Source organism: Strix aluco, chromosome 14 (assembly GCF_031877795.1).
Source record: "Strix aluco isolate bStrAlu1 chromosome 14, bStrAlu1.hap1, whole genome shotgun sequence".
NCBI classification, from domain to species: domain Eukaryota; kingdom Metazoa; phylum Chordata; class Aves; order Strigiformes; family Strigidae; genus Strix; species Strix aluco.
The window spans coordinates 9178203-9250291 of record NC_133944.1 but is presented as its reverse complement, the minus strand read 5'-3'; positions in this window follow the sequence as shown (position 1 = coordinate 9250291).

The following is a 72089-nucleotide window of genomic DNA, read 5'->3' as shown; positions in this document are numbered from 1 at the left end:
GAATTGAACTCCCACATCATGAGGCACAGGGAATATTTATTTATGTAGAATTGCTTAACCATAGTTGAAGATGGTAAGGTATAAGTACCTGTGGCTCACTGAACATTCCTGTCATATTACAGTGCTCTGATACAAACATTATCTCCTCATGAAATTTAATCATATAATTGTGCTCTATAACTGAATATATATAATCAGTCCCACATTATTCATAGGACTAAGTCTGGTAGCTGCCAAATGCCCAACTGTCAGCTATTAATATGCAATATGTTCTGTAGTTAGAAATATATGGCTCCATAGCCACTAAAACAAGTGCAAATTCAACTGGTTTTGTTATGTGGAATCACAGAGTCCTGTGAACATTAGTGCAAATGCCTGTTTTCTCAGGATGTCAAAGGGAGGAAAAGAAAACCACCTATCTTATTATTTTGTATTTCATCTTCTTCTAAGCCATCCAGGCACTATCAAGCAATTTTTTCTACTAGTGAATTGTCTGATCCTTACCTTCTGGCAAGTAATAGGTGGGATGGGCTAAGAGTTTAATTTTAAAGGGATAACATAACTGGATTTAAAACAATCACGTTTTCATAATTATTAAAGCTCAACATTAAACAGTATATAATTACTTTTTATCAGAAAGTAATAATTTAGAAAAAACATAAAGAATTTCAGTTCTGAGCATTTACATTAGATTGCTAATAAATTTTCAAAACCAAAAATAAGCCTTCAGTACTTTTCATACTGTAAAAAGCATGTTTTTGTCCATTTTGAGACAGAGCAAGAGTTTTGAAAGGAATTTTTTTCTTATTGTTTATCAGTGTGAAACTACAGTTACCAAATTTGTTTATAATCAGATCTTATTTGGTGCTTTTATCCCAATAATTTTTAACAAGACAACATCTGTAGTTTGCTGTATTTCTCCTGTAAGTTGTCCATCACACCAGCACATTTTCATTCAGTGAAGAGCCCTTTAATATTTTACTGTAATACATAAATGTTAGTTTTTCTATAAAGGAGGACCTTTCAAGAAGACTTAGAAAAATACTCAGCACTTCCAACAACTCTGAAAACACGAGTCAAACCATAGCACTGATTTAAGCACACTCAGGACATGGGGGAGAAGCTTGGAAAGCTGGAGGCCTATGCTCATGCAGAGTGAGTGCTGGGACCTGAGGCGGGTCCCAGATCCTCCACCACACTGAGGAAAAGCCATCCACAGCTCCTCCCACTGTGACCCCACCGCCCAAGACACTTTCCATCCCTGGAAAGACCTCCTGACCAGCAGCATAAAATAAAATATTTTTTAAAAAGCCTCAAGGCAACCAGGGAAGCCCAGCTACAAGGGGGTTTATAAATAACTCCACTCAGCGTGCCCCTGGAGCTTGATCCCCAGGTCTGGGGCTCCTCACTGGCAATTTAGTAATTTCCCCAATTAGCAGAAAATATTTTCAGGCACCAGGAAGCTCTTTTTACACACTCACATGCAAACCCCCTCCACACTTTGCGCCTGCCCCTCACCTGGCTGCGTGCAGGCCCCTGGCCTGCTCTGCTGCTCACAGGTGCTCGGTAGTTCCCTCAGGAAAGAGTCACCTTCCTCCTTGACAGCTAAGGGAGCATAACACAGAGCCACACGAACATGACAGTCGTCATCTTCACCTTCTTTCCACTTGTCTGCTTGGCTTATGTGGCCGTTTAGTCAGGGGCCATGCCTCAGGCATGTTTATGTAACTGCCTGACCTACCTCGAGATTATCAATCTGGGAAAAGGGATGTGCAGAAAGGCAAGGCACAGAAGCGTGACAGGGCTCACAGGTTTCAGGGCCGGGTAGCAGTCTGGTACTGTCCTTGTTTATATCAAATATCAGAGAAGTAAACTTCTGTCAGTCATTATGTATACACATAATTTTAGGTACTGAGTAATCTTGTGGATTTTGAAGAGGGTAGATTCAGTATACAACTCTGGGAGGAACACCCACTGCAGGAGGGGTTTAGCTGGTTCCCATCAGGTGGCATTTGTACTCCTTGCCTCGGGAAAGGAAATGTTTTAGTGTAGTTGAGTTACTGGAATTAAGAAGAGGTTAAAGAAAGCTCAGACCTCACAGTCATCTTTTTGCCATGCCCTGCTATAGCAGCATTTCCATACAGCAGTTTCACTCAGATTACGCAGCACCCCACAATGCTGGTCTGCAGCTGCCCATGGTGGCGAGTTGACTGCATGGATGTTGAACTATTTCATGCCTTGCTGTCTAGCAAGAGAACTCCCTTACTTTCTGCCTCTATTCATCTTTCCTCCCTGTCAGCACAGCTATTCACCTTTCTTGCACCTCAACAGCAACTCCCTTTGCACTGTTTTCCAAGTTACAACTCTTTCTAAAAACCTGAACTATGTTACACATTTTAATCCAAAACCAATTATCACACCAACAAAATATCTTCAGCACAATACATTTCAGTACTGTGACTTCAGTAGAACTGAAAATTTATTTCAATGTCAAGAGAACACATACAATCTGCCTATGGTTTATCCTCAGGTTACTAAGGATAGCATGAAATATTCTCAGGCATGACCATGCAAACTGTCTTTTAAAAACCTCTTATTTTAACAAAAAGTAAGGAAATAACTCTGCATAGGCATCTAGAAGTCCCTGACTGCCCTCTACAATTTACTGCAGTCAACAAAAGATAAGCAGATGACTATAAAGCTGTCTTGGTGGCAATACACCTACAATTCTCTTGATCAATATTTGCCCTGTAGTCTGGACAGACTCTAAAAATCCAACAACTTGATGGACCTTACGGTGATGCATAACCATTTGCAAGAAAACAAGCAGTCAATATTAAAATTTCATTTCAAAAGACTGTGCCCTAACCATTTTAGAAGGGAGCCAGCAGAGCATACAATTTCTTCACTAATCTAAAAAACTTTTAATGACATCAGTGGATACTCAGTCTCACTGACAGGACAGTTAGGCCAGCAATGATTCATTAAGTTCTCAGGGCACTTCTGAGATAAAGCAGTCTCTCTCACCCAGCTTGGCTTCATTTGTAACCTCAGATGGTGAGCCTGTGGTAATACATAGCTTTCAATGTGTTGCTCCTTTGCTCCAACCACCGTCACCTAAGGGTACGGATCGATCCCATTCAGCATGGCAACCATTTCCTCTTTTGGATGTGTTGTTACAGCAGCAGAGGATAGAAGTAATGGAAAACTACAGAAGATACCATGCATAATGGAATAATGCTGAATGAAGCAAAGAAAACTCCAACTGCAGATTCTCCTTATGTAGATTCTGGTTCTCCTGATAACATTTGCTGTGCATTCTATTGTTTCCCCTTTTCTCCTCTAGATGAAAGCTAACTATAACTCTTATTTGCAATGCCTGCAGTGAGTTGGGCTCTTTCTAATTATTTGCTGTTACATGATACGGTCTATTCACCACAAGCAACGTGCATACTAAGATGAATATAAATAGCATTCTTAAAATTCTCTAGCACTACCTTCTTCCTCCTCCTATTCCATTTCTCAGAAGGTGGGGTAGTTTCTAAATGTACTTGGGAAAACACATAACCAATTGATTTTTATATGGAACAAAGCAGGATTAAATGATTTGCTGCAATCCACATTTGTTTGCCAAATCTGTCAAGGTTGTTTTCCTTTATTAAATGTATTATATTTTTTATTTTTGACAGAACAGAAAAATTGTAAAATAACAGCTGGGTGGACAGGAAAACAAATACTTTGTTAAAGGAAGACAGAGTATTATAGACAGAACAGTTCAACTTAAAACTACATTCTTTGGGGTTTTTTTGCAAGGTCTCTTCAGGTCAAAAGAATAAACTCATATATTTATGTTGACCTTCCTGAGATCACATATATATATACTTGTAAGGTATATTTCAATCAATTTTCTATACAATCAAGAGATTTTATCTTCTATACTATGCAGCTTTATTACCAAAATTGCATGTTCCTATTTGGCTGTTTTAACTGAAGAACTGTTTTAATTTTCATAAATTGGATGTAGTAGTATGCTTAACACAACAATATGTGACAATGTAGAAATGAAAACTATCATTATAATAAATCAGGATACAACACAAGAGTTTATAATCCATTCCTTCTTTATAGCCTTCTTCTGTCCTGGCACAAACTCAATTTTCAAAAACACATTCCAAAATCCTGGAACATGAGCAAGTATTTAGGAGACTGGTAGCCCTGGTGAAAAATTATTTCTTTACTTGATTTAAAAAAAATTATAAAGATTTGCATCCTGTTTGAGCCCCTGGAGCTATAGCTTGGGTTTAATTGCCTAATTTGATAGGATTTAGGGGTTTTAAAAGTCAGATTCTGAACTCAGCTTGGAATCAGGAGTTGGCTCTAATGGATATTACTTTTCTCATTGTATGTTAAACTGCTCACCACTTCATGGTTTCATTCTTCCCATCCTCTCCCCTTTCCGTGCACCCAAGCTCCCCCACCCCTGAGGAAAAAGTACTGCTTTCATTTGAAAAACCTGAGGGCTGACCATTTTTGCCCAGGTTGAGTGGGCCCTCAGGCAGCTGGCAGCCCCAAGCCACTTTGTAATTACTGGGTCAGGCTGACCTGAACCTGCAGTTCCCTGCAGCTGGGACACTTGCTGCATACACAGAACTGACTCAGTCACAGATGTCAAGTGGGCTTCAGCTACAGAAAGAGTGAAGAATTACAGCTGGAAGTGGAAAAGCATGAGAGGTAAGATTTTTTTTTTTCCCTGTGATAGATTTAAAGTGTCTGTCCATTTCCAAATCTGGTTACCTTTGGAAAGATTTTTGTCAAGAGACTCTGCTTTTGGGCATAACTACCACCAGCAATCACTGCACAGACAGCACAACAAAGCTACCATGACATAAAACTTCCCCGTGAATTACTACCTAGGTAATCATGGCACTGTAAAAGATCAGAAGTGTAAGGCTGAATGGGGCATTTCAGAAACATTTGGTATATGAGTGGGATTTCTGCCAATCCAACACAACCTTTCAAGCTTATTCAATAACAAGGACAACTCTTCTCAACTGCCTAAGTTGTCTGCCATTCAACATAAAATTGTGTATTAGAAGTCTTTTGATTACTATCATTGACTTAGAGAGTTTTAACTCATTATGAATCAGTGAGAATGCAAGATGATTATCAGTTGTCTGTATCCTCCAGTGCCAAGTAGTTTTGGACTGAACACCACTGAGCTGTCATAATGGGATTTGTATTTGCAATGGTGGTTGCATTTATCTCTTCAAATAAATGAAGCCTCGACAGAAGATTATGGGAATGCAGAAAAAAATAATTGAAACAAGGCCTCAGGGAACTTTAAACAGCAAGAGATTATTATCAAACATTTTTAAAGAAAGTAATGAAAGCTTGGAAACAGTGATTTCCTTCTTATGCCCTTTTATACATGGAAAAGATATACTCTATTTCTTTAGTCCTGTCTAACCACTGTTTTTAGGTCCATGGACTATGCTTACATAATGCATTATTATACAAACACACCTCAGTAGCTTAAAAGATGGGAAATGTATTTCCATGTAGATTCCTGAAAGTAAAGCACAGTAGCTATTTTCTACATAGTACTCATTTCTACCAAGCTGTCAGCTATTCCACTATGTATCTCCTAACTATGAATCTTTCCTATAAATACAAAGAGCTAGTCATCTGCAAAATTGGTATCCTTGTTCATGCTGCATTCTGCATTAAAATGGCATGACCTGCAGATATCATTCAACTAAGAAAGTAATTCTCCAGCTTTCTCTAGCACAATTATGTCCATGCCTCTCAAATCAACTATCATGTTGGCCAATCCTTAATTGCTCTAAAGATAAACCGTTGAGAATGTAACATTAGAAAATTAGTAAGAATTAAGAAACACACAAATAAAAGTCAGTGTATCAATCCATCCATCAGTAAATATCCATTGGCCTGTCGTATATATTACGATGTAGACCTAAAGATAAAATTTGCAAAGTTAATGTTTTATAAAATTATAAAAATACTGAAATTCACAGTTAAAGATACTATAATCTGCTCCATACACATTACTTCTATTCTTAAAATATATTTATGTGCATTTTAGAAGAGATGGTTAGATTTTAAAACAAAGAAGTGTCCTCATTTTCACTGCAAATCAAGTATTTCTGTTGATGGCTATGACGCTTGGCTGCTTTTTAAGTATCACTTTTTTGTAGTAAAAAAGGAGGTTATGTACACCCATCTCCCTTTTCGGTGAAATGCTGTTTAGGATTGTCTCAATACTGTGTCCTAGATCTTTGAAAACACAGCTGTAAAAGCAATATTTTTTAATGATTTGTTGACATGATATGAAAATGTTCAGCTTTCTAATTAGAGGTTGTCTAATTCCAACGTTGACGCAACTACATGCTCAAGCCAGGACAGCTGAATATGATAGTTAGCCATGTAGAGTGTATATTCAATGAGGAAAACTAGTGAAAGTTAAAAAAGTTTGAAGCAGTGGGGAAAGAATTGTTAGGAGGATTCTTACAGAAATTCATAGCTGTATTTACACGTGCAGGAACACATTCCAGTTTGTCATAACTAAACCATCAGCTTAGGTTTGGGGGGGGGTTATGGAGAATATATAATAGCACTGGAACATTTCCCAGAAAGTTTTTAGGACCTGACACTAGGAACATTAAAAAAGAATCTAAGGATTTTGTTGATTAATCATAAAATACTTTGCGAATTATGTTTCTGCAAGATGATAAACCAGTGGTATATTTAAGGTCTTACTGAAGCCCAAAAAACTGTGTTCAGGCTGAAAAAGAAATGTCGAAAACTTTTGAGTACTTTCATGAATACAGAAAAGCCAAAATTGGTCAGTAAAGAAACTGACTACAAATCATTGGAAGCTACATTATAGAATCCACTGTGAAAAACACCACCTACGCATCAACAGAGGACTGCAAAATTGCAGAAGCATTTGTCAAATATGAAATACTTCCCCAGTGAGCAACTTCATGTAGTGGACACATTTTAGAGAGCACCTATAAACACTGGAATGAAGGATATGTAGAGTGTTTGAAGGAAGTATAAAAAAATAATACACTACTTACTCCTAAAAATGATAAGATGATACAGGATCACAAACATTTCAGAGGGCAATATGATCTTGATAAATTGAAGAAACAGACATAAACCAATAAGGTACAATATCCTTCTAGTACTTAAAGGGGGCCTGCAGGAAAGGTGGGGAGGGACTCTTTATCAGGGAGTGTAGGGATAGGATGAGGGGTTATGGTTTTAAACTGAAAGAGGGTAGATTTAGATTAGATGTAAGGAAGAAATCCTTTACTGTGAGGGTGGTGAGACACTGGCACAGGTTGCCCAGAGAAGCTGTGGCTGCCCCCTCCCTGGCAGTGTTCAAGGCCAGGTTGGACGGGGCTTTGAGCAACCTGGTCTAGTGGAAGGTGTCCCTGCCCATGGCAGGGGGGTTGGAACTGGATGATCTTTAAGGTCCCTCCCAACTCAAACCATTCTACAATTATATGGAAACGAAAGAAGTATTGATTTTTGGTAGAAATAATTTGCCACATAAAGCACCAGGAACAACTGGTTAAGCAGCACTGAATAAAATCTGGGTTTACAGCAATCCACAAACTAAGAATGAGCATTATCCCCCCTCCCTTACTTTTTGTGTTTCAATGGGGTAATATCTTACTAGATCAGTAAGATTTTATGCAAGTCACTTGAAGCAATCCTTTTATTTTATTCAGTACTCTTAACATCCTGTGAAAAGACAAGTTAATCAACTGGAAAGAATCTAGAGGAGATAATAAAAATGATTGGAGGTCTAGAAAATAATGATTTGTTGATCTTAGGGAAGTCCTGAAATAGTAGCTCTGTTAATGCAGAAAAGCAAATACTGAAAATCAGATATTAAGAAAATCTTTACATATGTAGAAGGCAGCTGCCAAAAACAAAGATAGAAACCTGATTTTTTTAGTCCACGCAGGTTTCAGAGAAGTAGCAATGTTCACAAATTTCAATAAAGAAGAATAAGAGTGTACATTAAGGGAAAAATATCATAGTGTTGCTCATACATGAAGGTGTGGAATCCTCACCATTGGTGTTTTTTAAAAAAACATGGAATTTGCTGAAAAAAAAAAATGCAATTCTGTGAAACAAACATCTGCCAGAGTTATAAGCCTTGAGCAAAGAAATGGACCTAATCACTTTTCTGTGTATTGCCAATATTTTTTTCAAAAAAACCCTATTCTGTGGTTCTAAAAGAGAAAAAAAACCCTAAACAGTTGAAATTGTTTGGATGACAGTGAAGCGACCAATAGAGATGCCTTGGTGTACTAAGAAAACCCTCAAACTTAGGAGGATGACAGAGAGGCTGAAACATAACAAGTTTTATGATAATTTCACTTTGTCTAGTGCATTTAATTTAAAGGGTGTACAACCTTTCTAAATGAGGGAAAAATCAGACTTACCTTCTTCATGTTTATGAGGAAGCTTTTTAAGCTTATGTCCGCTAAAAGTTTCGTTATATAATAAATCTAACATACAATCACTTCTGTAACACTGACACAGGAGGATTACATGGGCATTTTGTGATTTATGATCATGACATCTAAATATGGTGCAGTGGAGGATTTTTATCTCAAAATCTTAAAAATTGGCTGAAATCCTAGATCACAGAAAAAGAAGGGATTAACTGTGCAGAGATTGACATGAAAAACATCAGTATCATCTAGGTACTTTGTAACAACACAAAGATGCAATAGTCACTCAACAGTAACAGTTTGAAATATCTATTTTTTTAAATAAAGAAAATGGGTAAATGCTTCCTTGGTAAATGTATAGAGAATAAAAATGTATAAAAAAGTAGAAATACATTTTTTTTTAATGTCTCAAACATATGAAGGTTATAATGTCTTAAACTCTTCATACAAAATGCAGTTCATTTTGTAAATGTGCCTTCCAATATAACATTTTCAGAACTAAAAAGAAGGTGTGTTATACTTTTGGCCCTAATTTCACCTCAAGAAAGACTAAGTAAAAATTAAAACATGTAATTTAAGGTTGGCTGATGTCAGTAGAGTCTTATAAGGGTATGTCCTATGTAATCTCTTTCAGTTCAGGAAACTGCAAACAATTTTTTCAGATTCAAGATTTGAAATTGCATTCTCTATGATGCTATGCATTCCATTTAAAAAATATGCAGCATACTTTATTTCTGCTTATAAATCGTGACGTAGCTACATGTTCCAGACAAACTGTGGCAATTTACAAATAACTAATACAACCAGACATGCATGCCTAAATAAGCAGAAGTGTGGGGAACTCAAATTAGGTAAATAAATACTATCTAGAATTGTACTGCTTTATCATGCTGTTTGTAGTGTCCTCTTCAAAGTAAAGCAAATTAAATAAATCTTATTTTTTGGCAAACCAAACCTGTGAGCTGTAAGATACAGGTAAGTTGCACAGTAACTTGTTTGCATCTAAAGTCAAGTATGCTCTCTTCAGTAATGTTAGAGTTTTCTTCAAAATCATTTCAGCACTTTTCTTCTACCTGAAGGAGATGACAGTCACAAAATTTGCTATTTTATTCCACTCTGATTTTATTTAGTTTCAACACACATTGTCTCAAGATTTGAAATCATAATCTTGATATTCATTTCACTTAACATCTTTAAGCCCTCCTTTCTGGCTCAGAAACCTGGCTTTCAGGGCTATAAAGAGTAACTGGATGTTTGCCAGGGAATGAAAAAAGGGGTATCTGTGCTGCTAGTGCTGTCCTAGAACGTACTGTTTCACTGCTGTCTGATTTCTAATCTCTGACATAGTGCATGTACTGCCTAATTCAAAACAAAGCTTAAGGACACAAAAAGACAGTAGCTGAATTTGATGTTTTTAGCTGTCATCTCAAGTTGGTACACTCAGCCTTTTCCCCTTGATAATTGCAGACAGAGATTAAAATACAAAGTAAAAATAGGCTTGCCAATGTCAATGTCCCTGAAGCCAGATATAAGCAGGTGATCTTGCACAAGTCATCTGGCTTCTGTGCTTTCTCACTTGTAAGGTGACCAAAGATATTAACCTTCAGAATTCTGTTGGAGCTTTGCAGCAAAAGTTTGGAAAGCTAAACTATACTCTATGAGGCTGCTGAACACCATTAATGTTTTAATAGTTAATAAATCTGGTTATTTTTCTCTGTTGGATTTAAAAAGACTTGAAAGTGAAACAGAATATATTAATCAAGTCAACAAAATATACGCATCCTCTTTGTGCTTTATAGATTTCCACCTCTCTGTAGCAAGTCAAATTCATGATTAAATACAGATTTTAAACTCTTTACATTTCACTGTAAATGAGATTTGAACTGCAGATTCTTGTTGGGATGATGAAGTCAGCATAAATAGTCCATCTTGCCATAATGTGTTTGGGTTTGTTTATTTTTTTTTACTCTATTACACTATATTAGCATAAGGCTGAAAAATTGTACCTGCAAAATTATTTCTTTATAAAAATGCTGCAATGGAAACAGAATATTCTATTCCTTTTGCACATACACCTGTTGGAAACTTTATTTAAGTTGGAAACTTTTAAAAACTAATTTCTCTTCCTCTTATATAATAAAAGAGGTACAAAAATAATGACATTTTTAACCATCTGAGCATTTCCATTCCAACACATTTATTTGGGGGTAAGTTTACACCAATCTATTTCACTTTGATCTGACAAGAAAAGGGAACATGTAAATGATGTGAAGGTGGAAACAAAGAGTTGTTGTAATTTGATTTCTTAAACTACTCCAGATAGATCACCAAGGGCACAGCTGTCTAAACTCAGTATTTTAATCTCATACACAAAAGGGAACAAATTATAGTTCCATAGGTGTTTGATTTGGTGTCTCTATGCTTTTCCTACAAATTCATCAAATTCTTCTTCTAAATCAAAAGGAACTTTTCATGTTGCTGAAAATATGTAATTAAAAAAATAGATGATCTGGGAAAAAGATATTTGGATTGTGAATGTGACAAGCTTTACAGGCTAAATATAAAAATCTCACAAACAACTATTTGTACAAATCATTTTCAATAATCCAAACAGAGTTTTAAGACTACACTATTTTGCATAAGTTATTCAAATTTCAGATGTGCTCAGTGAGAACAAACAGAAAAGTTCCAGTCTTAAGTGAATGAACAATTAGTTTTGTGACAGGTATTGCATTTGATAACCACTGGGTTAAATCTCTGGAGTTAGACTCTGAACAGAATACGAACTATATGTTGAAGTAACATCAACTCAATTTATTAATTTTTCTTTGCCTTTTGTTTTTGTGCATGTTAAGCGCTACTTTGTTTAGCACAGGTGGGAAAACTTGAAAAAAAGGCAGGAAACATCTGTGTTAAAGATATTTGAGGTTGGAATTCAGAACTCAGGGTCATGTTTTGGGTTATTAGCCTTCATATAAAATCTGACATAGAAATAGAGAAGGGAGAGAGAGAAAGAGACTTACAAATATATACTGTTCTCAGAGCAATGTAGTGTTACAGGAGATTTAAAAGAACCTAGGCAGATGCTTAGCTATATCATAAATAATCATACTGCTCTGTCAAGGAGAATGACAAGGTAACCTAAGGTGTCTTTTCCATTGCTGTTTCCCATTTCTGTGCCTGAGCTAGAGTAAGCTCCCCTCCTTGCCCCAGTTATATGGACCAATTTCTAAGAAAACTGAATTTTCTGTAAAATGTTGAAAGTGTCAGTATTGCACTTGAGGACAATGACATTGTAGTCCTGATAACTGGAGTTCATGGGGACTTACATTTCATGATATCTTTCTCCATCCATGTCTGTTCCCTTTGGCACCTAAGGCTTCTGAACGTACTTTCAGCTGTATTGTGAGTTTGATAACCAACAATTGCCAACTTCACGTTGTCAACTGCTTTCCACAAGTTGGTTCATGCCATTAGCTAAATCTTTTTTTTTTTTTCCCTGTTTAATTTTAAGAAAAAGGTGCCCAAGGATGACAACTTGCTGATACAGTTGAAGTTCTTCACCTCCCTGCTAGACAAATTTTAGTTCCTGCACCATTTAAATCTACAGTCAGCAACATATGACAGTAACCTGTCCTATCCAAAACAGCAGCACAAAATATGCTACAAAATGTCAGTGTTTTCTGTGTCAATGTCTTCCATGCAGTACAAGTCTGCAATAATGAATTGTCCTCCCTAAAAGGCATATATGGTAGAGCAGTGCTGTCAAAATCTTAATGGCTAGGTCTTTATGTCCTGCTAGTTAGATCCACAGTTAGATCCATTTCATTTGGAATACCTTTTTTATGAGATACGTCTTAACAGAGATCAACAGCAATTGCTAGTTAAGTGACTATCTCAGGTGACTGAAGACAGAAGGCAAAACAAACTGTCAGAGTACAGGAGCTGTAAGTGAGCAGAAAAAATATCCAGCTTTTCTGCTTCATTTTATTTTGGTTTTTTTTTTTTTTTTTTCCCCCCTTTATGTTCTTGTTTGGAACTCTTTTTTTTTCCCCTTTAGGTTCTTGTTTGGAACTCTTTTTGGCCTTAAAGTTTAAAAAATACACAGGTAAACAAAATAGTGAGAATCGGAGCTTCATCTGCTGTCCTTGTTACTGAGGTTTATATACTATAATCTCGTTGATACAAATCCACACTTTCTGGTGTTCCATCAATTATGCATAGGAATTTCTCCACTGAGGCTTTACCAGAGTGCAGCAAACCATTACAGGGGGCAGCAAAAGACTGAAGGCAGAGAAAATGTTAGGTAAAGTTAGAGAAATAAAGTGATTCTACCTTAAACTGAAACTCATGGTGACATTCTGTTCCTGTTACAGTTTTGTGAATATCACTGTGAAAGAGGTTATTAGAAACTGCCAGGAACCTACCTGCAGAGATCATGGACCTTCCCATGGTTGATAGGTCTGCTGTCTGTTCCTCACCATGACTCACTGGCTAATTCTCCTTCTGCAGGGAGCAGAAAAGGTGAAACAATAGTCCCAATCCACTGACTGCTCATAATTTGAGGAAGAACCATCTCAAGATGAACAAGACTGTTTTCCCTGGGTACATGATCAATGGAGGGCCTGAAGCACTGACTAGAATATAGTTTTATGGCTTTGTCAGAACGAAAAAAAGAATACAGCTACCTACCCAAAACCACAAAAGATAAATACAGCTAGCCCTGTTAGCCACTGCCAAGTGAGGTCAGTGTTTTGGTTACATGGAATCATGCATTTCCAATTTATGCTGACATATACAAGCATATGCTATTTTGGTATGTAGTCGTTGATTACACTGTGTTGTGGATATCAACATCACAGGATATTGTTTGCTGTTGCAGAGGTAATTCTTATTATGTCCTAGTCTTCCCTTACTGTGTTCATATCACCGCTGCTAGGGATTTGTAGGATCACTTGTGTTCCTAAAACTTATTTATTAATAGAAATCACCAATATATAGTTTGTTGATATTTTTAATGGATGTTTTGACTCCAAATTAATATACTGCAGGGTTTCAATTTTAAAAAAAAGTATTAAGAAATTGCATTGTGGAAACATCAACAGTAGTAACCTGATCTGCAAGGAGAAATTATGCTATAAAAGTATCGATTAAAAGGTGACAGACATCTGCAAAGAAGATATGTTTCAAGGGAAACGTCAACTGACATAGATTTGTAATAATATTACTGAATGGAAGCACACATTTTAAGTAACAGCACCACCTTTTTTTTTTTTTTGCCATTTTTGTTGATATTACTAGTGGATGTATCAGAAAATTAAATAATCATAAAATACCAGGTTAGAAGAGGACCTCAAGGATCGTCTGGTCTAACCTCTCTTGGCAAAAGCATGGTCTAGACAAGCTGGCCCAGCACCCTGTCCAGCTGAATCTTAAAAGTGTCCAATGTTGGGGAATCCACCATTTCCCTGGGGAGATTATTCCAGTGGCTGATTGTTCTCGTTGTGAAAAATTTTCCTCTTGTGTCCAGTTGGAATCTCCCCAGGAGTAGCTTGTAGCCATTACCCCTTGTCTTCTCCATGTGACTCCTTGTAAAAAGGGAGTCTCCATCTTCTTTGTAGCCACCCTTTAAATATGGGAACAAGGTGATAAGGTCTCCCCTAAGCCTTCTATTCTCAAGGCTGAACAAACCCAATTCTCTCAGCCTGTCCTCACATGACAGGCTTCCCAGTCCTTTGATCATCTATGTGGCCCTCCTCTGGACCCTCTCCAGCCTGTCCACATCTTTTTTTTGTATAGCGGGGACCAAAACTGAACACAGTATTCCAGGCATGGCCTGACGAGTGCTGAGTAGAGTAGGGTGATGACTTCTTTATCTCTGCAGTTGATGCCCTTGTTGGTGCAGCCCAGCATCCTGTTGGCTTTCTTTGCTGCTGCAGCTCACTGGTCACTCATGATGAGCTGCTGGTTCACCAGGACCCCCAGGTCCCTTCCCACAGAGCTGCTCTCCAGACAGGTAGATCCTGGTCTGTGCTGCACTCATGGGTTATGTTTTCCAGGTGCAAGACCTTACACTTGTCCTTGTTGAACTTCACAAGGTTCATGTTAGCCCACTCTGCCAGCCAGGAGGATTCGTTCCATAACTTCCACAGAGATTGAAATAACACTGATATGTCTATAATTTCCTAGATCCTCCTTTAAGCCCGTTTTGTAGATGGGGGTGATGTTAGCCATCTTCCAGTCTTCTGCGATATCCCCTGATCTCCATGACTTCTCAAAGATTATGGAGGGCAGCCTCACAATGACATCAGCCAGCTCTCTTAACACCCGTGGGTAGATAATGTCAGGGCCCACAGATTTGTAGGGATCAAGCTCCTGTAATAGTTCACATACAAACTCCCTTCACTGATGGTGGGTCTGTGTTTGCATCAAACTGGATTTTTGTTCCCAAGGCCTGGGGCCCAACAGTGCTGGTAAAGACAGAGGTGAAGGAAGTATTGAGAACCTCTGCCTTTTCAGTGTTGTTGAAGACTAATTCATCTCTCCTGTTTAACAGCAGGCCAGTATTTCCCTTCTCTTTCTGCTTCTTGTTTATGTACCTGAAGAACCCTTCTTGTAGTTTTTGACATCTCTGGCCAATTTCAATTCAAGTTGAGCTTTTGCTTTTCTAACTATATCTCTGCACGCTCTGGCAATGCCTTTGTAGTTCTCAACAGGTATTTGTCTGCTTTTCCACCTCTGGTAGACTTCTCTTGGTTTTGAGCAGACTCAGCAGCTCTCAGTTAAGCCAGGAAGGGGTCAGTTGCTCTACCTGCTTCCCTTATCTTTAAAGGGGACGAACTGTTTTTGTGCTTCCAGGAGAGCATTCCTTGAAAACTCCCAGCACTTGCTAGCTCCTTTATCCTCCATGGAAGCTTTCCACAGAATCCCTCCCAAGTGAGCTCTAAGCGAGCTGAAGTTTGCTCTTCTAAAATCTAAAGCCTTTGTCTTAGTACTGACCTTCAGTGTGCTCAGCAGGATCTCAAATTCCACAATATTGTGATCACTGCAGCCAAGACAATCTCTAACCAAGGTATTACAAGCAGGTTTTCTTGGTTGTGAGTAGCAAATCCAGCAGTGCTGCATTCCTGATTGGCACATCTAACATTTGTATAATGAACACAATCTACACACTCCAAGAACTTGATGGATGACATGTGAGCTGCTGTATTGTTCTTCCAACAAAGGTCTGGGTAGCTGAAGTCACACATAAGAACTAGGTTCTGTTGACCCAAAGCTTGCTTAAGTGCCCCAAAGATTGTCTTGAAGGATATTTAGGTGCTGTGGAAGTCTTAGAAATCATCCGTCTTGGTGGCTGGCCGAACTATTAAGACTGTCATTCTACATTAAACAGAAAAATTAACATCATCTATTTCAACAATGAGTAATTTAGAAATTATCAAAAATCTAATGCACCTCTTTACTGTCCAGCTGAAATAGCCACTTCTAATACCTCAAGAGAAAAGGATTATAAGCATAGTCTCAGACATGTGACGGTACCCAAAAATATAAGGATTATCATGCAGTAATCTTCGCAAGTCTGAAGCAGCAAAACATTCTGTTCTAATTCTGCAGGAGGAACCAGAGCACAGAAAATGAGAAAACTGGGCCAAAAATCACACAAGCATCTGGACTCTCCTGAAATCCATTCTAATAGTTAGGGTAGCATTTTTTTGCTCTATGCCCTTTTCGTGATAGCTTTGCTACCTAATTTAGTAGTCCATCCTCAACTCTCAATAATTAAGAATGGACTTTCACTGAAGGTATTGGCTTTAGCAAGTGTTTTGCCTATTTCACCATTTCACACGTGTAAGAACCTGCATGTACACAATGTGCATTAATAAACTGCCATGAAGCAGAGCCACACAACTGAAATTGTAAGCTTAATCCACAAAACAAAAATACTTTGGTTTATGATAAAACTTACAGAAGGGGAGCCCAGCTATCCCTCTCCTTACTTTCATTTTCCCTCAATTAAAAAACCTGCAGCAGTACTTCCGAGAGCTTTAGTACTAGTATTTGTTTCATCTGCTTTTGTCTGTGGGTAAAGTTTCTTACATGAAATGGATCTCACTGTAGTCATAAAAAGAGGAGACTTGTGTGCGCCTTAGGACAATAGTCATCAGACATCTGTGCAGCAAATAATGGGAAGGAAATACATCATTTTAGGGGTAATTTTCTTGGCAGGTGGGCGAGTGCATAAAGAATGAGATGATCGAACACCCCCTTAACTTCTCTTTCAAAAATATTTTCTGCCCTGCATGTATCTGTTTCAAAAAAATCAAATATTTCTCTGCTACAATCAAAATGGTAAATGTTTTAATAATTTGAAAAAAATAAATTGCTCAGTCTCTAAATATGTGTGATTGTAATACCAAAGAATGTTTACTGTAGAAGAACTTTAGAGTTTTAATTTTGTTGAAAAATGTTGCAAACAAATGGTAAAAATCATCTAAAAATTTGTATCACTTTTAAATTACAAATATTCTCACTTGAAAGTTTTTGGTTATGTGCAAAGAGCATTCTTTCTTTAAAATTTCCTTTCCTGTGAGGTAGACAGCTTTCCTCAGGCTGAGAATAAGGAAAATGTTTCAGACAATTTCAACTTGTTAATGAGACACCTTCAGGTCTGCAGAGGCTTCTTTAGTCAGACAATTACTATCTAGGACATATACCTGTCATTAACAACCCCATAATCTCAATTGTGATTTTAAGTGTGAGCTTTGGAAATGATATTGCAAGTATATTACAAGAATACTACAGTTTTACAATCACACAGTGAAAATATTCATTATTTGGCCTTGGCTATATTATATAATCATTTCACCCCAAAATTTTTAAATGTAAATTTCTAAACTGTTTTAGTATATGCTTGCATTGATTTAAGTGCTATATTTCTTTAAAAACATCCAAGTCTCATTTAATTCAAGTTAATTAGAACTTTAAGAAAATTTAATCAAGTTGTAATTAAACATGTCAGAATATCTTTTGGAGTGAATGTCTAATGTTCAGTTCTCCAAATTAATAACCACCTTAATTAGAATGAAGTTCTTATTTATTCCATTTTTAGTTTAGGATTTAAAAGTACACTGATTTGTCTGAATTAATTGTCTGTACTGATTCAAGCCTCTTGCCAAGATCCTATTTCACCCAAAATTAACCACTTTTCATGTTCATTTGTTTCTTCAATAGATTAATACAGCACAACACATTAAAAATATCAACTTGTATGATGCTGTATTTAAACTACCAGATCAATCCCCAATCTAAGATTATTGTGGCCATTTCCTTTGAAGCCTTTTTTTGGCTATGTGAAAATTATTCAATTCCTTTTTGTTCAGAAAAAAAGGAAACAAAGGCTTATTAGGTAATGTTTTAGAGGACTAAAAGCAAGTAAAGTACTAAAGAGGAAAGAAACTATCTTTCTGTATTTAAAAATACAGTAAAATGAAGTCCAATAACAACCTTTTAACTTACATATCTAGTCTTACTACTGATTTATGATTTATGACTGACTGCTGACCTTGCATTGTGCAAACATTTAGCTCAAAGCCACATTAGCCAACCAAATGTTCTCAAAAGAATTTTTTAATATGCTGTATGGAAAATGAGGGCAAGGGTTGTCTCACTAGTTTTTGAATCTTAAAAAGAAATTAATTATTCACAACACTGAAAAATTACCAATACCTTAACATGAAAGTTGATCCATCTTTATCATACTGCATTATTACTTCTCCTTTATCAGCATGCTTGAAATAAGTATATTTCACATTAAAATATTAATCATTAAATCAAAACAAATTGTTAATTGATACAAAGCTTGACAATTAATACGCCACAATGAAGACTCACTCTCTTCACAGAAAGTTTGGTATAGTCAGTATTTACTCAGATGTGAGCACCAATCATGTTATTTTGATGAAAGCAACTGGGCATAACATTCCACCATGATGAAGAATGTTAAGAAGGTCTTTTCCATTCTCTCTCTCATCCATATTCTCATAACTCTTAATGTAGATCACGATCATGCAATTCTTTCTCGAGAAAGCTTCTCTTATTTGGACAAACTACAGATAGACAGGAATGAGAATAATTTGCCCCTTTTTTATTACTGATTACCAAATGGCCAATGAGTAATACACAGAACAAGATACAAGGTCAATTCCATCCATCAGTTCCCTGCAACACAAACTAGACTTACATTTAACATAGGCAGAAAAAAGCCTGTTATTAGTCCATGTTAGTGGTAAGTCCAACTGACTTTTTTGCCTCAGAAAAATGCAAAAGGAATACCGAAATTATTAGTAATGATTATCGCTGGACTAGAGATATTTTTTTTATCCAAAATAAAAATTGAGGGTTTTTTCCCCCCACTATATGATGGTTATTTAACTTTTACGGCTCCAAGAAACCATGATTTCAGAAAGAGATCCAGCTGCTCTTTTTCCCCCCCTCCCTTTCTCCAGACAGGGATAGTAGGTTATTCATCTCACTCCAACAGCTAAACATAATGGGATCTCCTTTCATCAGCCACTCAAGTAGGAGTCAGAGCTCCTGAGTATGGAGCTATCATACCTCCCAAAATTATTGTGAGAAGGAAGTGCTAGAGCACGTGTAGGACTTGGGAAGGACTTCTTTACTTATGACTTGGGAACAGAAGAGTATTAATTTGGAAGGCACTTGTCTTCTGGAAACATCAAGCGGCAGAAATCTCAGCGAGACATGATACTGAAAGAAAAAACAACACGCTGGCACTTCCAGATGGTGCATCTCCCACAGATCTGCACTTTCTGGGTACAACAAGCAAAAAGAAATCTGAAGCTGAGAGAAGGAGGGAAAAACAACATGGTCACGAACAGAAGGTTCAATGCCAATGGGGAAAAGAAAGGCTAAGTGAGTGCCACAAGACAGAAAGGACCTATTCTAATATGGAAGATAAGAAATAATGAACCTTAGGAGAGATGATTTGGGTGAACAGACAAGCCCTATTTTAGGCAAGTATTCATCAAGGAAGGATTTATTCAATCCTTCCACTATGAGTGAAATTTACTTCTCTCTGTACCAAAGCCCAAGTACGCAGGAGAGAGAGACACCCTTCCACGCTCCATAATCCATATGGTATCTTAGCAACTGTTATCTGTCTATGGGCTGAAAGAGCAGCTACTTTCCTCTTAACCCCTGGATTTAACTATATACATACAGCATGCTTTCAACAGATGCTGGGTTTAGATAGCAAAGCGTCTTGCATGGACTTCTAAACAGAGCAGATGGTTTAATTTCATAATATCCAGAAAGACTGAGTTTCTTAACTCTTTAATGGGCATCTGATGTGAATTTCCATCTTAAAACTCCTTATCATCACTGACACGTAAGGAAAGTTTATCCTTTTATTCAAATGCGTATTTTTGTCCTTGATTTGCAGAAGTGGTATTAATATCAATTCCAAGTGCATTACTATATTAGAGTGAGAAAAGTCAACTTCCAACACCAAAGTATAAAAGGAGAAGTACTGTGCCATCTGTGACTTACATAATATTTATTACAGTTTTTATTATTATTTTCCTTTATCTGTGAGTAACTCATTGCCACTTATCTCGGGTGCTCTTTTAAAGAACTGCAAATTAGAACACCAACCAGGTACTATGAAGAGAATATCCTTAAGAGCCAGTGTGCTTTGGTTTCATCCTGCAAGAAACTTTGATCGTTGCTTAAGAACAATCCATTTACACTTTGACCATTGCTTCCATTCACAAATATTATGTGTTATGAACCATTTCAGAGAATCAAGAGATAAAAAAAGTTAGCTTACTTGCCAATAAAAGCTGTACACATCAAGAGTTTGTTCTGTGGGGGGAAAACCTGAGGCATCTTTACAGCAGCTGAGTAATACAGCAGATTTCATAAGCGGTCCTAGTGAAATACTGTTGTCTGATTGCTCTGGCATCAGCATGCAGATTATGACTACGTTTAATGGTTTCAGATAACAACTAAAGCTGCGTATGACATACACTCTGCAGTGAATTTTGCAACTAAAATGCATTATTATTGATGCCTTCCAGCTCTCACTTTATGAACTTTTTCTAGTGTGTGGGTGTATTTTATAGACAAGGGAAACTGATTAGGAAGAAGCACATTTGTTGCAGTCCAGAGATTTCCCTATTTCTGTTAACGTTTGTTTTCTTTAAGGCAAAGTTGCTATTCATGTTGAACAACCTACTATTTATGACAATGTGGACAGAAGAATAATTCCTTCTTAAATATGAATTTAGGCAAAAAGTTAACTGTAATAAAGGGAAAAATAATTAGCTCATCTAAAAATGCTGTATTTTCACACCCCCACCCTTGAGAACAAAAGAACTCTCCCAATTCCACTTTTTCCTTCTCCTTTTATGTGCTATCAGAATCTATTTCTTTGAAGACAAGTTTCACGTCATCTAACATTTAGATCTCATGATCCAAATGCTACTTCCACTATACTTCTGTCCAAGAATTTCTTGGGTTAGATACACATACGCTATTGCTCAATAACCAAATCATTGCTGTATGACTGTAAGGCAGGTTATATTGTCTAAGAATCCATTACAGTGAAGTACAGCAACATCATTCTGAGAATGCTGCTGCCAGAATTGAACAGCTACATCCTCCCTGGGTGTTAGCAAAATAGTCAGTCATCCAGACAATATTTAACCTGGGTATTCAACAGCAGGTGAGGATGTGGTCTAAAACTGCACTACTTCCAAATTTCTGGAAATCAAAAAAAATGCGATGATAATATTCAGTATTTCAGACAAGCATACTAGTGTTAGCATTAAGATCTAGAAGACAATTCTCAACCTTCATATGTTAAGAAATCTTTTATTCACCAAAAAAAGTTAAAGTGGCTTATACAAAGAAACCTGATCAGTAAGCATGAAGAATAAGTATGCATTATTACACAGAAAGACTGTCTCTGATTTTCTGTAGTGGTAAATTAGAATAACGTTGACATATACTGCAAGCTTAGACCCTTGTTTTCTGACTTTGCTCACAATTACTTACACGGTAGGTAATACCATTTCCTCTGTAGAGCAGAACACTAAATAAACAGCAGCTTTAATATAATTACAGCCCTTAGAAGTTGCTTATTTAAATAATTTTAACTGAATTAAACTGTATTTGGATACATTATATTTTTAATTTTCAACCAATATAGTTGAAGTAACGATTGATGAAAAGAGACCACAGCTTGTGCATTGGAAAGCCAAGATAATGCTGTACTGAAGATTTCTATCTAGAAGAGATCTTGAGAATGTGAAATAGGCATTGTAAAAGAGGACTATAGAAGTCAGTGCAAAGGCCTGCTGGGAAGAGTAATTTCTTTCTCCTGTACCTGTCTGTCAAATGAATCAAATCCCTAAAACTTCCCTGTTTCCTCCACTTATTTGTTAAGAATACTAAGATGAAGAAATTCACCTGATTAAAAATGTTTTGGAGATGTGCACTTTAAATCGAGAGAATCAAGTCATTAACTACCATAGCTATCTATCTACCTTGGAAACACAGCATCTGTTGCAGTCACTTTCCATAAACTGCATTCACTGACCCAGTTAGTCAGCTCTGCATCTCTGTTCCCTAAGTGTCAAAGATGTGAATCTGTCTCAGTTTAGTGGCATCTCTAGAGAACTACATCATATATATTTAACTAGTATCACAGTCATTTTAGAACACTTGCCTGTTACTGATTTTTCCCTTTTCTATTTCATGAAATTGTATAATCCTAATTTAACATTAACGGATATTATTTTTCATTCTTTGGGAACATATTTTGTCTTTGTATGTCTTTAGATATTAAGGCTTCAATATGCATTCTGTTAAAGAAAGCATTTTATTTTTATTAACATATTGCCTCTCAGATCTTCATGACTCAGTCTAATGAAAGCATGCAAATGCAGCTACAGATAGAATTTAGCTCAAGTTCAGAAATGCATTCTCATAGGCAATAAGACTGAAAAGCACCACATGTACTGAAAAAGTATCACTAGAATTCTTAAAATTCTAGTGGGTCCTAAATTCACTGAAGTAAAGAGGAAAATCTTCGATTTGAGCTGGCTTAGAATCAGAGTAAATCACCTATGGCTCTCACCATTTTCTCCACGTACCATGAATTCCCCTAGCAACAAGGTCACTTCTTTGACTACAAAACACAGACTATATGGAAACTGGAGCAACTGAAGAATGTTGCAACATATTTTGTTATGTTAAGGTTATTCGTGTCCCCAAATTAGTAGTATGCTAGATGCTGAATTAACTGCATTCCAATTAAAACAGAACTATCTTTTAATCTAACATAATGTTTGCCACATAATATATATTTTTAGAATAATTAGTTGATTTAACCAATTTATATTTGCTGATTAACTTATATTTACTTGATTAATTTAATGGCTTTTCTCTCTTCTATATGATTAAACATCTATCAAGAAATATTAAAAGCACAAGCTAAAAAAATAATCTATGCTTTTTCCTTTAGTTCATTTTGCTTTTGATTTTGTTTTCAAGTTAGCCTATCAGTTACTAGGACATACTCATGTCACTCTTTTGTCATCATTTTAAACAGTAAAAATATAGTGCATATACTGTCCTATCAAACAAAGCTATCCTCCCTTTTTAGTTAAGCAGAGACTAAAGCTATATAGACGTAGCATCCATAAGATGATACACTTAAATAAATAAAGCTTTAACAAGTATTTGATATTGCCCAGTTGCAATGCAGATAAACAAACTGGTGCCGCACATTCGACCTAACACTGTAAACCCTAAATCCTACCCATTCTTTGGACATTAAGGGATCATTAACTACAATTTTTCTCAAGAGGGGCTTTTAACTCCTAGATAGAGGAATTATTATAGCAGCTGTCAAATTTCCCAAAGTCTTCAATTCTGTAGGTACTGTCAACTTAAGCTCTATCCAAGACTCTGAAGAACCTGGGAAAAGTGCAGAGCAGTTGGTGCCTCAATTGGGTTATCTGTTCTCGCTCTCCCTGGAACACTTTCATACACAATCCATTAGAGCATGTGGTAGCATCTTACCCTGAATGAATCTGGAAGTATCCTATACTGTTGCATGAATCAGTTTTAGGCTTCACACCACAATGTATTTTTCAAACACTGTTTCTTCTTATGCTTACCTTGTGCAGATCTCCCACTCTCAGCATGAGTGCAAAATTAATTCAACACACTGGGACTTTCTTTCTTCAAAAGCAGACATCCCCCACATCAATGTGAAAAGCTCATGCCTTTTTAAAAATTATTTTTAGTTGCTGCCTTAATGCATGCAGTGCCCTCAGTAAGGTTGCTGCTAAACTTAGTTTGTCATCTACCATACAAAATGTGTAATCCTCCTTTCATTCTTTAGTTTTAAATTTTAATTTTGTACTGTATTTACAGAGTAAGGAACACAACATGGTTCACAGTCCATATCTAGGATACTTCAAAGAAGATCAGACTGATGACAACCTCAACAGTGCTTGAACACCAGCTGGTAATTGAGGTGAAAGTCAAGTTAAAGCAGAGTGAGAGCGCTAAAGAGAATTCACAGCAAACTAGATTCTTTAGGCTGGATAATGTCAAAGAATTACTGTCCAGTTTTTGAGATACAATGTATTAATTTAGTAATAATGGGGAAGCAGAGTGAATATGCTGTGACTTCCGGGAAGTAGATTATCTAAACTGGAAGTGATCAGCTAATTCAGACCATGCCGCATTCCCTTTGAGCTCTCTGGAATTATGCCCTTTGCTGTCTCCTTTCTTCTCACAGGGTATTAGGGAAGGCAGAATGTTTAACAGGAAGGCCTGATTTTTTTGTAATAATGGGTGTGGTCACAAGAATGTCTTGTGCACGAGATCAAATAAAAGTGGAAAGCAGTTCTTACAAATAAAGGCTCCAATAATTTGAAGCTAGGTGAATGTAAATATTGTGTGAGGAAGAAACAAAGTTACCTGACTTCTAAAATTACAGTAGTGTAGAAAACCAGCAATACTACCTGACAAAAGTTAAGCTCTAAAACTACTCAAAACAACAGAAAAAAGGCTACATACTATATATCTTAAGTCAAGAGAAGTAGCAGCAGCAAAAAGATCCCATCAGCTAAAAGAAGCAGAGATTTACAAGAGATAAAAATAAGAATCCAGTAATAAAATGAGAAAAAATGATGGCAAGAAAATAAGTAACATCCAAAAAATATCTGTGGCTGGAGCAATGTGAGGGTGTTCTAATAGACCACTGAAGGATTCATTAGACAGATAGAAAAAATCCAAACCCAAAACACAAAACCAATTTATCATGGTCTTAATACCTTTCTTGATCAAACAATTGGTCCATGTAAAGTACTTAAGTGAAAACCAAGGCCAAGTAGCATCCTGGCCCAATTATCTGGAGAAATATTAACTACAAAGTTGAAAACAGATTCTCAAAACACGGCAGAAAAAACATTTTGACTAGCCAGCATTTGTTCTGTCCTCATATTTGATTTAACATGAAATCACAAAAGTGATTTCACAGTAGTGTAATAAATACAAAACCCAGTCAGACTACAGCCTGATAAAAAGAAGTACTTTTTCACTAGACCTACATATTTTTTGAGTACAAATCCATAAGTGACATAAAAGAAGCTGCATTCAAATAAGCCACAAAGCTTTAGGATTCCAGGGTATTTGAAGAAAAACTCATTCATTAGAAGGAGTTTCAATTTTAATTTCTCAGGAAATATATAATTTTAAAGAACCACTGTTGTTTGGGTTTCCTTCAAGGAAATATATTAGATTTCAGAGACTGAACTATTTCCTGAAGTAGTATCTGATCATTCTCCATTGTGTCTCTTTTTATGAGTACTGCTAAGACTTCCAGGATAGCCTTGATTTGATTATCTTTATATGTACCCTTTCAGTAAGAAGAAATGAGATATCTGCCCTCAAAATTCTCCTCTCAGGAGTCCCTAAACCAGGCAAACTAGCAGCAAGAGAAAGAAAACTCATTCCATAATGGTGGCACTCCTTAGCTCCCATCACTGCCTCCTCAGGGTTTTGTTTCCCTCAGATTACGAGGGGACTGGGACACAAGAGGAGGACCATTAGAAGAATTCATAATGTTGTGAACACAATGTCAACCATTCTCTCACTGTGGGCCATGAAATGATCTCAGAACCAAAGGAGGAAGTGGGGAAAAAAAACCTGTGACACTCATAGCTGTACTTTCTAATCCATGGAAGTAGAAAGATATGTAAGTGCAGTTTAAGAACATGAACCTTCTTTGCACATTATGTGTGATTAAAAATGTACAAAACACATGAGACAAAGAAACAAGGACTGGCACTGATTTGGAAAATGTAATAGTTTAGCTAAGAGGAATTAGTAAGTGCTATTTGGCTAGAAGAAAAGGAAGAGAATGAACTGACCTGGAAGGCAAGCTGGCTGAACTTACCTTTTATATGAAAAGAAAAAGAAAAAAATACAACTCTACTCATTAACAGTTGAGCTGGGGTCAGTCATAAACCAGACAGTACTGGCTTTGTAAAGAAGATTCTCAGATCTAAGGGCAGCTGTCAGCTGTAATCTTATACACATTGGAGACTGTCCTTAAAGCTGAATATGCCTATACCTATGTTATTTCATTTGCCCAAAGGCAAAAATTAAGTTTCTTAATTATGGATGTTTTCCAGGGTGAGGCTAATTACAGGATCATATAGAAATAAAGTTTTCTGCTTTGTGAATTATCTATTTGAAGACTGAGAAGTTTTAGATTTATGAAAGCACATAAAAAGTTGAGGACATTCAAAATTTCCTTCCCCAAATTTGCCACCCATAATAAAGATGAATTCTGACCCCCTCAAAAAAAATTATATTTCAGAGATAGCCTTTTATGAACAACAGCAGTGTGTTTACAGATTATGTCACTGGTTTAATGTGGCATGAAACATGGGAAATGCTCTGAGGATTTTCATTTAATATAGAAAAAGCATTTGACTAAGTAGAGTTAGTCTATCTGAAGGATGTTAGTAACAGGAAAAAAAGTTCATACACTTATATCTGTACGTTTATACTCTGCATATGAGGGAAGAGTTCAACTATAGAACTAGTAAAGGGATGTTTGTCCAGCAGTCACCGAGGAGTCCTTTTTTGCTGTACTATTTGAGCTATTAATTCATTTCACGAAATGATCAAACAGAAGCAAAGCAAAAGCACCTTTTCTTAAGCCAGTGATATAGAAATGCAGATACATAAGTCTGAAGGGAGAAGCCTAACAAGTCTAATCAAAACTGTGTTACTGCTTCTGTTAGGTTACAACTGTTTTATAAAATAGATATGAAATAAGCTGGAGGAAATATGTTTTTATTTTTAAAATTTAAAAAGTTTTAGTAGGAAGTGAAGCAATTTAAAGGAAGAAATACACATATAAAGGCCTGATGTTCAAAACCATGAGTTTTACATGTTGTATAGATTCCTATCCATGACTTCAACTATTCATAAGTCCATAAAACAGCCGCACTCTCTTCTTGGTAGAATATATATCTCCACATCAAGCCATTACTAGTTGTCCTAAAGCAAACTATGGGTGAAAAATGACACATCTACATGTACCAATGAGCTCAGGAACTCATAGTAGTAGTCCATGAGCTGGGTGAAATTCATATTTTTTCCAGAGGTACAGATGGACTGTTCCTCCTGCCTTACACTTCTAAAATAAGACAACTTGTCAAGTACATTATTAATATACTTAGAAAGGTCTGTTTTCTAGTCTGTCTGATAAAAGGTGAACCATTATATTTCTGCATCATGATATGTTTTTTTTTCTATTCATAACTGCTATTAAAGCTCTGGTGGCAAAAAAAATCTACTCATCTGAATATTTTGGAAAAGAAAAAGACAAAATTCTATTTCGTAAAGAGAGATAAAGTTTAGTGCAGGGTAAATTTATAAACTGTTGCTTCAATTGTTAGCTACATCCTTGCATTTGAGTATGAAAGAGTAGGATGACGGGTGCATTGCAGAATGGAGAACATTGATGTTAAACATGACTATTTGCAAAGCAGATCTTAGAGTCTTCCACTGATGCCAGAATTGGGATCCTGACAGAAGACAGTGTATATTGCCCAGGAAGCTATAGGAAAATATGGGATTTCAAAGGAACAGAGAAGGGATAGAATGATACATAATCAATAAATGATTGAAGATCACATGAGGTACACTTGGATACATGGGAGGTGTCAAGGCTACAACTATGTATGTGCACAGTTCAATAAGTTTAAAGTGCAGTGATTTGCCAGTTGTATCCTGTATCATGTGCACATGCGTGCTTACACCCAAGTGTCAAAATGTGACAATATTTAGAGGTAAATGTGTATGTGCAATTAGATATTTTCTAGATCGGGTGCTTACAGTGGAAATTATGAAAAGCTATAAGAACCTAAGGGTATCATCTGATACTGCAAGTTTTGACTTCTAAAATAAGGGACGTAGAACTGTTAACCCAGGATTATTTTAACAAAGAGGTCATTTATACACACTGGACCTGATGTTGCCTTTTTATTTTATGAGTTCTTTCATTAAAAACACAATGGCTGTGATATATATATATATATATATACACACACACATATATATGGAGGACACCAAAATGCAGGAAATCAATATTTAGAAAAATAATTGAACAAAAAATATGTAGTTGCATTTGAAGATTAACTTTTTGTTTATCTCTCCTTATAAAACTAATTTTAGCTGAACCTATATATAGCATATATCTTAGGGAAATAAAGTAGTACATTTTTCATTGTCTTCCAATCTATTTTATGCTCTGCTAGAGTTAGCACTAAATTTGAAATAGAAGAACATGGATAGCCATTGAGCATGAAGTTTGGCAGAAACATCTGATGGAAGAGTTGGTGGCTTTTCTATCAAACTGCTGATATGTACAAATGGAATCCCCTGCTCAAATCCTCAGCCAGCTGTACAAAGTGCACAGACCAGCCGAAATATAGATATTAGATTAAAAGCTCTCATCATACCAGAAGCAATAAGGCTTTAAGTTCAAGTCTGATTTTATTCCAAATACAAAACAAGTAGGAAAAAACAGCTATAAATTTCTCTATTCCCTATCTCTAGCAAGCAACCCTTTAAGAATGATTAATTATTTAACAATATTGTTTATATCAATAATTCCTGCTTCATGTCTTTGAAGTAGAACACCATCACTATCAAGAAAATACACTTCTACATAATTGTGTCTATGTTAATTTATTCTAAGGAACACCTCTTTTATGGCCCTGGCCCAAAACACTTTAGAACTACATTCATCCAAGGGACTTCACCTTTTTCACGTGGATTATAAATAGTATGTGAACTTTCGCTTTCGGTTTTACTGTCTTTTTCTGCTTTCATATTAAAACTTATTTTCCATTTTTTAGCCAATTCTATTTTGGATGGGTAAACTGTTAATTTTGTGCTTGCTTAAGTGAATATCTAGAGGGTTTATTCTTAAGTATATCTCTCTTGCTGCAAGGAATTAAGTGAACCATGTCCCCAGCTCAGGACTAATCTAACTTTTATTTTCACATTTACATCACAAAACAATCCAGTGCTCAATCTTAAGACAATAACTCTTGTAAATAACATGTAGAAAGTAAAGAAAACCCAATACCCAGAGATAAATAAGGTTTCACTTAATCAGTGGCTCTGTGGGATGCAGAAATGAAGAGGATCAAAATTATTGTAAGTTAACTGTCTGTATTAAAAATCAGATATAGAATACGTTACTTAATTCATTTAACGAAACTGGCTCCATATCTGTACCTGAATTTTCCTATATTAATTTTATTTCATATACAATTTTTTCCTAAAACCTAGATTCAGGAAGCATATTGGATATAGACAACAGGTAACAGGTAATTTGCTGTAAGGAAAAATAAATTACTTTAATTGCACTGTCAACATGCATTTGCAGCAGGACACTAAATGCTTATAGACCACAAACCAGATTGGAAAAAGCCCTGTTTATAGACATATTCTAATCAGATGCCTCCAAGATATTTTGATTTCCACAAGGTAAATTCACAGCAATAGTTTCATTATTTGCGAAGCAGGTAAAAACATTAAGGTGTTAGTATTTTCTCCTCTACACCTAAGACTGTGCAGAGTCATGCTGTTTCTGTATACTGTATATTTCACATTCCTATAAGTTCCCAAGGAGTGAATTTTCACACAAGGCATTAAATTTAGTCATTTCTGCATCCATTTTAACTAGTACTCCTTAGGAGGGGAAAGCATTGGCCTTTAGAATTCAGACTTTAATGGAATGCAAAATAAGTTAATGAAACTTGACTATAAACCAGTAACGCACAGGAAACCAACAGCAGAAGAATACTAAAGAGTCAGTCATGCAGATGACAACTGTTTTCTTTTCAATAATGTATATAAATAAATTTATATGCAAAATAGCACATATATAAAAAGCTAAAGAATGGATTTAATTTTGTTGTTTGGTGCAGAACTGCATCACAGACGAAAAGAAATACATAATAAAATGTTGAAAGCCAGTTTTTGAAAACATATTAGCAAACTACACATACATACATTCATAAAGAGATTTTCTGAACTGAAACAGAATTGCCAGCTTCTTGTATGTTGAATTATGGATTCCCACAGGCAACTTGCACATTAGTTAGAACTAATATTGCTTCTAATCTATTCCTCTGTCTAGGTTTCCAGTATGTACTTCAGGGAAATTTCTAGAAATTCTGTAATAAAATAAGCCATAAATATAAAATAAATTTCATCATTATTCTGCCTAATGTGTTGCTGCCTTATGTTTGATGCATTTAAATTTCTACAACTCTTTGACTCTACCTATTGCAAAGACCAACATTATATAGTATACCCAAAATAGAAACCATCCAATATTCTACAGCTTGTGGCAGGGAGTTCCCCAGACTATTTATATTTTGATTAAAAAATATATACTCAGTTATAAAAGAAATAAATATGATTCTTTTTAATTCATTATTTTCATGCTTCTTATGTCTCTGCTTCAAAAGAAGATTCTAATCATTCCAAATCCATCCTCTTACAAAGCTATCCCAGATCTATAATTATATTGTCACCCTTCTCTGGACCTCTTCTATTTCTGCTAAATGTTTTTCAAGTACCTCCTCTGACATTTTAATTTACGTTTTTTGAAGAGAGTTACAAATCACTTAGCTTTTCAGCATAAACCTTATTCACCTTAAGTGCTCCCTTCACTCTTTGGTAGGCCCAGTGACCCAGCAGCTCTCTCACAGACTGCATGTGTCTGAAATATTTAATTTCTTATTAACTGCTTCTCTGAAATAATTCCATCAGAGCCCTCCTAATTCCCAGCTTTTAAACTACAGTGGGTAAAACTTGTACCTTCTTAATGTGCTCAACTAGATCTGCATTTCCACTTGCAGAAGATTGTTCTTAAACCTTCCTATCACATACTTGTGCAGTTGCAACGTCAAAGGGTTTCTGTATCTTCTCTTCATTTTAGGGCCCTTCTGTGCTTTTTTTTTGGCTTTGTGGGCCTTGGGTATTTTTTGTTTCCCTCCCCCCCCCCCCCCCCCCCGTGGGTTTGTTTTTTTTAAAAAATAGATTCTTATTAAAACAATCACAAAATGTAGTTTATTTAGATACCTCTTAGAAGTATAATTCCTCTGTTGCCAGATACTGATTGCTCTTCAGGATCATGTATGTTTAACTTCATGCTTCACGTTAAACGTACTTGACTTCTGCTTTGAAGAGATACTAACTTTTCATACTAAATGCCCTCCTAAATAAGGACTGTCTGAATGCTCTGGAATCCTGAAATGAGCTGCCAATCCCTGTCTGATTCTCACAGAAATGTCTTGTCTGCTGAGCTGCCAATCCCTGTCTGATTCTCATAGAAATATCTTGTCTGCTGGACAGCTCAGATTTTTTGAAATCAAAAAGAGACAGATTAGCAGAAGCACTAAAACTTCAAGGTAAGAAAAATATTCTTGGGGGAAAAAAATAAATCTATTTGAAAAACTGCCCAGAAACAGATACAACAGTTAGTCTCCTTGTCCTTGGAAATCTTCACATTGACCTATAACTCAACATTGTTAAGCAGAATAGTAAGAAAGAAAATACATGCTCTCTTTCAAATATTTAATAAAGGAAAATATACACTGCATTTAAAATATAGCTTTTTATGACTGATTTTAATGGCAATAGATGGGCAATATTCTAATTCATCTATAAAATCAGAAGGGATGAATTTACAAATATCTTCTCTTCTCATGTAACATATAAGTGTATATTAAGATAAGGTTTACTTTCAGATACTACTCATATTACCAGTAAACTTTTTTTCCTGAACTGTGTACATTGCATATACTTGAAATTCAAGTGGACCATCCTGAGTCTCAGAGGCATGCAAAATCAGGTATTTTGTAATTTTACAACATATCTTACACAGGGTGAAAATATAACAGTAAGATGAAACAATAAATTGAGATAACATTAACTTTGCTTACAACCAACTGCAGGGACAACCGAGCATCTTGATAACGCTGCTGCCAAAACTATAGACTGAATAAAAACATTTTAGTTAAATGGCACTGAAACAGTTGAGAGCATTGCTTGAGTGCCCTTGGTACTAAAGAAAAGTTAGGAAGCCACAAATGTTCAAAAAGGCCCCCCCAAAGATAAAGGTAAATGAAGAACAGGACATATAAAGGGGCACAAAACCCACTACACAGAAGTGCCTGGTTTTCTCCACTGACACCAATTAACAAACTAACAATGTGTGATATTATTTTATTTGGGCAGGTAATACTAACAAATTCTCACAGTCTTTTCTTCCATGCAAAATTTTCATTATTTACACCTAAGACCCACCTGCATTCTCCCTTCCAAATGTGTTCTGAGATTTTTCAGGTCAGCCAGAGCTCAAAACACTTTAGTACCATTAATACCTTCCCTGGATAATGCCTATTGCTCAGATTACAATGACTCAATAAATGCATGAAAGTAACAGGTGTCTGATGCTCAGTAGCTCAGCAGCTTCCTATAATACTCTTAGTATGATGTAGGCTCAGTGATAAAATAACTTTTGTAATTGCATAACTGAAGATGAAAGTGAAAATTAGTAAGTGATCTGCTGCTAAAGAACCAAAAGGGTAGTCTTGTCAAGGAAAAGAATTATCAGGGTGCATCAGCTATTAGAGATGCACATCCTACTGCTTTGCCTGCATTTGGAGGAAAAAAGAAATTCATAACTGGAAATATGAAAAACCTTTGAAAAAGCTTTTACTGCAGTGGTATTGAGAATAGTGCTGTACACAGGAAAATTACTGCCTTCCATACACCTCTGTGAACCTCTGTAGATTTTGGCTTTAATTTTTGTTATTCCTACAAATTATAATCTGTATTTAAAAAATATAAACTTAGATGTAGTATAATTGCCAATGTTTAATTGTGTTCCCTGACATGTGTTTGGAACACGGCTTTGCAATTTTATCATTCAGTGCTTTTGTTTACTTTTCCCCATTTATTGATTGCTGGCAGTGATTACCTATTAAGAGCTATCTTCTGAAGTACAGAATCACAAAGTTAGGAGAACCATAGATAAAATAACCATCTGAGGGTACGTTTGTAAATAGCTGAATTCTGATAGTCTCTTGAATATGACATACTAGCACAAAAATGTAATTACTCCAGAAGCTTTTGAAATACAGTATCCTCATTCACTTCTCAGGCAGGGTGTTACAGAACCTGTTAATACACTCTTAGTTCTTCTTGCGTAGTTTCATAACCCTTTCTTCCAAGTGACATACCTCATCTGCCAATCTGCAAGGCTGCTTTCAGCCCATTTGGGAACTGGATTGAAGGAACTAATTAGCTTTCCATGTCCTAATTTCCTTAACCTTTTCTACACCGTGGTAGCATTTACTCCTAAATAATCTTCCTTTGATATTTTTGCATTTTAGGGATAGCCATCTCAATTTGCTCTATTCTGAATATAAGTCTAAATCCAAGGTATACCTCAAGCACAAGGAATTTAGGAAGTTGTTATTTTTTTTTGCAGTTGGGAGTCATCGTCCTCAGCCTTGGTGGTGTTGATGAAGTTTAACATATTGCAACTGCAAATTTAAAAAAGAATAATTTACATCTCACAGACAAATACCACATAAGAAAAATTTTAGCATAGGCTTTTTGTTCATGATTGTGATGATATTGTGGTGCTTTCTGACACTCCTATTAAATAAGTAATTTTCTACATCTACTTTTTTATATTCTGTTATAGCTCAATAAAATTTTATTATAATTTTTAGCTCTTTGTTAGATCATCCCCTGAAAAAAATGGAAACGGGTTCAGAAACTGCCATAGCTGTAGTATCTCAGTTAGGAGTACTTAATGGCTTTTTTTCTGGACTAGATACAAATTTCTATTATTTTATTATCCAGAAAATTATAAATGAAAGTGATACATGCAGAGAGGTCAGATAAATGATTTTAACCTGACTAAAAATCACCTGTTTATCAAATAAACAGCATCTCTCTCTACCTCCCTCTTGATCTGACACTGTTTCATAGACTTATGTCTTGGGTTGGCCAGCAGCCTGTCTTACATTATGACTTGAAAAGCAGGGAATTTCAGGGTTTTGTCTATAATGTCTAACAAAAACAATGTCTAACAAAAAGAATCCCGGAAAAAAAATCTTGCTTTTTCTCACAATATCTATTACACTGTCATTTTATAGAGAATATTAAATTATTAGAGGTTTTTCAAAAACATTTCTGATACATTACCACAAGGTGATAACGTCCCTTGACAGAAGTGATGTGGGTGAGGCTATTTCTATAAGGGGGTCAATTGGTTTTTGTGGTCTGGGGGATTTTTGTATCTCAATTTAACTGGGATACACAGAACAGGAGAAGATACTATGTCAATTCTCCAGGTAGCCTAAAATGGTATATATTACTTCATTTCAATGGCTACAAGATGGTTAATATGATCTGTTATTTTTATTCCTCAGTACTCCTTAAAAACTGTGATACAAGAATTATACAAGAAGGAATCACATAAAAACATAAAAATTTGGGCTTATTGTAACAGCCCTTAAGATGACACTGTACATGCATAAACTAGGACCAGAACACTAAGAGAACATAATAGAATCAGCTTCCCTTTTCCTAGCGTGTGCGTATACACATGTAGTACATTTACACATACGTATGTCATTATATCTAACAGTTATAAGTAACAAGATGCCACATTACTATTGCTAACGTAAATAGTATAAAAGCCTTTGTCCAGAAATTTTTCAGAAATGTTTTATTGTACTACCACAGTATTTTACTGTGCTCTCTAAAATTTCTGCAAAAGAAAGTAGTAATATAGTGACACAGTCAGATATTACTTAAATTCATTTTAAGCCAATGTCTTCATTTGAAGGAGATCTTAAAATATGAAACTTTTGGACTTGGTTTTTGGTATATAAATTATATACCATCCCTTCAAATATTCACGAAAATTTTGTGAATATACACTCATATAGAAAGAAAGTCTCTAATATAAAGCAATAAAAGATGGCATATTTATTTTGGTCCACAATTTCCATCTCCCCTCTCTCCTGATCAGCAATATCCTTTTTCTGGCTTAATAGCCGAATGAACAGTACACTCAATGCAGTGTAATTTGGTAAGTATTGTTGGGTTTTTTGGTTTTGTTTTTTTAAATGATTTACATCAGGTGCACCGTACAACATTTCTGAAGCTCACTGCTGAAATAACGCTGGGGCAAGAATCAGGTATAAGCCTGTTCCTGGTTACAAGAGATGAAGGATTTGAAAAGATAGCAGGAGAGCAGCAGCAGCAAGCTATTTCTTTGCTGTTGTTTTTGGATGTAGTCTCAAAGATTTACCATTTGATGTAGATTGAATCTGAAACAGAACACTGAAGTTGGGGGGGGATGGTGGGGTGGTGTTTGTGGTTTTGGTTTTTTGTTTTAAATCTCAGTACTCTTCACTTAGTAAAGTCTTCTCTAGAAGTATTTACTTACCTAGATTTTATATAAAGAAAAGAAAAACTCTGTGTCTAAGCACACTTGGTATAACTTTAAATAAAAAGAAAAATCATTCTAAAATCAATTTAGTCACACATTTCCCTTTTCTCTACCACGTGCATATCAACCACTAGTCAATAAAACAAACAGAAATCAAACAAATATCTCACTATCCTTTATATAACCCAGCAGGCCCAGTCCAACAGGCCTAATTCCTCACATGTTACATGAGTACATACACACACTCCTCTCAGCTCAGAGTATCTTTGAGCTATGAAAAACCCAGATGGGGAGTGAACTGCAATGGCAAAGGTTTCTTCCAAAGTATTTTCAAAACACACTTGGAAGAAGTTGCACATCTGAAACCACCATAAAGTTCAAGGAAGACTAGTGAACCAAAGCAGCTAAGACACTTGATAGTGCCAAGAGCTGCATCAAAAATTAATTACTGGCTAACATGAGAAAAGAAGGAAATATAACCACCATTTAAATGAGACTGCACTAGATAACATCTCTTGCTTCAGTGACTGTAGGCCACCTATATTCCATAGTGATCTGCAAGGACTGTGTAAGTGGAGAAAGAGCTTTGTGTCTCAATGGCAAATGACAAAAGATGAAGTTACTGTTGGGACAATCTGCTGGGACTGTAATAGCTTTTAAGAGCAGATGATGAAAATAGGCCCTTTCTCCAAACAGAAGCAGTCTGTGAGGATACAGAAGCAGCATGGTAGCAGCCTTTAAAAAATAGTAGTCTAGGATACACATAAAGTTCAAAGCAAGTATTGCAAAGATGACATTAATCAACACAAAAGACCAGATTGCAGCTAAGAGAGTTTTGCGCCACATCCTTTATATATTTCTCCTATTTTTCTACCACCACAGAGAGCACTTGCAGCAAGTTCCACTACCTCTTCAGAACATGACAGAGATATCTTGGCTTCCATTTCTTCCACTTAAAATTCTCAACAACTCACTATCTTCCAATATGTCAAAAAGATCTTTTAGATTAAATATATTACCAAAAGTCAGGTGTAAGAGCTGGCCAATCTTTCATCTGAAGGTTCTGATTTATGTACAGTGTCACACTATCTGTGTGCCCTAACAGTGTGAAAGTCTGCACAAGTGTCTATTTATTCCTTCAACATAACCAATTGTCAGGTCAGACTGTCAGGTTCACGCCAATGTGCTGGATTATAAATGTACTCCTAAATAACCCAAATATTTATAGTGATCAAAAGAGATCACACATTCTCATTTAACATCACTGGACAAATACAGGATTACGCATTTAAAAACACCTAAACTATCTTGACTATCTTTTATTTATTAAAATCTTATTACTAGTGAATTCTAGTGAAGGTCTTAAAACTGAAACCTCTTAAGAAATAATTAGCCACCAGACAAATCTTTTAAATCTCCCATTGGAAAAAAGTTGATGGGCCAGAGTTGCCCCCCCCAAAATGATCAGTACCATACTTCCTCACTCCAAATTCAGGAGAAAAACAATGCATTACTATGTGTTTAGTAAAATACATCTACATGTTCTCCTTTAAGTGCTAGAAAACTATAATATTGTTAGGGTTGTGCTACTTTGGCTGGACCAAACCCTAGCATACCACCTCTGGTGACAAAAGAACCCCAGGGGTAGTTTTATTGCTTATTAGTTAGAAAAGAACATAGGAAAATATTGATAGGAAATAGTTTCAGGGACAAGTTAATCGCTGTTATTTTTAGTGAATGGTGTAAAACATCAACACAGAAGCAGCCATTTGGCAAAAGAATTAGCATCTGAATAATTTTCTTAGAGAAAACTACTAATGTTCTTCCAAATTTTCTATTGCTTTAATATCACATCATTGATGAAATACAGTAGAAATAGTAGGAAAGCAAATTGCTTTGCAAAACAAAACCATGCCAGAAAAAACCTTTGAAAAACAGATTCATTAGTCATTTTAACAGATCATTAAAAAAATGGTTCTTTCATTTGCTTGGTTTTTCATCATTCAGGACAAAGTATTTTAATGCCTTTAATTTGTTGTACCGACAGTTAAAAACTGTATAAAAATTATAATGCTGGACCAAATTTAGCTTTCTACATGTCTAATTTCCAGAAGTGCAAAGTAAACAGATACTACTTATTGAAAACTCAGGCTATTGATTTAGTACATATCTTTCTACATTGCCTTTTATTTTTTTTCCCATTTTTTCAGCCTAACAGTGTAAATGAAGTTGTCTAGCAAGAAATCAGTGGACCAGTTTTCACTAGGCCAAAATATAACCAATGGCTTTAGGTACTGAGATTTTTCCAGAATTTATGGAAAGTTTGTCACTTTGGCAGGAATAAAATGTATGCATAAATATTAGGGTACCAGATAGATTTTCAACATGCATATAATCAGTTCATAAAAGTACATGATTTCACTTAAACTGTATTTCTATTAGCATACACCTAACAACACCCAGAACTTCAAAATGCTCAGCAATTTACAGTGAAGTAAATTGCATCATTTCAATGATTTACATCAATGCTGAGGATTTGGAAAGTTTGCATTAATGTTTAATGGAAGGTGTTTGTGCCACTGCTTTTCTTGAGATAAGAAACACATGCTTCTCTAAAGGATTCATTCCTTTTTCCTTCTGATTACAATACAGAGAAGTAACTGCTTGTCTTATCCAACCAACACCAAAGAACTCCTACTGACTCAAAATCCTGAATCCTCTTAAATAAGAATTAATAAGGTAGGTCATATCTTTTATAATACTGCCTCAAAAGCCGAATGGTTCTGTGTCTACACCTTGTTTCACAGCTTTTACCATGAAGTTACTATTTAAACCTTTATTAATTAATAATAAGAAATAAAGCACATAATAAAATAATTATTTTTCAGGATATATAGAAAATTTACATCCTGAATGAGTTTGTTTTATTTTCAATAAGTAATTCAGAAAAGCAAGAACAATGACGATCTAAGTTTAATTTCCTAGAACATTACCAAGGATTTCAGCATGTTTTTAAAGCAGTTTTACACTGCATGATAAATCAATCAAATGTTGTAGCAGATGTCTAATGTATTCTTTTCACATAAGCCAAATAGAAGTGGGTAGCATCTGTGTCAGATGCAAGCACAACTGTTTGCCAGCTATCTTGGCCACAAGATGATGAATGCTGATTGACAGTAGCTATCAAAGATTGAACCAAAGGTTTGAGAGATTCAAAGGGGGCTATTTTAGGGATAAGAAACAAGTTCTTCCAAAGAATTAATTCCTTTTTCTTCTGATTACTATAAAAGCTATTGTTTTCCTGGGTAAACTCTTTCAACTTTGTAACATAAAAAGATTTATATAAAAGACGTAGCTATTCTAACTCATAAATCATCAAATGGTAACCCTATTGATTTTTAACAAAAACTGCTAGATTAGACCTGTACTATTGATTTATGAGACTTGTATTTTACCAATCAGAGATCAATCTTATTAAAGTTTATAGTGGTTTCAAGGGAAAGAATATCCCTATTGGTTTGATAAGGAAAATAAATATTAATACATTAAGAGCAGAAAGATGTAAAATTAGTTATATTGTACAGATATTGTGTACTATTCTTGCACATCTTTCCATCAACACGAAACATGAGCAGAGGTAAATTCCAGGACAAATCAAGACTCCTCTCCCCTCCCATATTTTACCACTATCATTGTTTTTCATTATCACTGAAGTTTGATACCTGAGACTATATCATCTGATCCATCCCTGACTCCGCCGATACAACTGGGTTTTGACTCAGTTTTGATGCTTTCTCCCAACAAAATTTCTCAGGTAAAATTTGCAAAAATCATCTTATTTGCTTCTTTGATTTAAATTTCCTTCTCTGTTTTATTCCTTATTAACCATGTGAAAGTGTGAAAGAATATGATCTCCATAATCATGCTTGATTCCTGCCCTCACAGCTTTCATCAACTTCTCTTTCAGTAATTCTTCTGACCTCCCCTTTTCTACTTCATCAGCAGGAATCAGTTCTTCCAGGGCCACCACAGTAGTCTGCCTGCTCACTAATTTGCCTTCTCTTTCACATCACTGCTGCATAGCCTTTGTCCTACCAGTAAGCCTGGCAAGGACATAACATTTGTCAGCTTTTTCACACATCTCCCCACTTGCTTCCAAATCACCTTCTCTGACCTGGGACTTCCTCCAGCTATCATGAAATGCAATAGGAAGATTCTGCAAAGTGCTGCATCTCCAATACACAGTCTTAATACTGACCTGTCTTATGATGCTTAAGATAGGAAAGAGTAGAAGATAGAAGAATAAAGATGCAAGTGGGAATCTGAGAACTGGTAGCAGTTCAAATGAAAGTCACCTAATGCTTCACATTATAGTAAATATTTAAATTTAGCTTCATATGTTAGGATTTTTAAAACTGAATGTTTCCAACAAAGCTTTGGACTTTGGCTTAGAAGTAATTTTGGGGTCGCTGAACAAATGTATTTTGCTGGTCCCATAAAATGCCATTTAGATTTGGTAGTTATAAACAACAGAGAGTCATGATTTCCCATCTGTGATTTCAATTATAAAACTTGATTTTGGCAACATGTGAAAACCCCAGAGCTTTCCAAAGCCCTGCTCACCTACCACATGCAGGCCACTTCAGTATTCTGCACAGAGCTCATTCCCAAAGAGGGCATTGTGAGTAAGGAGCTCCTGGGAGCAGAGCCTCAGTCTAAAACCAGGCCACAGGACATGAAAGATCATGAATCAGAAAGTCTGACCATCAACTCTGTTTAATCAATTATCCTGATTTCTTCCATTAGAACTTCACTTGTCCAGATGCTGCCAACTAGGGCCCTCCTCCCTGATTCTCTTAGAATCTACCTCTCCGGAAATTACAATTGCATTTTTATTTTACAAGCCCAGATTTTTTTAATTTTCTTTTTCCTCAGCATTCTGACTCGGAAGAATGCATTAGTCTCACAACACTTTTTATAGCTGAACATTTCTTTGTCGTTTGAGAGCAATTTAACTCTCATTTAACTGCATTCTGCTTTCTGTAATATGATTTGGTCTGGTACAGTACACAGAAAATGTCTTCATTTCACAGAATCAATTGCACTGAAAGAAAAGGAACACAGAGGACAGGCTGTAGAAAATAATTTAAGACCATTCTAGCCAATATTGTGCTACATTTAGCCTTTTAATAAACTAATCTTGACTAGATGATCTTCAACATCTTTTCCAACCTAGATGATTTTGGAATTTTGCACTGTTAAATTGTGTTAGCAATATTAATGCTCAACATCCATTAACATACTGGCATACAATTTTTGTTTCCCAGTTAGTTCACTATAGAGCTGTATAACAATCATGGAAAAATATGTTAAAAGAGATCATCAGAATATTTTGTTCGCCAAGTATATTATAGTATCCTACAACACGTTTGAAACCAAATCCTTTTTTCACTCATGCAAAATTACCAGTAAGCATACCACAATGTAAGCAGGTGACTAGTGAGGATCAGTGCTCAGCTTTTCTAACTGAAAGTGTTTTGAAAGGACTTGATTTCAGAAAGTAAGGACTAATACTCCTTAAAGTAAGGGCAACATTTCTTAAAAAAAATCAGCCTTCTTCAAGAGATCTCAAACTGGAATATCTTTTACTCATTAATAACACCTGAAGATTTAGACTATGCAAGTTTTCAGTTGCAACATTACCTACACCTATGCATGTATTGAAGTGGTTCCAGCTGAAGAGCATTTTGTTTAACCTCTTGGCTTTAGTAGTTGTTTGCTTTTATTTTGGAAATGTCAGGCTTAATTATGCTTTTGGACTGATTAAGGAATTAGAGCAGACAGTTTATCAGATATTAAGCTACAGTGTTTTCACCTAAATGCATAGCCTGCACTATAGCTTTGTGGTTATGTATCTGTTATACATACATAAATGTAATAGACTACCATTGTTATTGCAAAGACCAAATCTAGTCTCTACTACAGTCATAAAAAAAAATTTCTACAGGTTTTCTATTCCTTTTCCTACTGACAGAAGAATTACAGCCTAAAAAGGGTTTAGCTTTGCAGCACAAATCTGAATTCCACATCAATAGCTTTTCTTTCCTGCCTACTGCCTCAGCCATTATACTAAAAAAGGAGACATGTGGTGAAACTGCTGCTCCTTCCCTGATATTTTGACTCTTTCAAAGAATAAGTAAACATCCTTTTATTTTTCTTTCTCTGCATTAAGCAAAATATCACTTGCAAGAAACAGAAGAACGAACACTGTCACCAATGCAAAGTAAAATGAACAAATGCTTATTTATCTTATTCTGAATTTAAAAACAAACTCACACCGAAACCACAGAGCAGTGACTTCAAGGATTCATTTGAGGAAGGACTTTTCTCTGGGTCACACAACAAGGACAAAAGCACCAAGCGAGAGAAAGTCATAGACATGTTTCGCTTGAACTTTGAGTAATCTGGTACGATGTTGTGTGTAAGGGGAATGATTATAATATCGGCACTGCTGAGCTGCTTGAGTGGATAATGGACTGGCTCGGTTATTAAAGACAAGTGCTTATAAAAGAATTCACTTCAGAGCAGAAGGAAAATACTAACAGCGTGCTATGAAGATCAATACCAGACCACTTTTGTTTGATTTATTTAATCAGTGACCCCCGAGAAACAACATGCAAAGAGAAAGAAAATCTGCTGATTGTAGAAAACAGGGGTCAGGCAGAGTGGCACGGGGAGGGTGGGCTGCCGACTCTGCGGAAGGTGAACAGAGCAGTCAGCTCGGGGAAACAGAGAAAGCTCAGCACAAATTGCTGAGACAAAACAGTTTAGGGTAAGGAAATGAACAAGTATAAATCCTGGGGATTCAAAACAAGAAATAGACTATTTATAAAACACCAATTCCAGTCACACAGTAGAGAGATTGAAGTAATCCTTCCATTTTGCAGTTTTGTGACTATTGTAGCTTCTTACTGTAGTTTTGACTATATCAAATAAAAAACAACCAGAGATATGGAGGAGACTAACAGTGTTCACGAACAGAAAATGTTACTGCAGATGGGAAAACCCTTTTCCTTCATTGCTTATAGGAGAAAAAAAATGCAAAAAACAAGTTGTAGCAAGAAAGTCTTTGGGTTTTTTAAATATTTATTAAATTTCTAATAATGAGGTAATATACAATGTTTCTAATATTGTAGTATTTAATGCAGTACTAGACCAGAGAGCTTGAGGAGATTATATGCATCTTTTGTAACAGTCTATATACAAAATCCTGTCAGGAATGGTGTGAGTATAGCTGATCCTGCACTGAGGAATAGAAGATCTTCTAAATCAGGTAATGAAGTTCCTTTGAGTCCTACTACTTATGATTGTATTATGCTGGTAGAGAAACAACCACAGACTCTTGACATAGAGCTTAACTGCAGTAAAAGCATTATAGTGTACAAAAGCATGACTATCTTAAATACTTACAGTAAATAAAAAAGCAAATATAAATCAAATGAAATTATATTATGGCTCAGATTTTAGTGTTCTATTATGACATTTTGAAGATTATTACAAAAAGTACATCAAATATTTAGAAAGACTGAAGCAAGGTCATGTAGAATTCAAAAGCTCTAATTAAATGAGACTTCTGTTTAGAAAAGAGTAGAAAAAAGTATATTAAATTCTTCAGTGAAAATTGTATGTCACAAAGAATTTTGTGCTAATATCTAATACAGAAAAACAGGGACACTGGCTTGCATTAAACTAACATAAAAAGCTGGACAACACAAGAATCTGAGCAAAAGTTCTCTCATCATAGAAAGGACATTCAGGACATCCTTTAATTGATAAGGGGGAAAAAAAGCCCCATAGAATTGACCAGTGTATATATTTTCCCCTTTAAAGATTAAGGAGAAGATGTTGCCAATAACCTGGGCATGTTAATGATGACATAATTTAATTTATGCACTTTCTTCCACCCATGTACATTTAATATTTATTTAGGTAAGTAAATACGTTACTTAGGATTTACATTTGCTGCTGTAGCAGATTCCTTTCCCAGTTATCCCTAGACTCATTTTTTGTGGGTTGTAATTTGGGTTGGTTTGTGGGTTTGGTTTTTTTTTTTGGGGGGGGTGGGGGTGGGCGTGTTTTAGTTTGTGGTTTGTTGTGGGTTTTTTTAAGAATTGATTTCCCTGAAAACATACAAAGAATTTAGAATTTTGAGAGCAACACATGTCAAGATGTAGGTGCATACACGGGCACATTCAGATACATCATTCTATCAGCTGCTTACAATGTATCCATGTTTACAACTACATTCCCTTTTGTAGACTTCCTCTATTTGAAAAAGGTCACTTATGGGTCACTGTTAAAGGGAAATGAGATCTTGGTCTCTGTGTGCACTAATAATTCCTATAATCCATTATATACTGCTTGAGGATCACATTTATCATTGTTTTCAGTAGAAGAAAAAAATCTAACTTTTTAGCTATGCCACAAAAATTCTCCACGTAAAATAGGGGCTGAATTTTCAAATCCTGATGTAGCACAGCTAGTAGTATACAGTCTTTTATCTACTTAGAATGAGAGCTGGCAAATAATTTTTCTGATGAAGAATCATCAAGACTTTTGTTTCTAATACATCAAGATAATATGTTTTAGAAATCAGTTGGCTTTATTGGGTATTATAGTTCCAAATAAGCTAAAGAAATATTTGCCTCAGAGTAACCATTGTTAGAAGTGTGCCAGCTGTATTCTTAATTTCATGTTTTCTGGTGTATCCACAATTCAAGTGTCCTTATGTTTCCTCATAAGACTAAGAATAACCCATTGATTGATTCTTTACTTCTTTAGTAAGATCCAGATATTATAAAAGAAGGCAGACTTGGGAAAGAATACAACACAGGTAGTTGCCTCAATATACAGTCACTGCAATATAAAACCTACCGCAAAAGCTTGTTCATACCCTGTACTGTATATATACTGTATGGGAATAGCCTTAGATCAGCAAAAATCCTTTTGAGTAAGACAGTTCCAGAAGCTGGCATTAGATCCTGACATCCTAGTTTGTGACTGAAGTTGGTTTTCTCACTAGCTTTGAACCCTAAATATCATTCTTACTCTGCTGTAGGAATTAGTACATTTCTCAAAGATGTTACTGAACCTGAGCTACTGTAGTTACCATTAAAGATGTATGCTTATTCAGTTGGCCCACTGGAAAAGGACAGAGAAATATTGGAGTAAGGAGGAGGTTTTGGATCATACTAAATTCACTGTGCTTTTTTTCTTGACACAATGAAAAATCTTAAAAACTTATTTTGCTTAACATGTGGACCTGATGTAAAGACTTTCTTTTCAAGCAGAAATCCATAATTCATAAAAGCTGGTCTTTACACCAATTATACATAATTTTGCCCATTGTTTTTAATTGCATTCACCAGAGATGCAGGTTCAGACCAAAAAATCCTGTAGTACTTGTTCCTATTCACAGAATTAATCAGGCAAACACTTGTTTTCAAAGCTCATCGTAAATATTTAGTAACCCATTAAACCCTATTTTTTTTTCCCCTAGCAGAATTTTAGCTCATCATTTCACTGTGCTCCACTGAGTAGCTATAAATAAAAATGCAACCTCTTTTAATGTAGAAATGTCTCAAAGTAAAGTCAAGGGCCCAATTCATTACAAATGTTTTGCCAAGGTCTGAAGACAGTTTACACTTTTTAATTTGCAGAGCCGCCAAAGTGTTGATTGTATTCTTAATTCATATTGGATAATTTACATGCAGGTCATGCGCTTTGTTGTGTGTGCTGGGTTTAATGCCATTATGAGTGTCTTCTGAGAAAGACAAGAGCCGAGAATATATATTCCATTTTGATAGGTATAAACAAAGTCTGATATGCCCAATACTCAATTTTTATCTTTAGTTTGAAAGAACACATTAGAAACAAACAGGAAGCTACTGGGAAAGGAAAAAAAATGTAATTTTGGCACTGATGAATGCACAAAAGTGCAACGCTAAACACTTGGACCTTCATGACTGTATTATTATCACATCACAAAAAATATAAAAGCACAACTACGGTGGTTTGCACTGTTCCCTGGAGCATATAGCACAGGTTAGATTCTGAAAGCAAAGCTACTGGAATTTCACAAGAACAGAGCCTGGCATCAGAGCACATCACTCAGCTAAACTGAAACCACATGTTACATCTCAATGCAAGAAGAAAAGGACAAAGAGGACATGCCAGGTTTGAAATTGGAAAGTTCAAGGTTTTGCTTATTTTGTGTAAAATGCAGTGTAATATGAAAACTAATGCCCCAGAGAAATATCAAGAAAAGTAGGTGTCACAGATAGTTTTCAAAGGAATTCTACTAATGGTGGTAATAAAAAGTATTTAATCTAATAACAGTATTTTGTCAAATATAGTCACTCAGAAGATATATAGCAAACCTTTCAATAGACTATAAAAAATATATTATTCCATCAATTACAGTTACTCTAGAAAATTTCATAATACATTCTATTCTCATTATCATTTCTGTAATAATTAATTTATATTGTATTTTTTCCTATGGTAAACTTCATAGCTAGTGGAGAGCACAACAAATCAGATAAGGCAATATATGCTTCATATGTTCTGAGAAAGTTAACAGCAAACTGTCTTATATTGACATTTTTAGTGTTCTGTAGTGTCATTTGTCATTTCCATTTTCTTTTTTTATATGCTCAGTATCTTCTAACAGTATGGACAGCCATTAAAAAACAAGGAATATTTGAATGAAAAACATAGTGTAAGAGTCTCATTTCATGCACTATAGTGGAAGTGTAAATTCAGTGTCCTTTTCAAACAAGAAAAGAAGTGGTGAAAAAGAGATGCATCTTATTATGAATCCTGCATATCATCAGTCTCCAACCCCCAAAATTGCTTCTACTTAAACTGAGCAGCATATCTGTGTATTTTCAAATCATAATATGTGTTTCCATCTCTTTGTTCAAAACCACAGTCAAGTTAAAATTCACTGGAATTTTGAAATGTCTAGGTTATAATGTTTGAAGTTAACAGTAATTTGCTTCACAGCAGGGCAAAAGTCTAATAAAAACTTTTGTATTGAGATTCATAAACCAGACATTCTGTAGTATCTTGTCTGCTTTAAGGGAATTCCTGAATGCTTGTCAAAAGAAAATATAATAAATTTGAAATTCTGTTAAGTATTAAAAGTACCATTCAATTAAAACCAATTTTTTAACACAGACTTTATAGTTATAAATATTGGCAGGGTTCACATGCTCCAAGAAGGAAATTATAATAAACAGAAGTTAAAACTTGTGTTACACAGTAATACCACTTGATCATAATGACACTAAACACTTATATCCTTTTGAAACAGAAAATATTGTTCTATCCAACACTCCATCCCTAGACAATGTAGATTTTATGTTCACAGAATATTTATGTCTATAGTTTTGAGGCCAAGTGCACAACATGAGCAATAATCTCACTGTTCCAATGAAAGATGGATGTAAGGTCTTCCTATTTGCTAAATTCAAGTTATGCCAACTCAAGTCTAGTCAGAACATTGTATTACTACAAATTCATTAACCTTTTTACAGATTTGAAGACAGAGGAACCATTTTAATCATGTAGTTTGACTTCAGCCAATAAGCAGTATCACAAAACAAATCACAGAACTATAGCATATGTTTAGATATCCATCTAGTGTTGAAACTCGAGAAAACTTCCTATAGCTAATGAATCATTAAAATCATTGTATGACAAGAAATGGGAAAAAGGGATTGCAATTCAGGTGGCTACATTCAAGTGACTTGTGGAAAATTTACTCAGAACCAGCACTTCAAATGAAAATACAGGTTAACTTTGTATTACAAAGTATATGCTTCTGCTGCATTCAAAAAGTAAGCACTAAGATGTGTAGGCCATGCAATTTATGTGGTACTACAGTCATAAACTGTAGATTTTCCAATTTGTTAAATCTATCCTTATGCAAACAATGGATTCTTATATTCAATATATCAAATCAATATTTTAAAAATTCCATTCCAAAACCTTCTAAAATCTGTTCTAAAATCTTCCCTGACAAAGTGCCTGTGGGCCTCCTCTTACTTCTCCAAGATCGTTTGCTGTCTTTCAAAGACAAGATTGCCTTCTGTGGGATTGCTTTTTCAGCAGAACCTGGCCACTTGTACTCTGCCCCCAAAGATCACTGCTATCATCAAGCCTGTTGGCTCTTGCCAACTCATGTGTATCTTATCACAGATGTGGATGAGATATTATGTAATTATACTTCCTATTACATTAGTACAAGTGTATAATAAAATGAAGCCTGGTTAATTTTTGTTTCCAGATTTGCTTCATATCCAGTTCAGGGAAGATATTATGTGTGATTCATAAACAAAATTGCAATTTAGGCATGAGCTAGCATATTTATAGAACTATACTGCATACCAAATTAGGTACTAAATTCAAGTTTGGACATGGCAATTTCCCTTGTGATGACAGTATGTGGTGGTAAATATTAATCCTTAATCAGACTATATGAATATACTGTGATCATTAAAAATATTAGATACTTTCTGTCATATAGAAAGAAAGGAAATTTTTTCTTAAACTTAGAGCATGGTAGAATGTCAGAAGAGGGACCATCTGAGAAACATTTCCACAAGAAAAATGTTTGCTCTTTTAAATTCAGAAGCGAAAGCATTGTTTTATTAAAAAAAAAAAAAAATCATCCTTAAAACCTCTGCTAATACCCCAGTCAAAACATTCAATTTTCTGTCTTATTTATCTGGCTCTAACAAATCAGCTTCTCCTCATCTCTTTGTCCAAGTAAGAAGCCTTTGCCTACTAGTTTTTTGGGAATCAAGTCCTGAATTTTAAATGTAAATACTAGTTTGTGTCATATTTTATTGTAAATATATTTTAATGGATTCATTTTACATGTGTAAAATGAATCTACAACTACCCGAAAGGAGGTTGCAGAGAGCTGGGGCTGAGTCTCTTTAACGAAGTAACAAGCGATAGGACAAGAGGGAATAGCCTCAAGTTGTGCCAGGGAAGGTTTAGACTAGATATTAGGAAGCATTTCTTTCCAGAAGGGGTTGCTGGGCGTTGGAATGGGCTGACCACGGAAGTGGTGGAGTCCCCATCCCTGGAGGTGTTTAAGAGTTGGGTTGACCCAGCGCTGAGGGATATGGTGTAGTTGGGAACTGTCAGTGTTAGGTTAATGTTTGGACTAGATGATCTCCAAGGTATTTTCCAACCTAGATGATTCTGTGATTCTGTGTTTAATGGATTTAATTCCATTAACTGTATTCCATTTCATTCAATTTCTATTAATGGGAAGAAATACTGATAAAATGGAAGCTGATTAGCGTAAGACATGGATCACAAACATGATCAGTATTGGAGATCAACACAAATTCGTATAAATCAGTGTTATTTTTTTAATCAGTTCTGGAGAATGCAGTTCTTCATATAAATACCTGTGTTTTCTTCAGAGGAAAAATATTTATACAGGATAAGAATATTCATTATTTGCTTATGGTTTACTATGATCAATTTGTTGTTCCTCATCTATTAAAAGCTCAAATCATTATCAAGTAGAAAACTAAAATAATTTTCTTTCGGTTACAAATCAAGCAACAGCAATAGCAAACAAAAAATAATTCTGAAAATGATTCATGTATCCCTATGCGTAGCAAGTAATCTATTTGCTGAAATAAATAAACTGCTTGGCAAATACTTGATAAAACTGCAACCGACTGGAATCAGTCTGTGAGTAATACACATAAGGGAGAAGACCAGGACCATCATCCAAAGCTGACTAGTCAAAGAGAGGCTTTTTTTTAATGTCAACCTCAGTGGGCTTTCGATTAAGCCCTAAAAACTGTATGATAAAGCTAGCATGCTGTGCTCAAAGGTGAACCTTAAAATGAAATGTATGCTATGCCAAGAACAACCCGGGAGCTTCAATTGGAAGTTTAATACGTTACAGATGAAAGAAATATCGATTTTAAAGGGTGCTCTGCAGAAGTAATTACTAAAATACAATTAATCTTTCAAAATGCAAGTACATTCAGATGATCAACAATAACTACAATCAACAAGATATATACAACTCAAAATGTCTAATTAATGTCTGTGCAAATACTAGGCATTGTCAATAAAAGCACCAACTGTAGTCAGTCAAATTCTGTGATAATCTCTAAAGACTTTCTGAAGTCATGGGGACAGAAAATAGACAAGCACAAGTGATCTGAATGAAAAACTGAGCTCAGAAGTTACACATTTGATGCGATGGTACATGAAATATCTACTCTTGCTGTCCTCATTTGTTCTGTTCAATGAATATGGATTAGCAATTAACCACTGCTACACTTGAAGTTAAGATGTATTACAGGAATAAATTCAATGTGGATTATATGATGTGAACTTCTTATTGATCAACGTGCAGAAAATGACCTCAGAACTACTGCCAGCCTTATATGATTGGAATTTTTTTATTGTTGTTGTATCCAATTGTGTTAGATCTATCATTATAGATGTACCAGTGCTGCTAGGAAGCAATTAGGATTAAAATGGTTCCAGTAATTCCACGCACCCTCTCCCCAACAGGCATTCAATTTTCTTCTATTCTTCTTCATGGAGTACCTGATAAAACAGTTGCATCTTATATAATTCTCTTTGGGCAGAAAACTCATCATGCAATTGCAAATAAAATAAAACACAACTACGGGTGCATATATTGAAGGTTACATAGCTTCAAAATGAGAAATCCGTATTTCAGCTAGAAGTGAATATTCTACAGAAAAATAATAAAACTAAAAACTTTCCTGTGGTGTGGAAGAACCATGAGACTCTACGTAACATAATGGTGTTAGGAAAAGTGCAAACATTTGATTCCATAGGTCTGAATGGTGCTGAGCCATACTGTACCATAAAATACTGTCAAATAAATTAAAACACAACCAACCACAAGAAAGGAATTCCAAAAAAATTATACCTGACTAAACTCTAGCACACTAAACAACTGAAAGAGGTTTAAATAGCACACTACGCTGGACCAGGGAAGGAAAGGTAAAATTGTCAAAATAGTCCCTTGTCACTGACAAAGCAGACAGTAAGGCCCTTACTTCTACGTAAATTTGAGCAGAGCAGGATAATTACAAAACTGTATTATAAACACCCGAGTGGCATAAACACAAAAGAAGTAAGTTGTAGTCACAATCTAAAAAAAGTAGGGAATTATTTACAATAAAAATTAATCAATTAGTTCATCTTTTGAATACTGGGCACTCTTAAAGGGACTAACTCATAACCAAGATCTATGACAAAACACAAGATGATTACAAGCCTCAGAACAAATCCTTGACAAAGCAAACAAAAATTTAAAAATAAATGAAGTTACCCATTTCAGAATGAAGCTTAAGTGTCAACAATCCTTTGATCCTATTGAAGCTACACTACAGCAAATATTACAGTCTGACATTTAAGAAAAGCTGTTCTGTTGCAGTTTTAGCTTCATTTTCAAGAGCACAGCAGAGTAGAGTAAGCACAGCAAAGATGGTAATAGTAGTGGCACCAATTCAAAAGAAATATTAATGTGAACAACCAAAAAAAAAAAATATACACAATGCAGAAAAGGTAAAGTCCATGTACAGACAATTCACATGACTCCCAGTTAACAAGGAAAGGGCACAAAGATTTCGACCTTCACAGGTATGAAGAGTACCACAACTTCATGTAAGAGTAAACAACTGCTATGTGAAATCAAGCACACAGTACTTGCCAGAATAAGCCTAGCAAGCACCCAGACAAAGCAAGGGCCTCGTAGTCCAAATGACTGAAGGCATGATTAAATTATACTGCACTAGCAACGGGTTGCCACCTTTTGACACTGTTTGTGGCAAGATTGTGAAAACAAAACCACCATGATATTACAAATTTATTTCAAAGTCTCTACAGCATCACAGATATACTGGGAGAAGAACAAGATAACATAATTTGGGTTCCAGGAACTGTCATCAATTCATGTATCTAAAAAAAAGAGCACAAAAATCCAAAGAGAAAGCCCTGCAATTAGATGAAGTGATGACTCCAGAAGGAGAAATTCTGCTCTGTGTTTTTCACTATTGCTCCTAATCTCAACAGGTTTATGACTTGTAATACCCAATTTAAGAATAAAATGCAGTAAAATTTGGCTGCGCTTTGTAGAATTTTAGCAGCAGTATCTATTCAATGGGTTTCCATTTTGAAGTGCAGAATTTTGGAATGCCTCCTCAACAGCATCTCAGCTTATCTACTAACCAATTAACATGCCTTTAGGGTGATCCCTGAAGTGGCTTTTCATCAGGTCACTACACTGTGTATTCAAACACTTGGCTACACAAACGTAAACACTATTATTTATAGAGTACTATTGAATCTGTGAATATGTGGCTCTAAGTAAATGTCAGTCACTGATCAATATCAGTCTATCAGCTATAATAGTACCCTGAAGAAATACTGTTTAAAAATCCCATTATAAATAAGACAGGAACTGTTGCAATGATGAACAGGTCAGCCAACAAACTCTTGACCACAACTGTCTACAGTATAAGACATGAATTCAGACAATTTACCACCAAAAAGGCTCAAATGCTAAGGCACTGTTGATCAAAAAGCACCTAGAACTCTAGAACTGATTGAAGTTTCTTCTAATTTATTCAAGTATCGTAAATTAAACAGCTGGACACTGTTTCAACCTGCTCTGAGCTGATTATATAAAATGGCACCATATGGCTACTTGAACATTCCCAGGCACGTCGCAAAGGTTAGATGCTCAAAGACTCAGGTAATGCCCATTTGAAATAATGAAATAATCTTGACAGTTTACAGGTCTGCCTTTTGTCAAAGGAGGGTCATGGCAGTTCCCTCTAAATTAAAACTGAAACCATCCTTCACTCTTTCACAAATAGTGACATTTTGTAAGATAATCAAGAATACAGACATGCAATAACCAAAGTTACAATAATACCAGATAACAAGATTTAGGTTTAATGAAGAATGTTAATCAGTTCAACAAATCTAAGATCTTCCAAATGACATTTAACTCTTTTCATTCACAAAAATATTTTAACTGTAACATTTCTTAAAATTTAGGATAAAATTAAATGCTGAAATACTGAAATATTTGTGGAGACAGAATATGATTTTTTCACTTAGCTCTAACAACAGGGTTCATACAAAACAAGTAAATACATTGGAGGGCAAAATCATCCCAGTTCAGCAAAGTGGAGAGAATATCGAAGGATTTGTTTAAAACTAGGCACCAAAATGATTCCTAACCAAAGCCACTGTGCCTCAAATTACTTTGAGCATTTTTTTACATCAGGGCATTAGTCAACCATCAGCTGACTTTTTAGAACTAAAAGCAATCCACATGATATCACCTCTGAGGTAAGTCATTCTTACCAAAAAAAAAAAAAGGGGGTGGTGTGGGGGGAGGGAAAAGCTAAAGTATTTCTGGTTATCAGTTTCTTCTCAGATGGAGTTGTTTTTAAACGATCAATAAGAATAACTACTAAAAATTAATTTCTGTATGTTCAGGAGGTTAATTAGTTTGTTTTATTTCAGTTATTAGGTCTTCCTTTGCTCCATCTCCTGTGTTTTCTTCTATTCTTTTTTATACTGTTTCATGGAAAATAGCAAGGGTGGAAAATCATGTTGATTTCTTTCATTGTAATGAACAGCAGTACGTAAGTAGCCACATGTTATCACATAAAAAAATAGACAGAATTTGAATATTATAAATTATCACCCTTCTGAGCCTTCATGAAAATATAATTCAAATAGTGATATTACTATTTTGGTTTTTATTCACATTGAATAATATTTTAATCTGAAGAAGGAACAGAATAAAGCAAGACTAGACAAAGAACTCAAATGAGAATTAAGGGACAGAGCCAACGGTCTGTAAGCATTTTTCAAATTTTAATTTTTTTTTTTAAAAGGGAAAAGATTCTGCAACTATTAGCTATAGTAAGTCTTCAAATTAGCAATCTCTGAACAAATCCCTTCTGGGGGGCTGAACTTTAATGAAAGTTATACTGACCAATGGTCAACAGGAGCAGTTGCACAAATGACAGAAATTCAACTGCCTCTTTGTGCTTAGTTTTGTACTTTTTTTTTTTTTAAGTGTTTCTGTAGGAAGAATAAGTCATTCTACGAAGAACAGTTTACAGGCTTGGTTCGATGACCCTACTTTTGTTCATACAAAATATTCATTAAGGGAAGCTCAAAATTCCTATCAATTTTTAAGGTACTTGAACTTACCCCAAGGGTTCATATGTCATTGGCTAGGATGAAAAGAGGGTGGAAAGAGAAAGAGCCTATAGATACAGACAAAATGACCACATAATCCTCAATTCCTTAGAAACAAAACAAAAATACAAAAATTGTATTCTAGAATAAGTGAATAATTATCTCAGCTGCATGTTCAGTCCCATAACTATCCTATCATCCTGCTGAAATTCTTTGTGATGATATTTTATCCAGGATTTCCCTCAGTCTTTTGCTCTTTGGCACTTCTCTTCACTCCTGGCCCAAAATTTAAATCCTGGAAACTATCAGGCACATATTGGAAGTACTGTTGGAAGAAAAAATCCTCCAACCTTTGTTTTTGTGGCGTACTATGTAATCTGTCATTTTTTGCCCCTAAACGTATATTAAAAAATAATCATTACCTTGCCTCAGAATAAAGAATCCAAGAATACTGACTTAATTTGATAATACCTACTAGACAATTTTTGATAAAAGAAATAAATAGATGATCCAAAACTCACTTACTTTACACATAACACTAAAAAACTAAAGCAAACCATGATACCTAAGCATTGCAAATTAGTAATTTCATGGTCACCTTATAAGTGTTCTGAAATGTTAAATTATTTTAATACTATGTAATTGCTGTATGTTCAAACATGATAATACCAATGACTAATTGACATTCTTATGATTGTATCTAATAATCTCTAAAATATCAACACAGAAGTCAACAAGCAGCTGTAACCATGGCATCAAAGCTCTAAACACAACAATATCTGGATTTAAACTAAAACAAAAATTTTTAAAAAATGCATTAATAAAGTGAACAAGTCAGTTTTTATTAAGCACAGGAACAAGTTGCCCAGAGAAGCTGTAGAATCCCCATCCTTGGAGCTATTCAAAAGCCATCTGGACATGGTCCTGAGCAACTTGGTCTAGGTGGCCTACGGTGCAGGGCAGTTGGACAAGATGACATCCAGAGGCCCCTTCCAATCTCAACCATTCTGTGATTCTGTGACTTAACATTTTTCCCCAGGAGGAGGCCCTCATTCATGAGAAAGGGACAATAGTGATTATTTCATGTAGTTTATGGGGTTTGAGATTACTCGAATCCCCGTTACAGGCTACCAGAGAACAGCAATGGCTATCAGTGCTCTGTGGGACTCAGAACAATAACCCACCTAGCAGAGTAGGGAGCCGCATCATCCAGGCTTCATCCCATCATGAGCAGGCTGGCCAGAGAGGGAGCAAACAGAGTCTACCCAGAGCCCAGGTCAGCAAGCACCTTCAGGGTAACGAGGTGGGTCTGAGGTCTAGTCAAAAAGTCAAACAAGAGGTCAGGAACAACAAGGTTCTAGACTGAACTAGAGACAACTCCTCCATCAAAGCTGAGGGAAGGAAGTGATGGTACAGGGCTGACCTTAAATGGGCAGGGTGTGGCTGGGGCCCCTGGTGAATGGGCAGGATCATTAAGATTTCCTGGTGAAGTCAGGGCTCTACCATGGTTACTTTGTGGCTAGAAACACTTAAGTACCTTGATCCTTTCTACAATATTACTCATGTGCCATATGAATAAATGTAATTTGTTCTTACTTAACTGTTTCAAGTACTGCTAATGAAGGTTATCTAAACTCAACACATATAAAAATTAAATGACTAAGTTAAATTTAACACCCATATATATTTATATAAATTTTCTCTGAACTGTATTTTCATACAAGTGGTCTGTAAACTCTTAAACAATAATAAATCATGGTCAGAAGGAAAAAACTTGAAGTAGATTATTACATTTCTTAGAACAGAGTTTGTACCTAGAATTTCCTAGATTTTATTACTAGTTTACTGAGCTAGTCCAATTTACCGAGTTAGAGTTTAGTCTACAGTTTACTGCTGGAGTACTGTAAGGTTTCTGTAGTCAATCTATTTTTTACACTATTAATATCCAAGATTTTGAACTTTTCTCACTTTTTATGTAGTATGAATAGATTTTTAAAGTTTAATATATATTTCCTTCATTTTTTACGTCCAATGCTCATGGACAAAGAATACACAGGATTGAGGTTCTACACCAGAAGCAATATGATTACTGATATGAGTAGATCCAAATTTGAGGAAATTTTTAAGTTTTTACCATTTTTGATTTCTTGATATTAAGGATGAGTCCAAGATGACATAGATATTTTATGCTATTTCAGGAAAAGCTGTATTTTCTTCTCCCAAGTGGAATATCATCCTGATTCTCACCTCCTGCAAACCACACCATCCTTGTGGTATGGATGAATTTGCTGAGAAATAAAGGCTCAGGTACCATGACTTGATTTTACATTTATTTTTTAGCAGCAGAGTTGTGCACTATGTCAGCTTCTTCAAAGCCGATTTTCACAATTTCACGATTTTAAAAGTGGATCAACATTTTTCAGGGCAACTGTTCTGGACCAAAAATAACGGAGCTGAGAGCAGTAGTACTCGTGCTTTGCTTCTTTAAAAAAGACTACACTTTTGAAATGTTTTGTGTAGTCAGACCGACATTCACTATTCTCATTCCTGCCTACTCATATTTCATGTTCAATGAAAAGTATATTTCTGTAATGCTCCTTTAGTCAGTTGATTAGTGTTATCACTGCAGGACTACACTAATAGTTGGTATTTCCTGTTCCAAACTATAATACATTAAAGAGCGTGCATTTTCAAGCAAACAGCCATGCCACTTAACTAGTATAAATAACAGGCCCTGCTGTGATCTGAACAGTGTGTATTCAGCAAAGGTCCCCCTTTTGGCAAACTTTCCCTAGCATTTCCACTAATGCTGGGGGATTTGGGTTTGGTATTTTCAGCTGCATGCTTTTAAAGAGGAAGTTTCCAGTTAATTTTTCTCTGTATTGTAAAGCTGTTACATTAAATGTTTAAATATAACAATTTATGATATGTTGTATTTATTCATATTTAATCCTTAGTAATACAATTTGCCCCAACAGTACTAAAAGGTTTACTCAACTGTGTGGCTTGAGTCTTTACGTTATGTTTTATTCAAATCTAGCAATTAAAAAAGATCAGCAACACAATTAGTTGCTTGTTCCCACTTTGCATTAACCTTCAACTTTAGGAAACCTCCCACAAACTTCAGGATCATATCCTGATTCATATATTATACATAGAGGAATTTACCACATATTATTAACTTAAGAACTCTGAGAAATTCTGCATTCTGGAAAATGATACAGTTGAACAGATGTCTCCCTTATGGGAATGTATCATTTTTAAGATTGAAATACAAGCCCTTGTAAAAATTTAAATTTATTTGATTCTAAAAGTTTCCAAAATCTAATGAAGACATGCATGATTGATCATCCCAATCAAAGAGCTTTTTTCCTTGTAGGTCAAGAAATAGGAAGTTAAGACAAAATTTTATCTTTTACAACTAATCTATTACAATTCTGGACCGACTGTTTCCATTTTCAGTGAAGAGGACTTGGAGCTAACTTAGACAACAAAAGCAGAATATGCTGCAAAAAAAATCTGGATTTCCAGGCCCCATTAATTGCTCTTTATTTAACTTCAAGAAAAAACTACAGAATGTTGCTCTGCAACTCAACATGGCAATTATATAACCAGAGCTCTTAATTTACACTAAGGTATAAAGCAATAAATATCAGTATAGCTGTGATGTATAAGGGTTGGAATAACAGGCTCTGTAAGAGCATGTTGGCATTCCTTTAACAGTGTGATTAGACCTAAGCAGAATAAATTTACTGACCATTTTTGCAAAATGTCAGTGCAGTTTGCTGTGTCTTTCTCAGAGGAAGGTAAGACCCTTGCAGGAAAACAGTGTGTGCTAAAAGGAAGCGGTAGAGGCTATTTCTTCTCAGGTCTTACTATATGAGAGGTATATTATATGTCTTATTATATGGGAAGACTGGTCCTTGAAAGAAACATTTGAGTCTTATTACAGTAAAAACAATATTTAAAAATTATATTTCAGTAAACCCTTCTGGATTGTTCCCTCAGTTATTCCTCAGCATTCTTAGCAGTAGGATAGTTAGGATGCCCAAATGCTTGACCTGGCATCCATGAAAACAAACAAACAAACAAACAAGCCACAGCTGTTTCCATTTTGAAGCCATAATTCAAGCTGTACGTACCCTCCAGGGAGCACCAAAATATTCTAAGCACAATAATAAAGCCTTCTTCAAAAATAGTAATTCAGGTTCATTTCTGATATGTCTCAAACTCCTGCAGGCTGATTATATCTCTTATTTTTCCAGGTTATTTCTAAATCAGCCTTTTTTTCAAGAGTAAATCCTTGTTTAAACAAAATCCAGCAAGACAATCCCACTAATTATTGTAAATATGGCAAGAAAGTAACAAACTGTGGCTTAAAACCAAGGTAAAAATGAAGATGAGGAAAAATTCAAATTTTCAAATTCACATTTCACATCTCTTGTGTCACTCACAGCACATTTTGCCATGACACTTCTCATTCTCTTCTAGTCACAGAAAGACTACAAAATTATTGGATTTTAGGTGGCGTGAACATACATGATATATGAACAAGGTATTATATGGTAAGAAGTTTTAAAAATGGGGGAGACACTTGAATGACTTGTGAATTTCCTACAATAAAGCCACAAACTGCAGATTTATTATATCACCTAGAACAGATAACTAAAATTCTAATTTGAAATAAAGCTTTGGGAGCTACTATTAACTCTATGTTTGCACAAAAGGTGGTAACAGTGAAGTCTCAACCAGGTTGAAATGCACTATGTGCAAATATGTAAATAGCAGCTCTGTACAACACACTAATAAATATAATACTTGAAAACCTTCATTTATAAAAGTAAAGAATTTTAGAACATGTTCAACATTCAGCACTGTATACATGGAATGAAGGAAAGAAAAGTATAATTAGAATAAAAGCCATGTATTGCACCACTAAACTGCATGATTTTCTTGTTACCTGGCCATCCCATATCTTATTAACTGAATCCTTTCTTGGGCCAAATCCAACCTATAAAAAAACCCCACAGCTTTTTTTTCTTTTTTTCTTCATAGAATCATAGAATCATTTAAGTTGGAAAGGATCTTTAAGATCATCGAGTCCAACCATTAACATAACACTGCCAAGTCCACCACTAAACCATGTCCCTAAGCACCACATCTACAGATGATGACTCAACAACTTCCCTGGGCAGCCTGTTTCAATGCTTGTTAACCCTTTTGGTGAAGAAATTTTTCCTAATATCCAATCTAAACCTCCCCTGGCACAACTTGAGGCCATTTCTTCTTGTTCTATCACTTGTTACTTGGGAGAAAAGACCAATGCCCACCTTGCTACAACCTCCTTTCAGGTAGTCATAGAGAGCAATAAGGCCACCTCTGAGCCTCCTTTTCCGCAGGCTAAACAACCCCAGTTGCCTCAGCTGCTCCTCATCAGACTTGTGCTCTAGACCCTTCACCAGCTTCGTTTCCCTTCTTTGGACACTCTCCAGCACCTCATTGTTTTTCTTGTAGTGAGGGGCCCAAAACTGAACACAGTATTTGAGGTGCAGACTCACCACTGCCAAGTACAAGGGGACAATCGCTTTCTTAGTCCTGCTGGCCACACTATTTCTGATACAAGCCAGATGCTATTGGTCTTCTTGGCCACCTGGGCACACTGCTGGGTCATATCCAGCTGGTTGTCGACCAACACCCCCAGGTCTTTTTCCACTGGGCAGCTTTCCAGCCACTCATCACCAACCCTGTAGTAGTTGTTAAAACACTCAACTCTGTCATGACTGAAGGAGCTCAATGCCTCTAAGAAGATAGCCACCATCACCAAGAATGAAGCCTGTAAACAGATAGTGTTTTGTCTTAAAGCCACAGCATATGTTTTATTGTATTTTAAGCTTCAGTAAGGCAAAAAAATATCAAAAAAACACCTTTTTTTGCTATACTAGAAGTTATCTTCCAACTGACATTCAAACAGCATTTAATCTTTAATAGGTCTTTGTATTTTAAATTGAAAATCCTAATTTCTTTACTGACTATATGACTGAAAAGAAATATTATTTTAATTGTCCTCAATCTCTGAAAGTAATACTGACAGGTTTAGGGCAGCTGCCTCCATTCTCTTATAAGATCTATAAAAGTCTCCTAACAGGACAAGAAAAGTTTAATGAAAACCAACATAACATTGAAATTGCACATTAAAATGTTGTTATGATGTTTTATGATAAATTAACAACAGGGATATTTTTACAACCTCTAAATCATGATGATACAGCTTTTCAGGTGCTATTGCACTTTTACAAAACATATTCAAGCTGTTCCTAAAACCATAAAACTAGCCAAACCTGGGGAGAGAAAACAATCCAAAGCTTCCTTTACTCCAGGATATTGTGTAACATCTGGACAAAAATTCCTCTGGTTATCAGCAAGCACCTATGCTGCAGTAAGGGGATTAACAGAAAAGGCTCTTCCCTTTTGTTCATGAGTTGTAATGAATATAGTAGTTAACCTTTTATTGAATTCTCTTTAATGAGATTTCTTTTAAATGCTGCAGATTGCATTTCCTTTACCCAGGTTGAAGACAGTTTGCACTTCTTCCATGCTCATTTAAATGTTTTTGGAAAAGATGAGCTGCCCCTCCTCACCCTCCATAGAGAAAAACTGTATCTAATTCAAATCTGTCCACGGTGTACACAGGTGTACTTTCCTTCATACCAGTGCACTCTTCTGAGGCAGGCATCAGAATGGTTACCAGATGCCTGCAAACAGATGCATTTGTGCATTTGCTTTGAAACAGAGCTATGAAGGACAGCAAGGAGAGATCCAAGAGAAAGTCAGATAATCCAGAGGTTCCAGTACCTACCTTTCCCACGTTAGTTTTTTTCTTTGGTTTTTTAACTAATATTTAAGTGATATCAACATTCACAAACCTGACTTCTTCAGTGTAGGAAACAGAGGGAAGATTAGCAAGAGCATCAGTTAATGGAGATATGTCTTCTTGTTCCTAGCTACATCTGCTGTGTGGAAAAGGACCTCAGCTGGCCACTACCCTCTATACAGCTGCAGAACAGAGTAGGAAGAAAGGAATTAAATCTGTATGAGTGCTAGTACAGATGACATGCTTGTAGCTGGACTTATTTCTTACATCTATTTCAGCTTCAGTATGCTGAACAGATAATAAAAAAATATATTAATAGTTACTGCAATAGTTATATTAGTAGAATTTTAATATATTAATAGTAATTTTATTCTGATTGTAGCAAGGCCTCATGAGGAATATTTGTATGCATAAGGATACAAGAAACTTAACATGGGAAGAAGTTAAAGTAATGGCTGTAAAATATGAATAGTTGATAGAATTGAGTAAAAGTGAGATGGGAAATATAGTATCCCCAGTGGCTGAAGTAAAACAAAGGCTGCTACCTAAGGAGGCATACAAATAACATCTGGTTACATATTTAATTGAACACATACTCTTTAAAAAGAATTTATCACTAAAACCTGTTTTCAAATTGCCAGAGTGGGGATTCTATAAATAAGATCATTAAACAGAAATGTTAAGAACTCAAGGCAGGAGGGTACTAAAAGAGCAAATATCAACAAAACAGAGGAAATGTGAGATGCCAGGCATTATGATTTTGTTTTGTTTGGGTTTGGGGTTTTTTTTCTTGTTATGAAACGTTTTAACATTGTATAGTAACTATAATTGCACTTCTTATTTAAGAACATTATCAGTAGTGAACAAAGGCTGGATGTTTCTTCTGTCTCAGTGAAAGCCATGAGTTTGTTTTTAAGTTGGTGCTTTTATCTAGAAATCTCAAAGAAATAAATCCTATGCAATTCAGTGGAAACTTCACACCTAAAAAGGAGAAAAGCAAGTGAAATACAGCATAACACATGACAGTAAACTCTCTATCTCTCCCAGAAGATACCAGCACTGAATCCCACTCTGCACAGTATAATCTGTACTGTTCAGGATTACTTTAGCGAATTATAATCACATAAAATCTATTCAGAGTGGATGTGACTCAAGTTGCTCTTTGAATATCTCCTACATGTAAAGATTCCTATGTAGAGAAAAGCTAAGTAAAGCCTAATATGCTCTCTAATAACTTTGACTAACTTGACATATTCTGTAGTTTGGTAAGTGTAATTCACATTTGAGAATTCCACAGTAGCAAACCCAGTAACATGGAGTTTTTATCTTTCCCACCCTTAAAGAATCTGAGGCATAAGTATAATTAACATTAAAAATGGCTTGGTTTTCAGCCCTCTTATTTCCTAGGTTTGTCTGAGATAAAACAAAATGTCTCAGTCTCTCTGTAGTTTCTACACAACCTTTATTAAAAATTCCATCTCACATTAAAGAATATCACCATAAACAGGAAAAAAGAAATCAGCATTCTTTTGTAGATTTTGGAGATCCTTACCAAAGAAAAATTTGTTCCCTACCAACCTATATCACTAAATGAATTGGAAGGAAAAAATATTTTGGAGGCGATATTATCTGGAAGTAATACCCATACAGAAATTAATGTGGGAAATTTACTAAGTGACCTAACTGATTATCTGGAACATATCCTGGGATCAGTTCTCTTTTTCAGATCTCAAGGAAAGGAAAAGTAAACCAAACCTGTGAAATACAAAAAAGTTAGTTTAAAAGATGTGTACAGTGAGGAAGATCAAATGGGTGAATAAACTTGCCACGTAAGTAGAATGAAAGAACAAATGCTATGTAAAATATACAGGAAAAATATATCCGAGAACACTGAAAAATGTATCTGCCAAAATGCTGAACTGCTACAGAACTTCTACAGCTTCCTACTAATTTTGTTCTTTGTTATTTGAATAGCAATAGATAAGCAACAGAGTAAAATGACTTTATCATACAGCTCACCATTGTTAGCATGAGGTTAACATAAGGGTTCACATATGTCTCACTGTGAAAGTTATTTCAAAACAATCATACTGGCACAGTAAACAGGGAGTGTTTTAGCCCACAGTGCTGCAAAAGAACATTTCAGTTATTGCATTCTCTGAAAAATTTTCCTTCATACCATTTGTTCAACAATGACCAAAAAAATGCAGCACCAATTCTTCCTTAGGTTTCACAGACTAAATCGTAATGAAAGCAACAACCAAAACAACCTTCATTTTCATGAACCTGAAACACTGAAATTTTTTAATAATGTCTGATGGATAGCTAGGACTGTTTACTGAAGTGGCTGATCATTTACCCCTTCATACACTGCAGAGTTTTGTCCATTGAAATTTTAAGACCACTCAAAGTTCTCTCATTACTGCTGCTTCCTTGGGTGACTTCTAAAACATTCCAGTATATGGTCCTTAGTTGCATCACAGACTGCAACTGTAATGTTCAGTTAGTTCAAAATGGGGTTTAAATTCAGGAAGGAAGAGGCTACAGAAGAATAGTATTACTGTTAGATGTCCGTTTTGATACAGCAGAGTTAATATTCATAAAATGGTGAAAAGCAAGAAAAGAATCTGAAAGGAGAAACAAAAGAGTATTAAAACTGAAGGATAAATGTTAACTAATGCTGTTAAAAAGTCTGTCAGTATGTAAATTAAAGGAAAAGAAATAATCCCAAACCTCAAGTACCATAAAGCACAAAGCTATGAATGAATTATTATAAGCTAATTTTATGCATCTTTTATTTGTTTTGTATTACAAAGGCTGGTAAGATGTTCATGTATTTCAGCAGCCAATATAGATAATATGTTTGTTAAAATGGTAAATCCCTAGCTGTTCATTTTCTAGGGATTGACTACACTCATTATCAGGACATACATTGTAAAACAAACAAATAATGTCAAAATGTAAGAAAAAGAAATCATATAAACAGAACAAATGTCATTCTAACCAACAAGTCAGCTGACCAACTAACTGTCTGGTAATTCTGTGCTGAAGAATAACCAAGGAGGAATCAGTTTTTCATGAAGGAATAAGCTCCTACAAAGATTTAATAATTGTGATTTATTTCCTTTTTTCACCATCTTGAAAAGATACTCGGGAATCAAAACCACTGCTCCTTCTGTATACTGAAGCCCAGTACCCATTGTTTTCTCCAGAGACTTTGCAATGGCAAGTAAAGAGAAGGGTTGTTTTACAGGGATATCTTCTACATCTACACAAACTACTGAGTGCTTCAGTGAATGATGGTTGTGACCAAAAAAGGAACACTGATTTCATCAAAGAATTTTGCTTCATGTTTCTCCTACTAGCTTCACAAATCTGAAAGTTGCAAGAAACTATAGCAGAAATTCCCCAAAAGTCATCATTAAGTCCACCTGATATCAAAGCAGGATAAAAGTGTTTAATTGGGTTTCTGTCTTCTCTCAGGTTAGAACAGAAAAGAGGACATGACTAATAATGTCAAACTGAATTGATCAATGGGATGTATCTTCTGCTATCTCAAAGTAGTTCAGTCATATAGTGTGCTGAGCTTTCCCTAAGGCATCAGGCTCCTCAGCTTCTAAGATTTCTTTCATTGTCGAAGGAAACAGACTTCTTCCCGTATTGCATTCTCTCTTATTACATTTTGAATTCATTTATTTATTGCATTCTAAATTTATAAATTCTCTTGAATTTATTATTGATAGAATAAACAGAAAGAATGATCATTTCCTCCTATTTCTTAACTTGTGCAGACTCTAAACTTGAATCCAAATGCCTAGCACATAGGAGTTTAGTGTTACTAGCTGCCAGTAAAAAGGTTTCAGCTCCTGTTCCCTCCTCACCAAAACATACCAGAACTGGTCCAAGGAACACTGCAATTAATCAGAAGAAAAGGCAATCAGTATCAAGATAGTATTACTGTTTGTTGGAAAAAACACAAATAACCAAAAGTGACCTAGAGAATATTCCTTTGCCACTGCTGAAGGCCACATTTAAAGACAAAATTTGGTCTGATCTAATTAGCACAAGCAAGCAAATGCCTCAGATGACTGGCTCCTGTAAATCACATTCTTGATAGGAGCTACATACTATATACTCTGCTACAAATAGAAGTGCTCTTTCATTTCAGTTGTTAGGGAATGTTTTATTACATATTGTAAATCACAGTTAGAATTCTACCCTTGCATAGCTCTTGGCACTGATAAAGTAATCCTAAAAAATTACCAGTAAAATTTCAGCGAATGCTAATGGCGCAATGTTCCTAAATTTATAGAATCTTTGGCTTAGATGAATGTTGCTTGGAGCAACAATTAACTGGGAAGGAAAGTTTGTTAATGATTGCATATAACGTGTGATGCAGATGCTGAATGATTGGAAAATTAGAAAATAAATCCACTCAATCCATGCAATGTGATTTACTAACTGAAAAAAGGATATGCAAACCTCAGATTCCAAGGCCAGAAGGGGAGAAAAAACCTACTTGGGCAATCTCCTCTCTCTTGAAGTAGTAATTCAACAGCCCCTTGTGCCAAGGAAGAGATTCCAGGTAACCAACCCATGCCATCCTTCCAGCCAAAGTGCCTGCTGCTTGGCTGCATCTGTCCTTTCAGTGCAAATGAATTGCAGCTCCCATTCCCAACCTCCATAAAGAAGCAAACTTGCCATGGTTTGTATTTTATTGGTTTATTAGTGCTGGAGAAGGGACTTAAACCACTGTTCCCACTGAAAATATTTCTCTTAGAGTAGCAAGAACAAATTTATTTTTTGCTTACAGCAGGTGTTATTCAGCAATCTCAAACAAAAGTGTTTAAAATGCTATAAAAGTAATGATTTGGAAGTTTTATATAGTTTTCTGCATAAATGATATTAAATTATTTTGCTCCTGCACCTGCCTACTCTTTAAATAAGCACAATTATTCATATCTTAACAAATTAAAAAATAAAAACAATTGTCCATCTATAAAGCATCTGCCATGACAGGAAAACTTCTGTCTTTTAATTTAAAAAAAAAATTAAGGTTGGGGCTTTTTTAAATAAGAACTTTGAAGAAATAGTAGGTCCTCTTTCCTATTTTCTCAAACTTCATGTTTCTTATTTTCTTAAACTTCAATGAGGAATCAACCATACCTATAGTAATCACCATAGCCAACTATAGTGTCTACTGTCTAACAACATTATGCCCTTTATATGATCTTCACTTGAAAAAGAGTTCACTAGTGAAAATATATTTATCTTAGATGTGAATACAATAGGAAGAGAGGACATAATTTCTAGAGACCTTTGGACATGTGTAGCCTCTGTATAAAGGTGACACAATATCCACTGGATGCGAAAATTAGTTGGTTATACAGGAATTTTACATGATGGATATAAATTCAAATGTATGTTAAAATGTTCTTCACATTGGCTAGAACTGGCTTCTGGATGTTGTGGACATGGTATAATTTATAAAGACGTTCTACTACCATGTGGAAAACTCTTACAGAAGACTTAGCTGCAGCAGTGGCAGAAAAAATGTGTCTCTTCTGCCATCACCTCAGTGCTGGATAATTAGGAATATTTCTGTTTGAATGGTATTTCAACTTCATCACTTTCACAGGATATTTTTTCAAAATCCATCTGAAAGTTCAGTCTAGGAAGGGAAACAAATACTTAAAGTCATGTTACATGAAGAACAATGCCTCTGAGGCTGTGACACGAGGATATTAATTGACTCAATGATGGCTTTGTAATACTTTGACATATTTTTGGATGGTAAAAAGGATATACAATATGGAGCAAGAAATACCAAGTTATTTTGTGACAACAAAATTTGTAACTGTGTTTATATAATTTCAAGAGCATTTTAAAGGAAAATTTAGGACAGGGGACATTTTAATCCCATTGCATTCAAGATTAAAAATTAGAATTTAGCAAAAACATATACTCCTCTGGCTTCTCTTTATTGTTCTTTTTTTGTGGTATTACAGACTACTGTTTGGATTGTCAAAGACGTGTAAGTAGTTTTAAGAAATGTGTCAAGCTGACACAAAATATTTTATAAGGCTTTACTTTTTCTAGTTATTGTGTATCTTATTTGGCAAGATTTCTTACACTCCACAATGAATTTTTACTTGCTAACTTTTTCATCATTCAGTCTTTTCACATAAAAATTATGCCAAGAACAAAATCTACATAGAAGTTGAGCAACAAAGTCTGTGATCAGTTTAGCTTTCAGGATGGATCAAACATCTCAGTAATCAGTAGTTGTAGCCAATAATAATGCAGACACTGTTCTTTCAGTTAGTTTACCAATCACTTCATCTTGGTTCACATTATGTATGTATAACATTAAATATTATACAAACAGAATAAGAAAAATCTGACCCAGTCTAGCGTTGTGTTCCACCATTTTGCAGTAGTTTGTATGTGAAAATGAGGGTATTCAGTACCTCTCAGATCTGACTTCTAAACCTCCCATGGCACCTGAAGTAGAAGATAATTTAAGATCTGACACTTGGTTTTTATAGCTTTGCATACAAGAGCAGGGAGATCTGTAACAGAAATAAAACTACTATATTATGAGAAAGAATAGCTGTATTTCTGGGTGGGCATGTATCTACAGATTATAATCTCATATCTCAGCCTCTGAACTCAATGTCACAAATCACTTCTTGTAACCATTATCTACTCCAGAACTGCAACCCTACCACAAATAACCTTGAAGTAAATAGAGCATAATCCAATGAAAAAATGCCTATGTCTTTTTATTTCATTGCTAATTAAAAATTACTTTTTAGCCTAAAAAGAGGAATTATTTTCTATTTTTTATTTACCCAGAAGCATTCATTTCTGCTTAGGCATGAGACTCTGTGGACAAAAGGACTAATATCCTGAAGATAGTATATGTTATTTGAGAAGCTCTCATCAGGAAATTGAAATCTGAATTGTTAAAACTCCATTAGACACCACACAAAACTAAGGTTTAGTAGGCATCAAAGTAATTTAAATAAAATAATTAAACAATTAGTAATTTACTTTGTTTTCTGCTGTCTTGTGTAATCTTCTAAGATAGAGCAAACTGTCTAACAAGTCATCCCTTCTGCTGGTCATCTCAGTATTACTCCTTTATTTGTTCTTGTTGACTTCTTGTTCCCTGAAAACCATAGCATTAAAATAAGCATTTGTCCCAAAGAATTTTTTTAATCTTATAATGTCACGCTAGGTCACATTTTATGATCAAGACCTGAGAAGGCAGACAACATATTTTGCTAGCAATTTTTATTTTGATCAATTTCAGATTAAGATTATCTGCAAAAATCAGAGACCGTTTCAGAATATGCAGGGAAAAGTAGGGCTTAATATTCCTTACACTACTAAGACAAATCTTTAATAACAAAACATTTAACGAGATCTCCTCTAAAAACACTGAAAGTCAGCAAGTGTTGGCTTGCAAGAGATTGGTAACCCAAAGAAATGGTCAAAAGTGAATCAACATTCCTGAATTTAATAAGGCTTTTTTAAGGTGATCTTAAAATTTCAAGTGCAAGATCACAACTTACCTTATAAGGACTGTATGCATATTTGCTATATGTAATATATTAAGCTGACCACTTCCAAAGATATGTTGAGTTTATAAAGGCAGAGCCATTTCCTGAAATTAAGGTTCCCTTCTACGTATTCAACTTCTCAAATGTCTGTTTATATCAAAATTAGTCTTTTTCATAGAATTTAAAATTAAATACAAGAGTTTGCCATCAATATTTTTGCCAATGCACTAATACAGATATATGGTGGAGTGCACAAAATTAATTCTGAAAGAAAAGATAACTTCCCCTCCCACACAATTTGATACATATTTTCCTACTCTTTACCTGTTTTAGTACTTCCTTTCCTCTACATTGTTCAGCTGGTATTGCTCAGCTGAAGATTTTTTCTTTCCGTAGCTGGTATGTTTTCAGATAAAATCAGCTCATAAAGATAATTTTAGATCCAAACCAATTATGTTTCTTTTAAAACAAATGAGTCTTTCCTGGCAACAGCAGGTATACTTTCAAGAGAGTAACATTAACTGAATTCCAAGTGCACTCTTTCAAAAATATTTTCCTGACCTCTTGAAAATCTTGCAGTATTTATCAGATTGTTCCTACACACATATCTCATTTATATAGAAAAGAGTTTTTTTATGTGCTTATACAGGCACTGTCATCTTCCTCTACGTTCATGGCTTTCACTGTAGTTGTAGCTTAAAGTTATGATGTGAATTGGTGCCAGATGAAAATGGCCAATAGATGTGACAGAGCACACCCAAGACTTCTCAAGTCTATAAACCATTTTCAATTTGTGGCACTGACTAGGGAAGCAGGGAAGTGTGGCAGAGATCTAGTGGGAGATAAAAGGAGAGTAGGCTTGCACAACAATATTGGGTTCCAGATAGGTAAGAGCAGCTGAGAGGGGCTGTGAGAGACCATAAGATCACAGCAGATCTATGGACAGGACTGGAGAATTCTTTTCCTCCCTCTCTTTCAGTTTTCCAGTACAGATTCTATCCTTGAGTCCCTCTCATCCCACTCTGCATTCCAGCCAACCCTTTAGCCAACTTCCTTTAGCCGTTTTCTTTCTTCCAGCTCATCATGCTGTAGTCTCTTATTGGTTGGGGAAAATGGCTGGAGAGGACACCAGAGGATGCCCCTGAATATTTTTGGGAGTTTTTGCTTGTTTTCCCTCAGGAGTAGAGGCAGGATGTTGATTGCTGTTCCCATTCTCCAGCCATAGGCAAACAATTGATCTGTTAGATCCTGTATCCTGCTACTCTCAGCAGCAGCTAGTCTCATTACCATTAAATTGGCTGTGTTGTAAGAGGTGACAACGCTGGGCGAATCCAGCTCTCCTTGTCTGAGGAATGATGCAGGGAATCATTAAAGAAAAATTATTCTTCTTATGTGAAAGATAACAATAGGGGAAAATGTCAGCTGCAAAATGCACACAGTCACTTAGAGAGATTACTCTAAAGAGATAACCATCCTTTAAATAAAAGTGAAGAACTGTAAAATTATCTTAATTATCCAATCACGTTTACTTACTTAGTATAATACTATACATATAATACTTTGATTTTAAATTGAAAAAAGAAGAAAATTACTTGAGTACTGGTTCTTATCAGGTCCTAACCTTCATGTGGTAGATTTGAATTTTATTTTTTTTAAAATATAACTTCATGTTTCTTTTGAATACCATTCTTTTGAATACCATTCAATTCAATAGGTACCAATATTATAAGCATTGATATAATTTTTGTGCTTTTAGTAATCTTTATACAATGATGCATATGAATCAGTTTTAATGATTAAAACCCTCATATTAATTCAGATCAGACTTGGGAGAAAATCTCCCTACCTGCCTATATAAAGTAGAATGAGAATCCTAAATGGTTTAGTAACAGTCATGAAGCTAAGACACAAAACTTTAAAAGCTTACGGCCTTCAAACAGATTTGTTTCTTTTTCTCTGATGATTTTGCATACTTTTGACCTTGTTGTGTAACTACTGAACCAAAGGAAAGAGACAGAAAATATATGCCTTCAAATCTTTAAAGACATATTTGATGGGTGGTTAGATTTATCGCTTAAAAGCCATATTTTCAACAGCCATCCATTAATAGAAATTTTGAAGCTCTATCTGCTCACATGGGGAAAGGGCTTTTGTTTAGAAGCCAACACACCAGAGGAAAACTGGAGTACAATAGCATCATGATGGAGGTCCATAGGGAAAAATTCTGACAATGCAGTCATGTTTTCAATCACATGTACCTAAAATTGTATTCCTAAATAAAAGTGATCTTATTAATCACTCCTGATTATCATTCAAAACCTGACACACTAATTTTGCTACAAAAGAAATCTGAAGTATCATCTGTATTTTTCCTTTGTTATGCTAATCAACATCAAAGACTAGGTTACTTCTAATCAGTACCACTTGTTAACGGATAATCAATCTGTCCATTTACTTTTTCACCTGGACAAACAAGAAGACTTTGAATTTCCATAGCCATTATTTATTAAATCAAAGAGACCTATCTTGTCCTGAGACGAAAGACAATTCCCTTACTTGTTCATACTGGAAAATTTCCCTTTTTGAAATACAAAACCTGAATTACCGTTCAGAAATAGCATAAAATTTGTGGTTTAGGATTCCTGCTTCCTAAACTTTTCTTGAGTTTATAAAGCTCTTTAAATCACAAATTTCTTTATGATTCTTAAAGTTAAACTCACATTTATGATGTTTTTTCCTCAGCAGAATTCTTTGAACATCTATTTCATTAATATTATGACAGCATGAAAGTGATAAATCTGGTATATAACGTTAGATTAAATTAAAAGTTATTTCCTTAACAGATAATTGGTTTTGTGAAAACTGATATATTTTAAGAGAGTGGTTTTGAGGCAGGTAAAATTCTTTTGACTTAATCAGTTGGTTAAATTAAACAGCTTAAAAGTGACACACTATAGCATAATTTCATCTGTTTTAAACACAAAAGTATATCCAAAAAAAGGTTAAATGATTTCCTAATGAGATGTTATTGTTCATAGTCATAAGCATATAATCCTATAGAGTTAATTGCCTTGGACTGACCTCAATGGATGCTTGTTTAAGGAAAGCAGGGAGGCTTTTAGCCACAGTATACACAGTATGGGTAAATTGCCCAACATTCCTATTAACAGTTTGGGTTGTTTGTAGTACTACTCAATTTGGGCTGAAATATTCCATTTTCTTATTTGAAAAATGTCTATCAAAATTAGTTCATCTGTTTCTGAAAATAAGAGTAAGGAAAATAACTTTTCCTCTTGTTAAAAAACTTATGGTGACCTTTTCTTCCATCATTTGTGTCATTTATAATTTTGAAATTTAGCAGAGGTTACTGTGCATGTCAAGGGTGGGTGGACCTTTTGCCATCCACTTGAAAGTCACCTAAGTTTGACAGTTGTAGCCTTTGAAATTTGCTGCTTGCCTATGCTCAGCAGATAATTACTAGTTCCCCAAATCTAAATTTCTTTAAGAATTCAAACACTACAACTCTGGATAACTGTAGGTCAAGTTGGGTATTTTAACTAAGGAGAAGGAACATGCTTTTCAACTTCTCCCAGAAAGAAAAAAAAAAAAAAAAAACCACAAAAAACCCCAACCAAAATATGGAGGGATTAAGATCAAAGTATCAAAGTACCATAACTATCAAAGGTATGGAGCCAAGTATGGCAGGTATGGAACAGTGAAAAATGGCACAA